At 44.5% G+C, this 60948-nt stretch overlaps 1 protein-coding gene across 1 annotated transcript; it reads left to right on the top strand.

Moving 5' to 3' along the window:
* Positions 1-333: 333 nt before the first annotated feature.
* Positions 334-29340, top strand: LOC143930944 (natural killer cells antigen CD94-like). The gene is made up of 7 exons (XM_077455639.1): positions 334-660; positions 5539-5640; positions 6646-6711; positions 12904-12981; positions 22437-22588; positions 27870-27982; positions 29129-29340. The coding sequence occupies exons 1-7, from the start codon at positions 648-650 to the stop codon at positions 29247-29249; spliced, it is 645 nt and encodes a 214-aa protein (XP_077311765.1). The 5' UTR covers positions 334-647; the 3' UTR covers positions 29250-29340.
* Positions 29341-60948: the final 31608 nt, after the last annotated feature.

Here is a 60948-nt window from a genome sequence, read left to right as displayed (position 1 = left end):
GCTGACCTACCTTCTCAGGCTCAGCAGCCAGGGGACACCTGTAGAACTCACTGTCTGTAGGCCTGTTACTCTTCTTGGCCTAAAGAGGGGAGGAACTGAGGGTAGACAAACTTATAAAGTCCTCTCCTGGCCTGCACTGACCCGCTTTAACTGTCTCTCCCTCTGAGCTTTGATGGGGAGACCCCAGGGAACCCTGCCCTCCCCACAAAGGGGGAAGAACAGGAACAAAACTGCTAGATGTTGCCTCTTCTCCTTGCTCTCCAGTCTGCTCCCCTACCCTTCCTGGCGCTGACTTAAATACCAACCTTTTGCCAGGGGGAGAAGGCACCTTAAATGGGACCTGCTCTACCACCTGCCTACATGGTCATGGGATAAATGTACACCATTCAGGGTGACAGGGACAGGTCTTGGGATGTTTGTATACCGTACGTGATGACAAATACATACTCTGAAATACAGGATGTTAATCTTCACACTGTTCTTTATGGTTAGACTAGACTGGGCAGATCTCAGCCTTGGTGACCACACAGGAACAGGGGGGTGGCAGTGCAGTCACACCTTGTATAGTGTATCTGATATCATACATAGAGCCTGTTAGACCGGACATCACAGTACATTAGTTGCAGACTCCCCTTGTGTTATCAGACATGGAAAAAGCAGGTAAGATTTTCTTCCATCCTATTATGTTGTAGAAATGAATGATGGGATTTAAGATTTGTCACCCCGAGAAGCTATTTCCAAACTGAAACGTTTTTCTTTTCTTTTTTTTATGATCACATTAAAAAGCAATGTTTCAGGACCATACGGGGGCCCTTCCTCAGGCATGTGATGAATATTACAAGCCTGATGAAGGGTACTTGCATGGTCCCAAACTGTTAATTTTCCATGTAATAATACAAGAATAAAGAGCTTTTCAAAATAGCTGATCAGTGTGCTGGTAACATATTTCCCCCCCATTGTCAGTTACTGACACAACATACTTTTAGCATTTTTTTAAACTGCTTCACCAACCCCTGTGATTTTGGGCAATACACAGAGGTTTTTAAGTATTTGCGCTTCAGTGGTGTATATAACTCCATTATTTTTTACATAAAGACCTCTTTTGCTATTCCAGTGCAGGTGAACATATGGAATAGTTCTTCTGCAACGTTTCTTTCCAGGGTGTTCTCAAAGGAATCGCTTCTGGATAGTGGGTTGCATAATCTAAAACAAAAATATACCCGTGGCCCTCAGTGGACCACTAATGGCCCTTCCAAATCCATTGCAATCCTTTCAAAAGGCACCTCAATAATGGGCAGGGGCCATATTAATGGGGCAGTGGAGCCATTTTGAGAGATAGAACAAGATACACTGTACTCTTTAACCTCTTTATCCATCTCTCTCTTTATCCATGCCCCTCTCTTCTAGAAGGGTAAGTTGTTCAAACGTTTCCCTGTTTATTTTGGCTAAGTGCTATAAAGGGTCATTGATTACCGCTATCCTTGGAAACATGTCCACCACTGGGTAAATGTACACCTGGTCAAGTGACAGCCAAATGGAAGAAGACCAGGACGTAAGCAGGATCAGAGTCAGGAACAGGAAGAAGTCAGCAATAATTCGGCAGTGAGATACAGATGGCAGAAGCATGGTCAGTAGTGGATGCAGACAGCGAACAGGGTGGTCCAAGAGCAAGTTCAGAGAGGCAGCAGGGTCAGTAACAGGATCAAAGATGTGTATCAGATCCTGGATCACAGGAACAAGGCTGAGAATCAAACAGCAAAAAAAATAGTACAGAGTTCAGGTTTAAAAAGTAAACTTGGTGGTAGTGGATGTGCACAAACGTCCACGTGTGCACATGCTCATACATGTGATGTAAATGCAGTCTGTCTTCTATGCTCGTAGAAAAGTGCCAGGCTGGCACCATGATCCTAACAACACGGCAATGCCCATGGGAATTTTGCTAGGAGTCAAATCCATCAACTCCCTGTCAATGGTCACTGTCACTTGATGGTTAGAGTTTGACAATGTTGCTTAAAGTTTATCTAAAACAAACATTTTTTTTATAGAATAGACAGAGCTTAAAACCCTTGGTAAGTTTTTTTAATTTTTTTTAATTTTATTATTATTATTTTTTTAACCCCATTGCACCTAAGGGTAAAATAAATCTAAATGCCGAAGCACAATTTTGCAACTTTGATATGTATTAGTAAAACTGTATATATCATCACAATTACGGTACTTTGTGATTCCAGGTGGGTTATAATGCGTTTTTTTAGGTCAAATTGGGATTTCATTTGGTGGTAAATGGTAATGGATACCTCCTTGAAATATTATTTTTTAATATCTTACTTTTTATTATATTATTATTATCTTTTTTTTATTATTATTATTTTTTATTATCACAGGAAATTGAATTTTTTTTTTTTTTTTTGGTACTACAATAATCTTCCACCAAAGAACAACCCAAATTAAATTCTCCTGCTTCTGACCATCACAGCAATACCATATATATGCATATTAGTTGTTTGTACCCGTAGTATAGCCCAGAAACAACAGTGCATTATTTTTCTGACCTAAAACACACTGTCACTAATGCTAATTTAAAAAAAAATTCTGTCCAAAAAGTACTGACCCTGACCTTGACCCAAACATTAACCCTGGCACCTACCTAGATCAAACCTTGTTATAGGTATCTTTTTGTATTTTTTACATTTTATTTTTTAAATTATTGTTATTTAATTTAATTTTTTATTTTTTTTACACACACTTTTTTTTTCTCTACAAGGAGCAAAACTGACAATTGCTTGGTCGTGCGGCATTGTACCCAAACAAAATGTGCGTCCTTTTTTCCCCACAAATAGAGCTTTCTTTTGGTGCTATTTGATCACCTCTGCGGTTTTTATTTTTTGCGCTATACACAAAAGTGAGTTCCCCCCTAAGTGAAAATTTCCAAATTGGGCCCAATTAGCCATTTTCCCTCCCCGATGTCATGTGACTTGTTAGTGTTACAAGGTCTCAGGTGTGAATGGGGAGCAGGTGTGTTAAATTTGGTGTTATCGCTCTCACTCTCTCATACTGGTCACTGGAAGTTCAACATGGAACCTCATGGCAAAGAACTCTCTGAGGATCTGAAAAAAAGAATTGTTGCTCTACATAAATATGGCCTAGGCTATAAGAAGATTGCCAAGACCCTGAAACTGAGCTGCAGCACGATGGCCAAGACCATACAGTGGTTTAACAGGACAGGTTCCACTCAAACCTCGCCATGGTCAACCAAAGAAGTTGAGGTCACGTGCTCAGCGTCATATCCAGAGGTTGTCTGTGGGAAATAGACGTATGAGTGCTGCCAGCATTGCTGCAGAGATTTAAGGGGTGGGGGGTCAGCCTGTCATTGATCAGACCATACGCCGCGCATCAAATTGTTCTGCATGGCTGTTGTCCCAGAAGGAAGCCTCTTCTAAAGATGATGCACAAGAAAGCCTACAAACAGTTTGCTGAAGACAAGCAGACTAAGGACATGTATTACTGGAACCATGTCCTGTGGTCTGATGAGACCAAGATACACTTATTTGGTTCAGATATTTTCAAGCGTGTGTGGCGGCAACCAGGTGAGGAGTACAAAGACAAGTGTGTCTTGCCTACAGTCAAGCATGGTGGTGGGAGTGTCATGATCTGGGGCTGCATGAGTGCTGTCGGCATTGGGGAGCTACAGATCATTGAGGGAACCATAAATGCCAACATGTACTGTAACATACTGAAGCAGAGCATGATCCCCTCCCTTCAGAGACTGGGCCGCAGGGCAGTATTCCAACATAATGACCCCAAACACACCTCCAAGGCGACCACTGCCTTGCTAAAGAAGCTGAGGGTAAAGGTGGTGGACTGGCCAAGCATGTCTCCAGACCTAAACCCTATTGATCATCTGCGGGACATCCTCAAACAGAAGGTGGAGGAGCGCAAGGTCTCCAACATCCACCAGCTCTGTGATGTCGTCATGGAGGAGGGGAAGAGGACTCCAGTGACAACCTGTGAAGCTCTGGTGACCTCCATGCCCAAGAGGGTTAAGGCAGTTCTGGAAAATAATGGCGGCCACACAAAATATTGACACTTTGGGCCCAATTTGGACATTTTCACTTAGGGGTGTACTCACTTTTGTTGCCAGCGGCTTAGACATTAATGGCTGTGTGTTGAGTTATTTTGAGGGGAGAGCAAATTTACACTGTTATACAAGCTGTACACTCACTACTTTACATTGTAGACAAGTGTCATTTCTTCAGTGTTGTCACATGAAAAGATAGAAGAAAATATTTACAGAAATGTGAGGGGTGTACTCACTTTTGTGAGCTATTGTATGCAGAAGAACAAAGACTGTGTTCCAAGTAGAAACGTTCAGGTATCAATGCTTCCTTCCCCTCCTTCATGTTCTCCATGCACTATTGCAATACAGTTATGAAAACCTTAACTAAAGTGACTGGCGCCCAACAATCTGAACTTCTGAGGAAAAGACTATGCCTGGGGCCTTATTGTCAGTACGTGGACTCCGGACATTCACTATGTAGTTGCTAGTGAGCTGAAGATCGCTATTTAGTAGCTGAAAGCTCTTCACCCTAGCTTTCCAATTATAAATGGTCACACAGCTGGTTGGTGGGTGTTGTACTGATGCAGGACACATGGGCAGATCTTCTGTTTGAGATGAGAAGGGAGCAGATTCATATAATTCATATATCCCTCAAATGCAAAGTTTACAGACTCGGCTATACAACAGAGTGGCCATGGGGGGGGGTCATTTGTTGCTGGGCAAATCACCGCCATCACCAGCCTCATGGTAGTACAGAAATTAAAACATTTCTAAACTCCAAAAATTTGATATATTGCAGTTTCTGATGGCTATATAGTGTTTTTTTTTTAGGCTTTCCGCTTTATTTTCACCTGAAAATGCGGCAAATAATACACTTCCTGCCCCTTTGTGCCCACACCCAACTCTTCATGGTACCTATAGAAGGAGCCATGGATATCACACAGGCTGGCCTTCAAACATGTCTGTCTTTGTTAGATTGATGGGACTAGTCATTTCCAAAAGAGAGATAACATTGTTTGTGTTGTCTTTTCAGCTCATGGAAAGGGACAAGGATATGACATTCCTGGCAAGATCAACGGGTATTTTCCTGTACTTGCTGAAAATGTTTTTAGCCTGAAAACAAAAACGAATGCAACCGCCACATCTAAGGACCAGTGAGCTGGAAATTATATTCATTTTTGGAGGTTAGATCCACTTTATTGGAGATGTAGGACTTGTTACTTATGAACGTGTAATTGGCTGTGGCTGGGAATTTTCACAGCTCCACTCTACTTCCAGGATGTGCAATTCTGTAGAGGAGGAAGTCACGTCACAGTGACATCACTTCCTGCTCTATAAAGTAAGATAGGATTGGCCCTGTCTCTGATAGGAAGCCCACAACTTCATATTCTTCCTGTACTCTACTGAATTCTAAAAAGTATAAAGTAGGAATTATATTATCCTACTATGATTAATTTGTGATTTATTGTTAATCTCTACAGATATTAGTGGGAAGAAACGTTGGTGTCTTTCCTGTATAAGGGTCATTTTAACCCTCCTTTTGGGATTGAAAATCACCATCAGCTGCATTTTTGGAGTACTGGGTAAGTTATGCAATATGCTGGACACAATCCATAAGATGTTGATTCTAACTGGTTGTTGAAGGGACAGGAAGACAATCAGAAATAATCATTTTTAGACATTTTGACAAATTCGTTAATTTCCGAATTTAGAATTTCCAAATTTATGAATATCAAATTTATGAATATCAAATTTCCAAATTTTCAAATTTCCATATTCTCAAATTTCCCAAAATTTTCAGAAATTCGAAATGTGGAAAGTTTCGGAAATTTGGAAATTGGAAAGTTTCAGAAATTAGGAAATTCCAAAATTTTGAAATCTGAAAATCCAAAAATAAGAATGAAAATCTGAACGTTCAAAAGAATGAAAATTCGAAAACCCGAAAATCTAAAAATAATAACTAACTTATAGCAAATATTAAATTATAGGTATTGGAATTTCCTTTCAAATTTGGCTGTTAGTGAACGTATTTGAACAAATTATCTGAAATAATGAATGCCGAATCTAAACGAATGGAACTTAACGATCTAATAATAATAAATAACAATAATAATAATGAAACCTTTTTATTTTTATTATTAATTTGTTCCATTCCATTTGTTTAGATGCAGCATTCATTATTTCAGATAATTCATAACTTCAGATAAATTCGTATTTGTTATGTTCACAAACAGCCAAATTTGAAAGGAAATTCCAATGCCTATAATTTAATAGTTATTATTAGTTAGTTATTTCAAATTTTACTGATTATCTTCCTTTTTTCGGATTTTCGAAGTTCTGAATTTCCAAATTTTCAAATTCCGAAAAGTTCGAAATTCGGAATTCAAAAATTTGGAAATTTGGTAATTCGGAAATTTGAAAATTCAGAAATTTGAAAATTCGCAAAAAAAACGAATGAAACAAAATAAAATAATTTTTTTGTCAGTGCACAAATCTAATAATTTTCTCTGATTTGCACTGGAATAGCCAATGACCTTCTAACAGAGTTTCATTCCACCTATTATGTCTCCTGTCTTTGTGTCTTCCAGTTTATAAAGATCAGTCTTTGGAAAATGGGAAGAACAACCAGCTGAACCTCACCCAGTCATCTGCAGGTATGTTTATGATTAGATATCAGTTATTAGATAGAGCCTCAGTTATCAGACCTTCCACCAACTTCATATGGAGTATTATTTTACAGAATGAAAATGATCTCAGACCAATCAAAACTAGAAGTAATGAGGGACAATGTAAGATGTAAAACTCACTTCACATACACTGAGCAAAATTATAAACGCAGCACTCTTGTGTTTGCCCCTATTTATCATGAGCTGAACTCAAAGATCTACAACTTTTCTATGTACACAGAAGGCCTATTTCTCTAAAATATATTTCACAAATCTGTATAAATCTGTGTTGGTGAGCACCTCTCCTTTGCCGAGATAATCCATCCACCTCACAGGTGTGGCATATCAAGATGCTGATTAGAGAGCATGATTATTGCACAGGTGTGCCTTAGGCTGGCCACAATAATGGCCACTCGAAAATGTGCAGTTTTACTATGTTGTGGGGATCTGTTGGTCTGAAAAACAGTCAGTATCTGGTGTGACCACCATTTAGCTCTTGCAGTGCAGTAAATCTCCTTCACATAGAGTTGATCAAGTTGTTGATTGTGGAATGTTGGTCCATTCCTCCTCAATGGCTGTGCGAAGTTGCTGGATATTGTCAGGAACTGGAACACATTGTCCTATACACCGATCCAGAGCATCCCAAACATGCTCAATGGGTGACATGTCCGGTGAGTATGCTGGCCATACAAAAACTGAGATGTTTTCAGCTTCCAGGAATTGTGTACAGATCCTTCCACCATGGGGCCTTGCATTCTCATGCTACAACATGAGGTGGTGGTCGTGGATAAACGGCACAACAATGGGCCTCAGGATCTCATCACGGTATCTCTGCATTCAAAATGTCATCAATAAAATGCACCTGTGTTCGTTGTCCATAGAATACGCCTGGCCTTACCATAACCCTATCGCCACCAGGGGCCACTCCATCCACAAGGTTGACATCAGCAAACTGCTCACCCAAACAACACCATACACACTGTCTGCCATGTCCCCTGTACAGTGAAATCCGGGATTCTGTCAGGGCTTGCTTAGCCCTTCCTTCTCTGGGCTGGCTGCTCAGCTGTCGGCTAATTGTCAGCTCTCATCTCTCTTCACAGTTACCAGCTGTTCCTGATCCAGCTCGTCTGACCTGCCTACTTAAAGCTGTCCAGCTCACTTCACCTCTGCCTTTCGCCTTGGTCACATCACAAGAAACCATCTCCTTCGGTTTTGTTTAAAGACTGGGTTGCTGACATCCCTTCTGGCTCCTTATCCTGTTTGCTATTGCTCTACTTGGATCCCTGACTTCTGGCCTGGCTGATTACCCGATCTGGTTATTGAACTCTGGCCTGGCTGACTACTCTATCTGGTTACTGGACTCTGGCTATGCTTTGACTAAGCTTTTTCTATTTACCTTTTTATTTTTATTTAATAAACAAGTGTGATTTAATTGTACTTCTGTCTCGGTCTGATTCATGGTTTCTGACAGATTCATCGGTGAAGAGAACACCTCTCCAAAGTGCCAGACGCCATTGAATGTAAGCATTTGTCCACTCAAGTCGGTTACGACGACGAACTGCACTCAGGTGGAGACCCCGATGAGGATGACGAGCAGAGGAGCTTCCCTGAGACGGTTTCTGACAGTTTGTGCAGAAATTCTTTGGATATGCAAGCCGATTGTTGCAGCATTTGTCCGGGTGTCTGGTCTCAGAAGATCTTGGAGGTGAAGATGCTGGATGTGGAGGTCCTGGGCTGGTGTGGTTACACGTGGTCTGCGGTTATGAGGCCAGTTGGATGTACTGTCAAATTCTCTGAAACGCCTTTGGAGACGGCTTATGGTAGAGAAATGAACTTTCAATTCAAGGGCAACAGCTCTGGTGGACATTCCTGCAGTCACCATGGCAATTGCACGCTCCCTCAGAACTTGCGACATCTGTGGCATTGTGCTGTGTGGTAAAACTGCACATTTTAGGAGTGACCTTTTATTGTGGCCAGCCTAAGGCACACCTGTGCAATAATCATGCTGTCTAATCAGAATCTTGATATGCCACACCTGTGAGGTGGATGGATTATGTCGGCAATGGAGAAGTACTCACCAACACAGATTTAGACAGATATTTATCAGTTGTTTTATTCTGCCTAATAATAAAAAAACAAAGTGTTCTGTATTTTGTTTTTTTAGCGTAAGCCCTGTTCTATATTTATCGCCACAACTAGAATGACATGATGAATTAGAGAATTAATGATTCGCATATTTAAATTTTTTTTTAATTCTGTCCATCCACCATAAAAATATATGTGTCAGTGTTCTTTTGTTAACATGCATCGTTCTTTTTCTTAAAGTGATTGTAAAGTCTAATTTTTTTTCCTATAAAGATAACAAACATGTTATACTTACCTGCTCTGTGTAGTAGATTTACACAGAGCAGCTCCGATCCGCCTCTTCTCGGATCCCTTTTCAGTGCTCCTGGCCCCTCCCTACCATTGAGTGCCCCCACAGCAAGCAGCTTGCTCCCTGTGTCCATTCACACATGGGGTCCCGCCCCCTCTCTCTCCTGATTGGCTAACTGACTTTGATTGGCAGCCGTGGGAGCCAATGGCGCCATTGATGTGTCTCGGACAATCAGGAGGGAGAATCTAGGACAGCTGAGACACTCATGGACATCGCTGGACAGAGAGGGTCCTCAGGTTAGTATTAGGAGGGCTGAGGGGGTCTGCATAGAATGCACTAAGATAAAAAAACCTTCTGACTTTACAATCCCTTTAATATTTTACACGCTCTATTAAATTTCCACTGGATATCACTATTTCTACACCAATTTCACCATACATTGTTTAATCCCACCACCTCCAATCTAATGCTCTCACCTTATTATTTGATTTAAGAATATTAGGTCTAATGCATCTTCCCCTTTTAACTGGGGTGATTGTTACCTCAGCTAGTCTTCCCTTTAGAGGTTTCCGACTCTCAATCCAAGTTACATCCACAGGTAAGTAATTATCAGAAGTTACAAAAAAAATCAATAATCGTAGCGCACGCCGCCTCAGTATCATAATTCTATTAAGCCAATTCCTTAAAAATATACAGTGCCTTGCGAAAGTATTCGGCCCCCTTGAACTTTTCAACCTTTTGCCACATTTCAGGCTTCAAACATAAAGATATAAAATGTTTATTTTTTGTGAAGAATCACCAACAAGTGGGACACAATTGTGAAGTGGAACGAAATCTATTGGATTTTTGAAACATTTTTAACTAATAAAAAAATGAAAAGTGGGGCGTGCAAAATGATTCGGCCCCCTTGCGTTAATACTTTGTAGAGCCACCTTTTGCTGCGATTACAGCTGCAAGTCGCTTGGGGTATGTCTCTATCAGTTTTGCACATCGAGAGACTGAAATTCTTGCCCATTCTTCCTTGCAAAACAGCTGGAGCTCAGTGAGGTTGGATGGAGAGCGTTTGTGAACAGCAGTTTTCAGCTCTTTCCACAGATTCTCGATTGGATTCAGGTCTGGACTTTGACTTGGCCATTCTAACACCTGGATACGTTTATTTGTGAACCATTCCTTTGTAGATTTTGCTGTATGTTTGGGATCGTTGTCTTGCTGGAAGATAAATCTCCGTCCCAGTTTCAGGTCTTTTGCAGACTCCAACAGGTTTTCATCCAGAATGGTCCTGTATTTGGCTGCATCCATCTTCCCCTCAATTTTAACCATCTTCCCTGTCCCTGGTGAAGAAAAGCAGGCCCAAACCATGATGCTGCCACCACCATGTGTGACAGTGGGGATGGTGTGTTGAGGGTGATGAGCTGTGTTGCTTTTACGCCAAACATATCGTTTTGCATTGTGGGCAAAAAGTTGGATTTTGGTTTCATCTGACCAGAGCACCTTCTTCCACATGTTTGGTGTGTCTCCCAGGTGGCTTGTGGCAAACTTTAGACGAGACTTTTTATGGATATCTTTGAGAAATGGCTTTCTTCTTGCCACTCTTCCATAAAGGCCAGATTTGTGCAGTGTACGACTGATTGTTGTCCTATGGACAGACTCTCCCACCTCAGCTGTAGTTCTCTGCAGTTCATCCAGAGTGATCATGGGCCTCTTGGCTGCATCTCTGATCAGTCTTCTCCTTGTCTGAGCTGAAAGTTTAGAGGGACGGCCAGGTCTTGGTAGATTTGCAGTGGTCTGATACTCCTTCCATTTTAAAATGATTGCTTGCACAGTGCTCCTTGGGATGTTTAAAGCTTGGGAAATCTTTTTGTATCCAAATCCGGCTTTAAACTTCTCCACAACAGTATTATGGACCTGCCTGGTGTGTTCCTTGGTCTTCATGATGCTCTCTGCGCTTTCTACAAAACCCTGAGACTATCACAGAGCAGGTGCATTTATACAGAGACTTGATTACACACAGGTGGATTCTATTTATCACCATCAGTCATTTAGGACAACATTGGATCATTCAGAGATCCTCGCTGAACTTCTGGAGTGAGTTTGCTGCACTGAAACTAAAGGGGCCGAATAATTTTGCACGCACCACTTTTCAGTTTTTTATTTGCTAAAAAAGTTTAAAATATCCAATAGATTTTGTTCCACTTCACAATTGTGTCCCACTTGTTGGTGATTCTTCACAAAAAATTAAAATTTTATATCTTTATGTTTGAAGCCTGAAATGTGGCAAAAGGTTGAAAAGTTCAAGGGGGCCGAATACTTTCGCAAGGCACTGTACATTATTAAGTGCACTGTACTGGTGCACTACAGAATAAAAGCATGCATTGCCCTCTTAAGAATTGCAAAACTCTCGGCAGCTTACAATATGAAGTCCTGCTCACTTCTAGGTAATGCTGTGTAATGTCATCAGCTCCTCCCTACGTGTTGCGTCACCACACCACGTGACTTTGATTCCCTGACGAAGAGGGAGAGTTTTGCAATTCTTAAGGGATCAATGCATACATTTATTCTGTAGCGCAACATACAGTACACTTAATAATGTGAGCATGTTTTTTAAGGAATTTTTATAAAATTGTAGTACTGAGGTGGAGAACGCTATGATTATTTATTATTTTAAGCTTCTGCTACTTGGAGCTGGTGGTACTGCACAGTGTATGCTGAAATTGGGATCAGAATAGTGACATCCATTGAAAATTTAACACAGCGCGTGGAATATTAAGAAGAAGAACATTGCATAATGAAAAAGGAAAGACACTGACACATATATTCCTATGCTGGTCTGATAATATTTAATTAACGTTGTCTGATCTAGTTTTGCAGGATTGTGTGTGTTATGATACTGCACGGCACAGTTTTTTGATTCTTGTATTCGTCTCCTACCAATGTCTTATTTTTTAGGGCTGTGGAAATTAAAGATTAATTCGTCCATTAATCAATTAATTTCTTTTGATCGGTACTCACCTCTCTGCTGGCTTCCGGCTCTTCAGGGAGTTCCGTCGGAGATCCGGTGACGTCACGGAAATCGACGTCACCGGACTCCTCCCCCTTCCCCAAGTGCCTCCGTCTGCTGAAGGAGGGAGGAGTCCGGTGACGTTGAAGTTCTGATTGAACGTAACGCGTATGGGGGAGGAGCTATGCATGACGTCACCCGCTGCTGCCCTACGGAACTAGCACGATTGTCGGCTTTACATGCTGTGCTTTTATCATCTTTATGTGAGTAGTTTGTGTTTGAACACAAAAATAAAATCTTATACTTAAGTGGTGACCACTTAGATCTTTTCTTTCTACCCATGAACTGGCATCCTTGCTGAGATCTAAGGAGACGTGAGAGAAGTGTTCCGCGTTAACTCTTTTGATACCCGCTTGCATGACCACCTGTTTGCACAGGGGTCCATGCCATAAGGTGAGAGTGATCAGTTAGACCGGAGGTGGAGGGATTGTCACACTACTGTGGGAAAAAAATGACTTACGTCAGTGCTACAGTTTGAATTTAAAACGTATTTATGTGAACTGTGAAGTTAAGTCATGGATTTTGGAAACAAACTAGTGTCGGGTGATTGTATATAGTGTATACCACATTTACCACTGACTAATGCAGAGCTGCAATGCAAGGAGATCAGCTAAAAGTAGTTGAAACTGTATATACGTTATAATTGAAATTAGTCGATTAATCGATTAAAAAAAATTTGATTCATCGAACATGAAAATTTTAATCAGTAACAGCCCTATTATTTTTCCATTGCTCTCCTTGTTTATAGATCAGCTCTGTGATGAGAAGATCAGGATGATGGAAATAAAGAAGCAGCTCTGTGTGGCCACCAGTGAGGACTCTGATGGTAGGTCCTGTTAGCTACTGTCCATGTGATCCTATCAAATAGAGAATAACTAAAATGGTGCACAAATGCAAACCTTAGGCCGCGTACACACGGGCGGACTGTCTGACGGACTTGGTCCGCTGAAACGTGTTTTAGCGGACAATCCGCTCGTGTGTGGGCTTCAGCGGACTTTTTCAGCGGACAGTCTGGTGGACTAAGTCTTTCGGAATTTCTGTAATATTGTCCGTCCAAACTTGGTTTCAGCGGACAGTCCGCTCGTGAGTAGGCAAGTTGGACGGACTAAGTATGGCGCATGCTCAGAAAGGATTTACACGGCCGAAGGTTGCATTGCAGTGTATTGGACGTCGTATTTCTAGTCCCGTCGTACATGCCGTACACATCATCGCGGAAGCTTTCAGCGGACTGTCTGTGTGGTCAAGTCCGTTCATTCAAAAGTAGGACGGACTGTCTGTCGGATTGTCTGACGGACTTAGTTGGACGGATAGTCCGCCCGTGTGTACGCGGCCTTATATATACAGACAGAGAAAATAGGCCTTTAACCACTTCAGCTTCCTCGCCAGGCCATTTTTTTTTTTTTTTTGCAATACGGCACTGCATTGCTTTTGCTTGACAGTTGCGCTGTCGTGTGATGCTATAACCAAATAAAATTGATGTCCTTTTTTTTCCCCTCACAAACAGAGCTTTCTTTTGGCGGTATTTGATCACCTCTGCAGTTTTTATTTTTTGCGCTATAAACAAAAAAAGAGCAACAATTTTGAAAAAAATGAATAATATTTTTTGCTTTCTGCTATAAAACATATCCAATAAAAAAAAATTTAAAAAAATCGAATTTCTTCTTCAATTTAGGCCAATATGTACTCTGCTACATATATTTATTTTTGGTAAAAAAAAATCCCAATAAGCGTATGTTTTGGTTTTGCCAAAAGTTATCACGTCTACAAACTATGGGATAGATTTATGGACTTTTTATTTATTTTTTTATTGTTTTTACTAGTAAGGGTGGCAATCAGGTAATTTAAGCGGGACTGCGACATTGCGGCGGACAAATCTGACACTAAAGCCTCGTACACACGGTACGATTGTTGGACGACTGAGCTTCTGATTTCTGTTAAAAGGGCGTGTGCCAGGATTTTGTCTTGCATACTAACGGTACGCAAATTGTCGTTTGGCAAACACGAACGTAGTGGCGTACTATGAGAGTATAAAGCGGAAGTTAATTTCTCGAGCAGCACCCTTTGGGCCCCTTCTGCTAATTTCATGTTAGAAGTTTGGCGAGTGTTGGTTCGCGATTTTCAGATCGTACAAAACAAATGCCTTTTAAAATATGTTTGGCATAACTACATGCAAAGCAGCTTCATTATTATCCCATTAAAGAAGATGAGAATTTCCATCAAATGCCGCGTCACGAATAATAATTCCAGATTACAAATGGTAGTTTACAAGACCGAACTCTTGCCAGACGCTCCTTGATTCCGCACATGCGTGTTTGTACTTTCAACTTTTGTGTGACGGATTTGTGTACTGACCATCCGAAAATCAGACGTGGAGCAGTCGTTCGCCAAAAATCTACTAACCTGTCATCCAACATTTATTGGCCGAAAATTGGAAAACAATTAAAGCAGAGTACTAACGGTAAGAATTTCAGATAACAGCCTGTCAAACGGCAATGCCCTTCTGATTTTTGTACCGTGTGCACAAGGCTTAAGGGGGAGATTTACTAAAACTGGAGCACTCCGAATCTGGTATAGCTGTGCATGGGAGCCAATCAGCTTCTAACTTCAGCTTGTTCAATTAGGCTTTGACAATAAAACCTGGAAGCTGATTGGTTTCTCTGCAGATCTGCATCAGATTTTGCACTCTCTAGCTTTAGTAAATCTCCCCCTAAGTGACACTTTTTGGGAACCAGTGGCGCCAGTACAGTGATCGGTGCTAAAAATATGCACTGTCACTGTATAAATGGCACTGTCAGGGAAGGGGTTAACATCAGGGGTGATCAAAGGGTTAAGTGTGCTCCTTGGGAGTGCTTTCTAACTCTGGGGGGAATGCTGTGACTGGAGAAAGACCTTCCCTCGGTCCAATCAGAGCGGGGCTCCGAAGGCGCGTGACCCCCGATTTTGTGCACAGGTATGTGATTTTGCACAGCTGGGCCGCCCTACTGCAGTATATATGCGGTGGGCGGTCCAGAAGCGGTTAAAGATAAAGTGCAGGGGGCAGCTTGTGAATGCATGTTAATGCACATCATTGGGGTTGATTTACTAAAGGCTAATAGACTGTGCACTTTGCAGTTACAGCAGTTGCTCCAGAGCTTAGTAAATGAGGGGAAGCTTCACTTTGCAAGGCACACCCAATCACGTGCATGGTAAATAAAATAAAAAAATTTGTTTGCATATGATTGGATGATGGAACTCAGCAGATCTTCTGTACAGTATTGCAGGGTTTAAAGTCTCTGCTTCACTGGGGCTGGAAAATGATAAATCTGAAATCTAGACAGGGGTCATTTATAAATACAACAAAGAACTCGGGTGGCGGTACTTTTGAGTCCCACCCTAATTTATGCTGTGTAATATATAACGATCACCCAGTCCAATTTTTTTTTTTTTTTTTTTTTTTTTAGCCCTGATAAAGGGAGACCCCTGAAACTCCCAAGACACATTGGATGATATTTCTGAACTAGCAAAATATTATTAACACATCTTAGATTCTACTGTAAGCTCTAAGGAGCAGGTCCCTCTGATTCCTCTTGTACCAAATTGTATTGTATCTGTAATGTCTGCCTTCGTTTTGTAAAGCACTGTGCAAACTGTTGGTGCTATATAAATCCTACCTGTAGACAGCCCCAATTTACCAACAACTATCGCCAAGCGGGCCAAGGGTTCTTTCCCTTTTCTTCTTGGGATAGACTACATACAGTACAAATCAGTAAAGGGATATTCTTCACTATATTGTGACTCACATGCATGAAGCTCACCTTTGGTGTAACACTCATATTCTCTTGTTCCAAGGCCCATCTCTGCAAATAAAGGAATGGCCACACAGGTTGCTTTTTCAACAATTTACTGGTTAACAACTTGCTACAAAAGCTTTGCAACTTCACATTTCCTGTCCAACAATGCAGAACACATCAGTGCCACCAACTCTTACATGAGACTTGAAGTCTCTCTCTCTGGCTTAGGTCCTGAAGGCTTACTACTCCTCAGACTACAAGCCTACATTGAGTAAGTCAGGAGTAGCCAGTCACCATATCATAAAGGGACCTAAACTCCTCCTACAACCACACCCAGGAGAGTGGGTCTCCTTTAAAGGGCTACTAACATCTGCTTACCAGCAGCGGCCCATCCATGAGGGGGCGCCGCCCCCCTAATTTCTATGCACCGGGTCCCTAACCTCCATGCAGGGCGCTGGACGCATAGAGTTCTACGGGGGGGGTATTCTTTATTTAGCGAATCACATGATTAAAGCAGGAGGTTCTAATTGGCTTCAAAAAGGGTGGGCTCGGGGCACAAAGCACTGCGCCCTGAGCCCACCCACTTGTGACAATAGCGAATCAACATTCGCTTTTGTCCTCCTGATTTTCTTCTCGGCCAATTAGGACAGGAATCGGGTCTTGAGACCAGGTTGGATGGGAGGAGAAGTAACCGGTTTGGTCGGGAGAATAACCCGGGAAAGCCCCCCAAGCTGTCTGGGTCCTGGATGGGGTAAGTGTGGGGCTGGCGGGCTTGCGATCAGGGCTGGTGGGCCACCCCCCCAAAAAAAATTTTTGGTTAAAAAAATCCCAATAAGCGTATATATTGATTGGTTTGCTCAAAAGTTATTGCGTCTACAAATTATGGGAAATTTTTATTAATTTATTATTTTTTTACTAGTAATGGCGGCAATCGTCGACTTATAGGAGGACTGCGGTATTGTGGCACACAAATCGGACACCTAACTGACACTTTTGACACTTTTTGGGAACCAGACAGTAATTCAGCAATCAGTGCTAAAAATGTGCACTGTCATTGTACTGATGACACTGGCTGGGAAGGGGTTAACATCAGGGCGATCAAAGGGTTACCTGTGTGCTTGACCAGTGTTTTTCTAAATTGGGGGAGGCACTTTTACTATGGAAAGAGATGGCATTTATTCCCTACTTTGCAGAAACACAGGATCCATGTCTTCCCTCCTGTCAGAGCGGCAATCTGCCTTTTATACATAGGCAGATTGCAGTTCTGTCTCTGTGGCTGATGATGGGGGGGGGGGTGCCGGCTGACATTGAGTCTATGTTACCTGCTGACCAGCTCCTGCTGTGTGTAATCACAGTGGGAGCGAGCCGTCACCAGCGTGCATTCGCGCCCTCTACCTAGAAGTGCAGGATCATGCATATACAGTATACATGTGCCGTAAAACTGCTTTCGGGCGGTCAGCAAGTGATTATACAATGACTTCTAATTTACAAATAACTGTAATAGTTGCTGTTGCCTGGAATTCAGCTATAACATTGTACAGGTATGTTTATAAAATACCAGTTTGAGAATTTTGTCTCCTTTCTGTGATTAACAAAGACACATTTTGAAGTACCTTGGGTGTGTGCTACATTGCATGCATAGCGTTGCATAGCAAAAATGTGTGTGAGAGTTGACATGGTTAAAATGCTGTTGCAATGAGAGAAATATGTGAGCTGCCATTATAAAAAAAATTACTCTCTGCACTACAAAAACTCGCATACTTTATATGTACTAACAGGAAGCCTGCACCTTCTGTGTATCACAGAGTTACAGTAGAAATACAATCATAAATAACATGCAGCGCTCATTAGGAATAATAAAAACAATCTATAAAAAACAATCTTTGGGTGCAGGAGCAGCCGGTCCATTAGGGGCACAGGGCTGCCCCCTCCTAGTTTATATGGGGCGTCCCAGACTCGTATGGGTTTTTTTCTTTTCCCCGGGCATGTGATTAGAGCCAGAGGCTCTACTTGGCTTAAAAAAGGTTGGATTCGGTGCGCATACCATTGCGCCTCAAACCCACCCACTTGTGACAATAGCGAATCAATCATCACTATTGTCTCCTGGCTTTTCCTCCCGGCCAGTCAGGACAGGAACGGATCTGGTTGGCTGGGAGGAGAAGCCGAGGAAGCCACAGAGGGACTGTGCCGTGAAGAGGTGCGTGCGGGGACCATGGTGCAGTAAGTGCCGGGGACCATGGATCGGTGAGTGCGGGGACTGTGGATCGGTGAGTGCGGGGACCGTGGAACGGTGAGTGCTGGGGACCGTGGAGCGGTGAGTGCTGGGGACCGCGAGCGGTGAGTGTGGGGACCGTGGAGTGGTGAGTGCGGGGCAAGCGGACCTGTTCTTTGGTATGGACTGTGCTGTGAAGAGGTGAGTGTGGGGACCATGGTGCAGTAAGTGCCAGGGACCGTGGCGGTGAGCATGGGGATCGTGAAGCGGTGAGTGCCGCGGAGTGGTGAGTGCGGGGAGCAATAAGTGCCGCGGAGCGGTGAGTGAGGGGACCGTGGAGCGGTGAGTGTGGGGACCATGGAGCGGTTAGTGTGGGGACCGTGGAGTGGTGAGTGCGGGGGAAGCGGACCTGTTCTTTGGTATGGACTGTGCCGTTAAGAGGTGAGTGTGGGGACCATGGTGCAGTAAGTGCCGGGGACCGTGGCGGTGAGTGCTGCGGAGTGGTGAGTGCGGGGAGCGATAAGTGCCGGGGAGCGGTGAGTGCAGGGACCGTGGAGCGGTGAGTGCGCGGACCGTGGAACAGTGAGTGCGGGGACCGTGGAATGGTGAGTGTGGGCACCGTGGAGCGGTGAGTGCAGGGACCGTGGAGCGGTGAGTGCGGGGACCGTGGATCGGCGAGTGCGGGGACCGTGGATCGGCGAGTGCGGGGACCGTGGATCGGCGAGTGCGGGGACCGTGGATCGGCGAGTGCGGGGACCGTGGATCGGCGAGTGCGGGGACCGTGGATCGGCGAGTGCGGGGACCGTGGATCGGCGAGTGCGGGGACCGTGGAGCGGCGAGTGCTGGGCACCGTGGAGCGGTGAGTGTGGGGACCGTGGAGTGGTGAGTGCGGGGCAAGAGGACCTGTTCTATGGTATGGACGCACTGGGCATCCACCGACTGGTAATCTGGACGACACGCCCCTCTCCCCTGGGGCATAGAACACCGAGCAACCCTCCGCTCACCAGGATTGCTAGCATTAAGTTATCCTCTTCCCTCTCCGACTACCAGGGGCACAGCATGGCAGAGTATGCTATCACAGCCAGCTGGAGGGCTCCGCTGTAGGGTGAGTGTGGACCTGGACACCGTGCCCCCCTCCCCCCAAAATCTTCCAGCACCAGCCGCCACTGTTTGGGTGTCTGGTCTGCGCTGCGATCAAAGGATGACTGCCAGCACTAAGGCTTGGTTCACATTGAGAAAACATGGGATCGCACTTGTGGGACCCCAAGTCGCGTGACATGTGAAATCCTATGTTAGTCAATAAGAGCTATCTTTTTTTTTTTTTTTCCAAAAAATTTTTATTTCAGTATAACAAGATACAGAGAATTACACCTTCAATACATGAATGCTTCAAAAAGGGGAAAAGGAAGGTGGATAAACAGCATATTATGTCTCAAATAACAAAATCATCAGATGTAACATAGGACATAAAACATAAAACTGAACACTTGGAAAATGGGAGTCATCTGATATAAGGTAAATAACCTGCAAGATTAAGTTTACTACCCGCAAATGAATCTAACGAAGACCAAGAAGAGCTATCTTAACCACTTAAGCCCTGGACCAATTTGCAGCCAAAGGACCAGGCCCCTTTTTGTAATTCGGCACTGTGTCGTTTTAACTGACAATTGTGCGGTCGTGCGACGTGGCTCCCAAACAGAATTGGTGTCTTTTTTTCCCACAAATAGAGCTTTCTTTTGGTGGTATTTGATCACCTCTGCGTTTTTTATTTTTTGCAGTATAAACAAAAATAGAGCGACAATTTTGAAAAAAAATTCAATATTTTTTACTTTTTGCTATAATAAATATCCCCAAAAAATATATAAAAAAAAAAAAAACATTTTTTTCCTCAGTTTAGGCCAATACGTATTCTTCTACATATTTTTGGTAAAAAATATCGCAATTAGCGATTATTGATTGCTTTGTGCAAAAGTTATAGTGTTTACAAAATAGGGGATAGTTTTATAGCATTTTTATTAATATTTTTTTTTTTTTACTAGTAATTGCGGTGATCAGCGATTTTTATTGTGACTGCGACATTATGGCAGACACATCGGACATTTTTGATACATTTTTGGGACCATTGTCATTTATACAGCAATCAGTGCTATTTAAATGCCCTGATTCCTGTGTAAATGGCACTGGCAGTGAAGGAGTTAACCACTAGGGGGCGAGGAGTTGTTATGTATGACGTTATGTGTTTTTTTATTGTAGGGGGGCGTGGCCTGGCATCTGATGTCATTGATCGTCCTTCCCTATAAAAGGAAACAGACGATCGGTGACAGCCACAGTAGGAAGCACGGGGAGAGGTTTGTTTACACAGACCTCTCCTCGTTCTTCAGCTCTGTGTCCCGATCACGGGACACCAGCGGCGATCGGGTCCGCTGGTCCAGCAGCCACGGTCACGGAGCTCAGGCCCACGTCGGCGGCGCACTTCTGACCCACGGCTAGGCACTTAAAGACCCATGTACAGGTACGTTATTGTGCCCAGCCGTGCCATTCTGCCAACGTATATCGGAGTGAGGCGGTCCTTAAGTGGTTAAATGTCACTACTGAAGTCGCTCCGACTTTAGAAAAGGTTGCTGTACTACTTGAAGGTGACTTCTATCTGACTTGTGCCCATAGACTTTAATGGAAGTCGCTTCCAAGTCAGATCCTCATCTATATTGATGTGATTTGGATCCGAGATTACAGGAAGATTACCTAGGCAGTGCATGGCTTCTTTCTGCATGCTCTTATCTCTGCATACCTGCACAAGACAAGTCACTTCAAAGTCGCATAAAAGTAGTACTCAAGTCGACAGGAAGTTGCTTGGCAAAGTCGCACCGTAAGTTGCGTGACTTTACTGTTACAGTAGTGTGAACCGAGCCTAAAGGATTGATATACAGTACCCTAAAAATCTTAAAACCATAAACATATGCAGTGCCAAATAAATTATACTGCATCAGATTATCCAAACAATATTCATATAAAGTGCAATATAAACAAAAAATATATACATATAAAGTGCACCGTGCAAATAAGAAGAAAATAAAATATATCATATGAAATAAAAGTGCTTGAGTGCCAATATACAAAAAAGTGCATAGAGTTCTTTAGATGAAAAGTCCAACAAATCCAAACTGATGACAAATCCTTCATAAAGCAGCAAACACCACCACCTCATGAAACGCATACTCACCAAAAATGGATGCTACCATAAATGTAGCCAGCATAGCATATTATCTTAGGCAGGGATCATCTCAAGTAATGTATCATTTTTTTCATCCACAATCGCCTCCTCTCAGTGCCAAATCTCAGTCCAAGCTGTGGTATATAAAGATTGCCCCAGAGCCAATAAGTACTGCAATATTTTAGTATATTATTAAATTAAATCCCATACTTTGCATCCATATCAAAAGGCTACACAGAGATGGCTTAAAACCACTTGGAACTCGCATTTAAAGCCAGATTGTTCAGCAGTGTGGCATCCGCACAGAGTCTCTGCTCCGACATGTTTCGTCCAATGGGACATCTTCAGGGGATATCTAGCAACGACCTCCACATGTGTGAGGATCGCAATGCCAAGCTGCTGCTAACAAAGCAAACAGAATATTGGAATTAAAAAGGGGATCAACTCCAGAGATAAAACGATAATTCTCCCTCTCTACAAGACTCTGGTCCGGCCGCACCTGGAGTATGCTGTCCAGTTCTGGGATATACTGGAAATGGAGCGAGTACAAAGAAGGACAACAAAGCTAATGAAGGGTCTGGAGGATATTAATTATGAGGAAAGGTTGTGAGCACTGAACTTATTCTTTCTGGAGAAGAGACGATTGAGAGGGGATAAGATTTAAATTTACAAATACCGTACTGGTGACCCCACAATAGGGAGAAAACTTTTTTGTGGTAGGGAGTATAACAAGACATGTGGCCACGCATTAAAATTAGAAAAAAAGAGGTTTAACCTTAAAATACATAGAGGGTTCTTTACTGTAAGAGTGGCAAGGGTGTGGAATTCCCTTCCACAGGTAGTGGTCTCAGTGGGGGGCATCGATAGTTTCAAAAAACTATTAGATAAGCACCTGAACTACAGCAACATACAGGGATATACAATGTAATACTGACATATAATCACACACATAGGTTGGACTTGATGGACTTGTGTCTTTTTTCGACCTCACCTACTATGTAACTATAAGACAACTGGGTTTTGAAGAACAAGGTTTACATACATGATTTTATTTGGATTTTGAAAGTAATTAAAATATTTTCTTCTAGGATGTACACTTTGTCCCAATGGCTGGATATGGCACAGAGAGAACTGTTATAACATTTCATCTGGCACAGAATACAGAACATGGAATGAGAGTCGGGAAGTGTGTGAAGGGGTGGGAGCCGATCTACTGGTCATAGAGGACCCGGAACAGCGGGTATGGTTTAATATGACAATAGATGGGAGCTGTATTGTTTCATTGCATTTATGAGGTGTTGCAATTTAATCCTGGAATGCACTGTAAAAAAAAATTGTTTGCTTGCCTATAAACTAGCTGCTGTTGTCACCTTCAAAGTAGTCCCCTTGTGAAGTGCTGCACTTTTCTAGGAGACTGTGCCACTACCACTCCTGGAAATAGTTTTTTCGGAACGCTGCTCAGTGTCTTTGTCGCGGTGCGCTGGATGTCTGGAATGTCATCAAATCTGTGTCCCTCTAACCACTTTAAAGAGGAAGTAAACCCTGATGAGTTTACTTCCTCTTTCATTCCCTGCAAAGGCAAAGCATAATGGACTGCTGTGCATCGCATAGTAGCCCATTATGTGTCACTTACCTGACACAGGAGCCAGCGATGTCACCGCTGTCCCCTGTAGTTCCGAGCGTCCATCTTCTTGGTGGGTCTCGCTGCTCCGCCGCTGTCATTCCGCGAAGCCGCGGTGACGTCACTCCCGCGAATGCGCACGGGAGCCGCCACGTGCGGCATCTTCATCGTTGACGGTGCCGCACACAGTGCGCCTGCAGATCCGTAGACAGCGCTGCCTGTCTTTTGGCAAATATCTCCTAAACCGTGTAGGTTTAGGAGATATTTCTTGGACCTACAGGTAAGCCTTAATCTAGGCTTACCTGTAGGTCAAAGTGTGTTGTAAGAGTTTACAACCACTTTAATACAGGGCACTTTCACCCCCTTCCTGTCCAGGCCAGTTTTCATCGCTGTCGCACTATGGATGACAATTGTGCGGTCATGCTACACTGTACCCTGACAACATTTCTATAATTTTTTTGAAACAGATAGAGCTTTCTTTTGGTGGTATTTAATTACCACTGGAGTTTTTTTTTTTTTTTTTTGCTAAACAAATGAAAAAGACCAACAATTTTTTGAAAAAACAAAACATTTTTCTCCTTCGCTGATGTGCACTGATAAGGCTGCACTGATGAGGAGGCACTAATATGCAGCAATGATTGGTGGCACTGATATGCAGTACTGATGGGCACTGAGAGGTGGCATTGATGGACACTGATAGGCGGCACTTATGGGCGGCACTTGTGGGCACTGATAGGCAATGATATGCATTGATGGGCGACACTGATGGGCACTGATAGTACTGATAGGTGGCACTGATGAGGCACTGATACATATACAAGTTTGGGACTTTAAATTACTTTAATTGAGGCCCACATAGACATGTGCCTTCATCCCGGTAATTGGCACTGACAGACATCACTAATGGGCACTGACTGGCATTACTGGTGGGCATTAATGGTGGGCACTGGCAGGCATCATTGATGGGGCTGCACTGATAATCATTGCACTGTTTATCAGCGCAGATCTTCCCTGTGAAGAAGGTCGCGTATTGGCTTTCCTCTTCTCACGCGCTGTCAGCACAAGGAGAGGAATGCTGATAACTGCCACTTCCTATTTTCACTATGATCAGCTGTGATTTGACACAGCTGATCACATGGTAAAGAATGTACTTCATAGGCTGTTTACCGTGACCGGTGATCCAAGGGACACACCGCACCACGGACGGTTGCGGTTTGCGCCCCGGTGGCACGCTTGAGCGGCCCATTCTGAAGGACGTAATATGATGTCCACTCAGAACGGGAAAACCACCGCCCAGCTGTCAAAAACTGCTCTGGTCCATAACGGGTATAAAAAGTATAAGGGCTGATTATATTACAGTTATAAGTTTTGGTAAATCTAAAGCTGATTGTACAGTATAGTCTGACCGTAATGTGTACAGTGAGATATAGTCTTTAACGCTCTTCTCCACCGTTTGGTAGAGCACATTTTGAGTCACGCTAACTCATTGAAAAATTTGGACTTTAAAGGGTTAAAGGCAGGGCCGTCTTTAATATTGATTGGGCTCTGGGCAAAAATTTTCTTAGGGCCCCCCTCACCCCATGCAGTTTCACTCTCCACCTTCTCTGAGACATACAATAAATAGCAGCTAGACTCAAAATCAGTTTAGTGTATCAGATCAGGCAGCAATTGCGATTGGTTGCCAGAGGTTACAGCATATCATTACTGCTTTCTGACTGGTTGCTAGAGGTTACAGTACTCCTTAAAGCGGGATTCCACCCTAAAGTGGAACCTCCGCTGATCGGATTCCTCCCCCCCTCCGGTGTCACAATTGACACCTTTCAGGGGGGAGGGGGGTGAAGATACCTGTCAAAGACAGGTATTTTCACCCACTTCCGGGCATAGACTCCCGTGGGAGTCTACGCCATTTCCTGTCCTGCCGCGCTGTCTGCTGGGACACACACGGGTCCCAGTGACAGCGCGGAGATTTCCTATTGCGCGGCGCAAGTCGCACATGCGCAGTAGGGAACCGGGAAGTGAAGCCGATTCGCTTCACTTCCTGATTCCCTCACCTAGAATGGTGGCGGCAGCAGCCGAGGGCTGATCGATCGATCGGCCTCGGCTGCCGGCATCGCTGGAACCCGGGACAGGTGAGTGTCCATTTATTAAAAGTCAGCAGCTGTAGTATTTATAGCTGCTGGCTTTTAATATTTTTTTTTAGGTGGAATCCCTCTTTAAGGCTCACTGATTAGTTTCTAGAGGTTACAGCACATGATTTCTGCTTGTTGATTGGCTGCTAGAGATTACTGTACAGTAATACTGCTCACTGGATGCTATTGGTTACAGCACATCATCTCCTCACTGCAGGGGGGCATTATATACATATGAATGCTGTCTATATGCACGCCATTGCTATTTACATATGAATGCCGGTTATTTATATGTAAACACAGGGTCTGCAGGTGAGTCATAGATTTTATAGACTAAAACTTCAAGGGACAAGGCAATGTAAACTGGGATAGTTGGCAAGTATGAGGCAGCTGCTTTGGGCCCCACAATAGTGACAGGGCCCAGGGCAGCTGCCCCTTTTGCCCTGCCTTAAAGACGACCCTGGTTAAAGGGTAAACTTTGAAATGACCTGGGAGGACAGAACTCTTTAATCATGATGACCTATTTCTCTCTCACATTTATTCCTATATGATATTCACCCAGCTTCATGCCATTTGTTCAGCCAATTTGCCCGTTGTGTCTATGGAGGGCTCTGAGTCTCCTCCTGTCCGTGTGCCATAAAAATTGATTTGGATGATACATTGTTCTCTTTTATGTAACAGGATTCTCTGTTATGTTCAGGTTATACATACAGAAGGCACAAAATATCTTTCCATAGAAAGTAACAATTTTATCTACCAAAAAGATCATCCATTACACATGTGAGGGTGCTGGATCATATTGGATGGTACTTCCTGGATGTATGAAATAACACAGTATCTCACAGAAGTTAGTACACCCCTCACATTTTTCAAATTTTTGGAAATATTTTCTTCTATCTTTTCATGTGACAACACTGAAGAAATGACACTTGTCTACAATGTAAAGTAGTGAGTGTACAGCTTGTATAACAGTGTAAATTTCCTGTCCCCTCAAAATAACTCAACACACAGCCATTAATGTCTAATCCGCTAGCAACAAAAGTGAGTACACCCCTAAGTGAAAATGTCCAAATTGGGCCCAAAGTGTCAATATTTTGTGTGGCCACCATTATTTTCCAGCACTGCCTTAACCCTCTTGGGCATGGATTAAAATGTATATTTTTATATAATATGGTGTAGTCGCGCTTTAAAAGTCCCATAGAAATTATATTTGCATTATAGTCTTGGGCATGGAGGTCACCAGAGCTTCACAGGTTGGCACTGGAGTCCTCTTCCCCTCCTCCATGATGACATCACAGAGCTGGGGGATGTTAGAGACCTTGCACTCTTCCACCTTCCATTTGAGGATGTCCCACAGATGATCAATAGGGTTTAGGTCTGGAGACATGCTTGGTCAGTCCATCGCCTTTACCCTCAGCTTCTTTAGCAAGGCAGTGGTCATCTTGGAGGTGTGTTTGGGGTCATTATGTTGGAATACTGCCCTGCGGCCCAGTCTCTGAAGGGAGGGGGTCATGCTCTGCTTCAGTATGTCACAGTACATGTTGGCATTCATGGTCCCCTCAATGATCTGTAGCTCCCCAGTGCCGGCAGCACTCATGCAGCCCCAGACCATGACACTCCCACCACCATGCTTGACTGTAGGCAAGACGCACTTGTCTTTGTACTCCTCACCTGGTTGCCGCCACACACGCTTGACACCATCTGAACCAAATACATTTGGACAGGACATGGTTATAGTAATCTATGTCCTTAGTCTGCTTGTCTTTCTTGTGCATCATCTTTAGAAGAGGTTTCCTTCTAGGATGACAGCCATGCAGACCAATTTGATTCTGTGTGCGGCGTATGGTCTGAGCACTGACAGGCTGACCCCCCCACCCCTTCAACCTCTGCAGCAATGCTGGCAGCACTCATACATCTATTTCCCAAAGACAACCTCTGTATATGACGCTGAGCACGTGACCTCAACTTCTTTGGTGGACCATGGTGAGGCCTGTTCTGAGTGGAACGTGTCCTGTTAAACAGCTGTATGGTCTTGGCCACCGTGCTGCAGCTCAGTTTTAGTGTCTTGGCAATCTTCTTATAGCCTAGGCCATCTTTATGTAGAGCAACAATTCTTTTTTTCAGATCCTCTGAGAGTTCTTTGCCATGAGGCACCATGTTGAACTTCCAATGACCAGTATGAAAGAGTGAGAGTGATAACACCAAGTTTAACACACCTGCTCCCCATTCACACCGGAGACCTTGTAACTCTTGAGTCACATGACACCGGGGGGGGGAAGGGGTGTCTAATTGGGCCCAATTTGGACATTTTCACTTAGGGGTGTACTCACTTTTGTTGCCAGCGGTTTAGACATTAATGGCTGTGTGTTGAGTTATTTTGAGGGGACAGGAAATTTAAACTGTTATACAAGCTGTACACTCACTACTTTACATTGTAGACAAGTGTCATTTCTTCAGTGTTGTCACATGAAAAGATAGAAGAAAATATATACAAAAATGTGAGGAGTGTACTCACTTTTCTGAGATACTGTATATTGTTTGTGATCTTTTATTAATTTATTACAGAAGAATAGACATTTACAGTACACGTTTCGTGTTTCCAATGAAACATCAGGAAACTGGTAAATTCAAGTTCATAGATCTTTTTTTTCTGGTGACATTTGTCCACAATAAAGCTTTTGTAGAAATGATAGAATAGACAGATCTTCAGACTTCTATCCAATGTATGTGTCCGATGTCCGATTGTGACAGATGATGTTGTCTTCTCCCAGGACTTTATAAGCAGATCCAGCAAAGGACCATCATATCAACTGTTCTGGATTGGTCTGTACGGAGATGGAGATGGATGGAGATGGGTGGACGGTCAGCACTATAATACCAGTCTGTAAGTGACTCTTCTTCATGTTGCGCACACCCCCGAAGGTGCTGCTGTTCGCCAAAAGTTTTTTTCCCCAAGATAAGTGCAGAGGCAGCCAGGCACACAGCAACAGTCACTCTATCTAGCTCAATGATCAGTCTAGGTCATGGGTGCTCAACCTGTGGCCCTCCGGCTGTTATGGAACTACAAGTCCCACCATGCCTTTGTCTTTGGGAATCTTGCTTGTAACTGACAGTGGCTTGAAATGACTCATTGGACTTGTAGTTTTGCAACAGCTGGCAGGCCGCAGGTTGAGCACCCATGGTCTAGGGGCTGTCTTTTTATTCTTTATTGCAAGTTAAACTTTGAAGGGGTGTAGGGAGGTATGTGATATTGCAGTAACACCATGCAGTAACAGAAGGGCACTCTTCACTACATGTATTCAGCCCAGAACAATCTTTATAGCAGGGGATAAGGGAATGGGCAGCACTGAGATTTTTGGTAAGATACGTCCCAGTCAGAGCAACCACTGGCACTTGTGCACAAAGGGAAAACAACCAATGGTCATTAGGAGCCTAGATCTAGGCATTTACACTCAATGTCCCTGGATAACTGGATGCCACCTTCCAATATCAGCCAGACATTCACCCGTGAGCTCTCCAGACCAGATTCCCAGTTAAATTCCTTGGATTAGTTTAAAAGATTCTCCAAAAAATAGGTTCCCCGACTCTGACATAGCTGGGACCTCAATGAACACATATAGAACTTCAGCTGGCCTGCCCAGAAGGGCAGCAGCCCTTCAGGCTGGGAACTTCTCCTACTGGACAAGAACAGGGTTGCCCCAGGCCCAGACTATATGTGTACTCTCTAGCCACCTACCGGGCACCATCCCCCCCAGGGATTGGCTGAGACAACATAAATATTCAGGCTGCTGATTTGCCTTTTCCAACCCACTACATTCTAGAATCCACCTAGAAGACAGGGGGAAACAATCAAAGCTGCAGCTAGTGAAGTCCAGAACAACCCAAAGCAATAACTGCTCCAAAGTTAGATTTTCCAAATACCTAGCAACCTATCTAGGAGGAGGGTGCCACATCTACACTAAAAATATGCACATTTCCCAGCCAGAAAATAATAGACACTCATAACTACTTATTGTTATTTATTACACAGATTTAATCTATCAGGATCTTCAGGAGACTGTGTATGGTTGGAAGCTGGTTCTGGATATAATAAGGATGACTGTCAAACCAAACACAACTGGATTTGCCAGAAGAGAGCCCTGAAGATCTGACAGTTACTTTACAACATACTGACACTGTTCAGCCAATGGATCACCCACAATGCAAAGTATTACAGGAAGATTAAAGCCGTGTACTATGTTATCACCTATCTATATGTTATTAATGCATTTCTGCAATGGGAAGTCCAGGTTCAATGTTTTAATTACTGTATTTATTGGCTTATAACACACACTTTTCCTCACTGAAAATAGGGGGAAAATTGTGGGTGCGTGATATACACCGACATAGTGCTGCCTCAGAGGGGAAGGAGGGGCCGAGTGCCCCCAGATTAGACAAAGCCGGTGTTCTGCCTAATAGAGTCCGCCCATCAAATGGTGTCCGCTCCGTACTGCGCATGCGCAGTACGGAGCAGACGAAGCTTCGGAAAATCTCCGAAGCTGAACGCCGCCTGCGCCGTGAGTGGAGGTGGTAGCCCCACCATCCAAGCGGACATAGGGTTGTGAATTTTAGAGGGCCCCTCGCGGGCGAGCTTCGCTCGCCACGCTTCGGGCTCGGCCTCGCTGCGCTCGGCTCTTTTTTATTCTAACTCTATGTCCACTTGGATGGTGGGGCTAGAACCTGGACTCACGGTGCAGGCGCCGTTCATCCTCGGCAATTTTCGGAATCTGTGTTCCTGTGTACTGCGCATGCGCAGTACGCAGGGGACACTATCTGATGGAGGACGCTATTTGACAAGACACCGGATCTCCTGTGTACTCGGCTCAGTTCGGCTTACAGTCACGACCAGTACCGCCTCCTGGACGGCTCCTAGCATGTCACATGTCCCGGATTGCGAGCCCGAGCTGAGCCGAGTACACAGGAGATCTGGCTCTGTCTACATCAGCACTGGCTACATTAACAGGCACTGGTGAGGCTGCAGATGGGCACTGAGCAGGCTGCAATAGTGGACAATGGAAAGGATGGAGATGAGCGCACTGATCAGGCTGCAATGATGGGCAAAAGCAAGGCTGCAGATGGGCACTGAGCAGGCTGCAATGATGGGCAATGGCCAGGCTGCAGTTGGGCACTGATCAGACTACAATGATGGGCAATGGCCCGGCTGCAGTTGGGCACTGCTGAGGCTGCAAATGGACACTGATCAGACTACAGTGATGGACAATGGCAAGGCTGTAGATGGGCACTGCTGAGGCTGCAAATCGCCATTGATCAGACTATAATCATAGGCAATGGCAAGGCTGCAAATGGGAAATGATGGGGTTGCAAATGGGCACTGATCAGGCTTCATTAATGGGCAATGGTGAGGCTGCAGATGGGCACTGATTAGGCTGTATTAATGGACACTGACCCTTATTTTGCTTCAAAGTCCAAAGTATTTAAATGTAAGTCTTTTTCTATCCCTCTAAAAATTAGGGCGTGTGTTATACGCCAATAAATACAGGTAAATATTAAGGGTAAGTTACAGTGGTGGTACATGTGCACCTGGAGATACGTTTGAGTATAGTAAGTAGTAATACATGGTGCAGTAAAGTATCCCAACATTACAGTATTTGGGGTAGGCAGCATGTCCTAACATGAGAATGCGAGTTAAATGGGTAAGAAAAACCTGGAGGTTTGGGGTAGTGGGAGGACATAATTGTGCGCTGGACATAGGGACCCATACAGCATACCTCCCTCTTTATCATTTCTCCTTCTGAAATGATAAAGAGAGACATCTTTTTAGCATACAGTATGGAGGCAAAGGACGCATCTCTGCCATGGCACCAGTTACACAAACCACAAAGATGTAATATTCCTAAAATAATTCTATAAACACACAAGTGCTTTTTTTACCTATTTTTTTTTCCATTATATTGAAAATTCAGTAATATGGAGGTGAATGAAAAACTTTAGTGCAGCATAAGACTTTTGGTAGTAAAGCAGTACATCTTATATAGTACACATTAAAACAAAAAGAGGGACACCTGAGGCTGCAGGAATGACAGAGGGATTTGGTCACAAAGAAGGAACAGTTAGAAGCTATGTAGACATGGAACAAAAGAAAAGACACACGCCAGTACAGGCCAGAGAGCGCCGCTCATCCCCTAAAGGCAGGAAAAGATTGGAAGTAATTCCCCCAGAGGTGGGATTTTTAGGCAGCAGAATTGAGGGTCAAAACAATTTTATAAATATTCCAAAGTTTATTGATGAAAAGAAATATAAACATAGAGATTAAAAGATGAGCTCCAGTAGCACAATAATGTTGTAAAAAATCTCAATATACAATACAGACTGAAATTTTTCATACGGACAAATAGTAATATCAATTGTTCAAAATCTAAGAAAAAAGCTCTGACGCGTTTTGACCCAACCTAGTGGGGTCTTCTTCAGAGGGGTAGTCCGCTGGGGAAAAACACATCATGAGTATATGTGTAAACCATTGTGTGCACACATTATATATATATATATAAATATAGCACAAACATTTCACATAGTTAACCCAAGACGTGCATCCAAAACACAGAGTCAAGAGAGAGTTTTTAGTCCAACATGGAGATCCCTTTAAAATGACCTTCTTTCCTCCCAGATGGGAATCCCAAGACGTCCCCCAACCATGCGTCCCAGACTGGGAGGGGCGCCTATTCAAAGATACGTCTCACGTTATGTAGACATGGTAAAAAAATTGGGTGCCCCATGGTTTTCGGGAGAGTATAATCTGGCAGATACTTGTCTATCCTGGCTACTTGCCTTGGAGCTCCTGGTAACAAGCTAGCACCAACTGATAGCCACAGGTGCTATGCTTGTGGCAAGCCTGGACACCTCAGGAACACCTGTCCTGGGCAGAAGAAACTGACAACACCTGACCTGCTGACTAGACATGTGCAGAGTAAAATATTTCGTTTAATTTTCGTCCGAAAAATTAATTAATTTAGTTACTCACGAAATTCGTTTTTATTTATTTTGTTTTTCATTAAAAAATTGCATTCATCCGAAAATCCACATGAATTACGGTCAAATCTGTCTTTGAAGGATTATGGTGTCTGTCGAATGTATAAAGAAGATTCGACGGAGCTAGTATACAGCATACTTCGTGTGAACTTTAGAACCCTATTAAAGTCTATGGGACTCCAACGTTCAAAATCTAAAGTGCTAATTTTAAAGGCTAATATGCAAGTTACTGTCCTAAAAAGTGTTTGGGGACCCGGGTCCTGCCCCAGGGGACATGGATCAATGCAAAAAAAAGTTTTAAAAACGGCCGTTTTTTCTGGAGCAGTGATTTTAATAATGATGAAAGTGAAACAATAAAAGTGTAATATTCCTTTAAAATTCGTACCTGGGGGGTGTCTATAGTATGCCTGTGAAAGGGCGCATGTTTCTGGTGCTTAGAACTGTCCCTGCACAAAGTGTCATTTATGCAGGAAAAAAAATCACTCGCAGCTATTATGAAATGTTGGCTCCGTAATACAGAACACTCATTGAAAGTCATTGATAAAATAAATAAATAAATACATTTAAAAAAAAGCATGAGGGTCCCCCAAATTCAATTACCAGGCCCTTCAGGTCTGGTATGGATATTAAGGGGAACCCTGCGTCAAATTAAAAAAAAAATTGACGTGGGGTTCCCCCTAAATATCAGGTCTGGTATGGATATTAAGGGGAACCCTGCGTCAAATTTAAAAAAAAATTGACGTGGGGTCCCCCTAAAAATCCATACCAGACCCTTTATCCGAGCACGCAACCTGGCAGGCCGCTGGAAAAGAGGGGGGACGAGAGAGCGGCCCCCCCTCCCTCCTGGACCGTACCAGGCCACATGCCCTCAACATTGGGAGGATGCTTTGGGGGTCTGTGACCCCTCAAAGCACCTTGTCCCCATGTTGATGTGGAGAAGGGCCTCATCCCCACAACCCTGGCCGGTGGTTGTGGGGGTCTGCGGGCGGGGGGCTTATCAGAATCTGGAAGCCCCTTTAACAAGGGGACCCCCAGATCCCGCCCCCCCTGTTTGAAATGGTAAGGGGGTACAAAAGTACCCCTACCATTTCACAAAGAAAGTGTAAAAAATAGTTAAATAAGACAAACACACTTTTGAAAATTCCTTTATTAAAAATAAAAAAAAAGTAAAAAAAAGATTCCAGCGGTGGTAATCCACTCTTGCTATCCAGCGACGGATGATATCTCTCCAGCGATGGCTGATCTGATCCAGCGCAGCGAATCCATCCTTCTTCTGTCTCCACGGAGGAGACACTGCCGGGATCCCGGCGGCCTGACGTTTGTTATATGCGGAGGGCGGGGCCACCCGTCACCTGACCCCGCCCCCCTCTGACGCAAGGGGAAACCCGGGCTTCCCCGTGACGTATGGGTGACCCGCACCCCTTCTGATGTAATGGAAACCTGCCTGTGTTACATCAGAGGGGGGCGGGGTCACCCATACGTCACGGGGAAGATGGATGGATTCGCTGCGCTGGATCAGATCAGCCATCGCTGGAGAGATATCATCCGTCGCTGGATAGCAAGAGTGGATTACCACCGCTGGAATCTTTTTTTTATTTTTACTGTGTACTGTGTAAAGATACAGGTGTGTCATCTGGGCAACTTAGGGATGGACATAGGGAGGGAAGTGGGGTGGAGGTACACAGCCACCAATATGGTTTAAATGAAAGGAAGTATCCATGACAATGCATATGAATTGTCCCTATAGGCAGAGCCAGCAGAAGTTATCCAACACAAACCTCCACTAGCAGGGTCAGCAAGAGACATCTAATTAGGCTCTGTCATAAATGACCTGTCGTAAACAGTGTCTAGGGAAAATGCATGCATCTTATCTGGTCTTTAACAGATTGTTATTTCAGTTTAAATTGAGTACTGTCCGTGATAATTTTTTTATTTGCACTAACATACAATTTTTCAGGACAAGCTTTCGGGGTATGTCCCCTTCTTCAAGGTCCAAGCAGTACTGATTTACAAATTTTTAAGCAGAATGTAAAAACAAAACAAAAAAACAAAAAAAAAACCTCTGAGGGAAAGGAGAGAAAAAAACAAAACACATACAAATCTATGGCAATAAAGATAAGAGAAGAGTTAGTGAGATAAGACAGAGGGAGCGCTATGGAATGGAGGGGGGGGGGGTTGCTAGTCACAGAGGGGGTTGTAAAACTTTAGTATAATGGGTAAGGAAACCTATATCTAAATTCAGGCCATTCTTAGTTCAAAGGTTTTCCTTTCCTGGATAGTTCTGAAATCCCCCTGTGAGCCTGGGGTAGTGGCAGCCCTCTTATATCCACCATTCCTTTTTGCAGCTTATCCATAGCGCAAGCCCTTTTTTTCTGTTAAAAAGTATTGTGACGCCTGCCTTTACACGCACATGAAATTTAATGGCATCCCAGTCTTAGTCTGTAGGGTTCAATATTGAGTTGGCCCACCCTTTGCATCTATACCAGCTTCAACTCTTCTGGGAAGGCCGTCCACAAGGTTTAGGAGTGTGTCTATGGGAATGTTTGACTATTCTTCCAGAAGAGCATTTGTGCGGTCAGGCACTGATGTGGATGAGAAGTCCTGACTCGCAGTCTCCGCTCTAATTCATCCCAAAGGTGTTCTACCGGGTTGAGGTTAGGACTCCGTGCAGGCCAATCAAGTTCCTCCACCCTAAACTCACTCATCCATGTCTCTTTATGGACCTTGCTTTGTACACTAGTAGGCAGTCATATTGGAACAGGAAGGGGCCATCCCCAAACTGTTCCCACAAAGTTGGGTGCGTGACATTGTGCAAAATGTCTTGGTATGCTGACGCCTTAAAAGTTCCCTTCACTGGAACTAAGGGGCCAAGCCCAACCCCTAAAAAACAACCCCACACTGTAATACCCCCTTTACCAAACTTTAAATTTGGCATAATGCAGTCAGGCAAGTACTGTTCTGGCAACCACCAAACCCAGACGCGTCCATCTGATTGCCAAACAGAAAAGCGTGATTGGTCATCCAGAGAACACTTCTCTACTGCTCTAGAGTCCAGTGGTGGCGGGCTTTACACCACTGCATCCAACCCTTTGCATTGCACTCGGTGATGTAAGGCATGGTTGGATGTAGCTGCTGGGCCATGGAAATCCATTCCATGAAGCTCTCTATGTGCTGTTGTTGTGCTAATCTGAAGGCCACCCGAAGTTTGGAGGTCTGTAGCTATTGACTCTGCAGACAGCTGGTGACTTCTGTGCACTGTGAGCTTCAGCATGCTCTGAACCCCGCTCTGTCATTTTACATGGCCTACCACTTTGTGGCTGATTTACTCTTACTCCCAGTTGCTTCCACTTTGTTATAATACCACTGACAGATGACCGTGGAATATTTAGTAGCAAGAAGATTTCACGGATGGACTTATTGCACAGGTGGCAACCTATCACGGCACCATGCTCTCACTGAGCTCTTGAGGGCGACCCATTCTTTCACAAATGCTTGTAGACGCCATCTTCATGCCTAGGTGTGCGATTTTATACACCCGCGGCCATGGAGGTGATTGGAATACCTGAATCCAAGGATTTGGAGGTGTGTCCCAATACTTTTGGCAATATAGTGTATGTTCGTCGTTGGATAGTGAAACCTTGTCTGCAACAGTAGTTGCTGTAAACAGAGCATGTTTCTGTTAATAAATGTGGTGGCTAGTGTGTGTGTGTGTGTGTGTGTGTGTGTGTGTGTGTGTGTGTGTGTGTGTGTGTGTGTGTGTGTGTGTGTGTGTGTGTGTGTGTGTGTGTGTGTGAATAAAGGTAAACTACAAGTTAACCTGCCCTGCTGATGACCACTCTCAGTCTGCTAGTGATGTAGATTGTTGTCCCAGAACAGGGAGATCTCTGCATGGGGTGAGGCTAAATACATCTTCACATATGGAAAGACTTTTACACTCATTTTGAATATGTATTTTAAGAACCTTCCTGTAGTGTGGTATCTGTTTGTGTAGTGCCTTGAAGGTCTTCTCCACCTCTGGTGTGGTCATTGTGTGACATCACACACTAGTTGACAGATCTGAACTGGGTAGATTATTTTCATTCTCATTGCCAGTCTGATATTTTTTCAGATAGACAGTAACCCCTCCATGATCCCCCCACTGTAATTAACCACTTCCCATCCACCCTATAGCAGATTTACTTCTACAGGGTGACACCTATGCACCGGATCATGTGCACTATATTACCAAAAGTATTGGGACAGACGAAAAACAAGCTCTGGACTGCAGCACTCTTCAGAAGACCACTTTCTTTTATTGGAAAACCACATCTCAGCGAACAAGGAAAAATCGCTGACGTTTCACACTAGCTGTAGTGCTTATTCAATGAATAAGCACTACAGCTAGTGCGAAACATCAGCAAATTTTCCTTGTTCGCTGTGATGTGATTTTCCAATAAAAGAAAGTGGTCTTCTGAAGAGTGCTGCAGTCCAGAGCTTGTTTTTCGTCTGTTGCTAGTGGCAATAGCCAGCACCTGTGGCTTCCCATCCGAAGAGACAGTTTACAGCCTGCATGTGTGCTCCTGGAGCGGTGAGATCCCTTCTCCTTCAAAAGTATTGGGACACTTGCCTTTACACACACACATGAATTTTAATGGCGTCCCAATCTTAATCCATAGGGTTCAATATTTAGTTGGCCCACCCTTTGCAGCTATAACAGCTTCAACTCTTCTGGTAAGACTGTCCACAAGGTTTAGTACTCGGAGCATATCTATGGGAATGTTTGACCATTCTTCCAGAAGTTACAAAAATTCTCGTACAACTGAATAAATAATAAATATTGTGTTATAGAGTATTTGTATTGTATTTTCGAATGACAACTGTACTGAGTGAGCTAAAACTTTACGATCTGGTATCGTAAAAGAAAAATATTTCCGTGCTTGTCCAATTGGATAATATTGGATGAACAGTCGTGCTCTCGAAAGCTGTGTACTTACAATTGCTTCCAACGTGGTATTTTTCTCATGATTTTCTGATCGTGTGTACGAGCCAATAGTCGCTGATCGCTGCCATTACTAGTAAAAATATCAATACATAAAAATATCCCATAGTTTATAGACGCTATGACTTTTGCGCAAAACAATCAATATATGCTTATTTGGATTTTGTTTTACCAGAAATATGTGGCAGAATATACACTGGCCTAAATTTATGAAGAAATTTGATTGATTTTTTTTTTTTTAGTTAGAAAATAAAACATATTGTTTTTTGTTTGTAGCAGGAAAATAAATAAAAGAAAACTGTATTTGTGGGGAAAAAGGACATACGTTTTATTTGGGTACAGCGTCTCAGGACAGTGCAATAGTCAGTTAACCACTTCAATACAGGGCACTTAAACACCTTCCTGCCCAGACCAATTTTGAGCTTTCAGTGCTGTCGCACTTTGAATGTCAATTGCGCGGTCATGCTACACTGTACCCAAATTCGTTTTTTATCATTTTTTTCCCCACAAATAGAGCTTTATTTTGGTGGTATTTGATCACCTCTACGGTTTTTATTTTTTGCGCTACAAATAAAAAAATACCGAAAATTTTGAAAAAAAAATGTTTTTTTTGTTTCAGTTTCAAAACTTTGTAAATAAGTACGTTTTCTCCTTCACTGATGGGGCTACACTGATGGGCACTGATAAGGCGCCACTGATGGGCACCAATGATGTGGCACCAATGAAGTGGCACTGATGAGGTGGCATTGATGGACACTGATAGGATGGGCGACACGGATGGGCGACACGGATGGGCGACACGGATGGACACTGATAGGTGGCACAAATTGGCACTGACAGCTGGCACGGATTGGCATGGATGGGCAGCACAGATGGGCATGGATAGGCGGCACAGATGGGCATGAGTGGGCACTCATAGGCGGCACAGGTGGGCACTCATAGGCGGCACAGGTGGGCACTCATAGGCAGCATTGGTGTTATACTGTACTAATGGATGCCAATCAGTGCCAAACAATAATGCATGCCAATCAGTGATGCCCATTGTGGGCACTGATTGGCATCCATTATGGGCACTGATTGGCATCCATTGTGCTGACTGGCATCCCTGATGGTCTAGGGAGGATTACCTTTCCCTGGTGGTCTGGTGGCGTCCCTGGTGGTCCAGTGTGGGCATCCTCGGGGGGCTGTGCTGATCAATCAGCACAGACCCCCCCTGTCAGAGGAGCAGCCGATCGGCTCTCCTCTACTCGCGTCTGACAGACGCGAGTGAGGAAAAGCCGATCACCGGCTCTTCCTATTTACACTGTGATCAGCCGTGATTGGACACGGCTGATCACGTGGTAAAGAGTCTCCGTCGGAGACTCTTTACCGAGATTGTAGTTGCCGGGTGTCAGACTGACACCCCGCAACAACAATCGCCACGATGCACGCCCCCGGGGGCGCACATCGGCTCATAATCCTGATCACGTCATATGACGTCCGATCAGGATTATGAAACCACTTTGCCACCGTCAATTGTCTATAGGGCGGGCGGCAAGTGGTTAAAGTAACGCAGTGCAGTATTGCAAACAAATTGCCTGGTCATCAGTGTTGGTCATCTTACTTTAAAAAAGTAATTAGTTAAGTTACAAATGACTTCTCCCAAAAAGTAATTGCGTTAGTAACTCAGTTACTACATTGTAAAAGTAATTAGTTACTCAGCAAAGTAACTAATTGTGACTTTTTTTTTACTCTATAGACTAGTGAAGGAAGCGAATGTCGCCGCCTCCATCGGCGAGATTGACACCTCACGAGCCCCGTCACCTGGAATGGATTTAAAGGGAAACCCCTACGCCGAAAAAACAGCGTGGGGGTCCCCTCAAAGTCCATAGCAGACCCTTATCTGAGCACGCTGCCCGGCCGGTCAGGAAAGGGGGTGGGGACGAGCAAGCGCCCCCCTCCCCCTCCTGAACCGTACCAGGCCGCTTGCCCTCAACATGGGGGGGTGCTCCACCCCAAAGCACCTTATCCCCATGTTGTCGGGGGTCTGCGGGTGGTGGGCTTATCAGAATCCTGGAGCCCCCTTTAATAAGGGGGCCCCCTACCCTATGCGAATGAGTATGGGGTACAATGTACCCCTACCCATTCACCTGGGGAAAAAAGTGTTAACAAAAAAAACACAACACAGATTTTTAAAGTACTTTATTAGACAGCTGCACAGCACTAATCACAGGCAGTGAGACATTGTCCCAATCCGTGGCTGCAGAGATCGGGAAATGTCTCACTGCCTGTGATTAGCACTGTGCAGTGCCGACTTCCTGGCAGGCTCTGCACGTGTGGTTGCGAACATGCCTGAGCTCATCCTTGTTCATGATAAATAGGGAAAAAAATTGCAGTGTATTAGGAGAAGATAACCAAAACTATTGTTGGCTGCTAGAGCACCAGAATAGACCACATACTTTAAGGAACAACACAGGAGTTACCCTGCTGAAAACATTACATATGAACACGGAGGTGCAGCTTTGGAAACATTGTGGGACACCTAAATAGTGCCTGGACACTGGAATAGGGCACAACTTGGAGACACAAAGCAGGTGTCACATTCCTGGTCGGAGGCGGGAGTGCTGAGGGGGCTCCCCTTGCAGCTGAGTGCAAAGTACCCCTGAAGGTGATAACAGGAGATTCTGCACCAAAAGAAGCATGGGTTGCCAGCTGTGGTAGCCTGAAGAGCTGAGATGATGTTCACCAGATGACAGCATGATTAACTGCAGGGCAGGAGTCACTCAGAAGTGGCAGGTAATACTTGACAGCAGGGCAAGGCAGGAAACAGGGTCAGGAGCCAGGCAAGTAGTCATGCACAGGAGATCAGTCAGGAACAGAAGCAGGAACAAGCTGGGGTCATATACAGGTGATCAGGCAGCAGTCAGTAGAACAAGCCAGGGGTCAGGAATAGAGACAAGACTGGTCAAAGGCGAGCTGAGTCAGAAACAGGAAATCCAATAACCACAGGAACATTGAGGGGCTGACAAACGTCCAGCAACCAGTGAGTATGGCTGCTGTCCTTTTAAAGGCCAATGGGTGCCAGAATCTATTGCGCCCTGTGCACTGGCACACGCGTGCACCAATGCGCAAGATGTGGCCATGCTGGGTATTGGCCACAGTGTCCTCTTCTTATTTCACTGTGTCACGTACCTGGTGGAGATCGAGCTATAGAGGGGCCTTCTCTTGCACCTCCTGTCCAACACCCCTAGTAGTAATGACCGGGAGTGGAGGACACAGAGTGGCACGAGGGCCTATGTAGCAGATGACTCTGGCTGTACTTTGGCAGGGACCAGGTGACTTGAGAGCACTGGGCCAGAACTGAATAATCACCAGCTGGAAGCGTAACCAGAAGGTAAGCCAAGGGTTCATCAACAGCCGGGCATAGTAGGTACCGAGACATGAGGCAGAGGCACAGACGAGACACAGGCTGGGTTGGGTACACAGTCAGGCAATGAGGCACAGGAACATCAGGCGGAAGCGGAGTCAAACACAAGCCGAGGTCACAAGTAGGCAGGCTGAGGTCAAGAGGTGGGTCAGACAAGCCGGGTCAGGATGCAGAAAACTGGTTCAGATCGGGTAAGCAAACACTACTTGAAAAGACCACTCATCAAGGTGTGCATGTCACTGGCAAGTTTAAATAGGGGGACTGGCACCAATGCGCACACCGACGCGCTAGATGTCTTTTCTTGTGCATCTTCTGGAATGTCCATGCATGCGCACCACTGTGCACTTGTTGCCCGGGTTTCCCTTACACCCTGACAGCCCCTGCAGCAAATATTTAAAGTTTGGCAGCTGAGTTCCACCTGCAATAAAACCCATAGCACTGGAAGAGGACACAAACTTCAAGACCGATTACACCAAACTTAAATGATTTATTAAACTAAAAAAAGAAATAAAACACAATTAGAAAAACTTTAAAACAAAATGTTTATAAAAACATACAGTATCTCACAAAAGTGAGTAAACCCCTTACATTTTTGTAAATATTTTCTTCTATCTTTTCATGTGACAACACTGAAGAAATGACACTTGTCTACAATGTAAAGTAGTGAGTGTACAGCTTGTATAACAGTGTAAATTTCCTGTCCCCTCAAAATAACTCAACACACAGCCATTAATGTCTAAACCGCTGGCAACAAAAGTGAGTACACCCCTAAGAGAAAATGTCAAAACTGGGCCCAATTAGCCATTTTCCCTCCCCGGAGTCATGTGAGTCATTAGTGTTACAAGGTCTCAGGTATGAATGAGGAGCAGGTCTGTTAAATTTGGTGTCATCGTTCTCACTCTCTCATACTGGCCACTGGAAGTTCAACATGGCACCTCATGGCAAAAAACTAATCATGCTCTTTGAATTTGGCTAGTCCTATATCAAAGGGAGGACCAATATGCAGAAGACTCCATACTCCCTTAGCAGCATCAAGGACCAGGGCCACCATAGCACTAAATGGACAAGATTGTCTGTACATCAGCGACCAGTATTACCTCACCAACTTTTTCATTTTAACACAGGAATTGCAACTAAATAACAAACATGCTAAATATAGTTAAATCTGCTGATAAAAAAAAATGTGTTATATTACTAACTTCTGTGAAAGTGTTCTACATGTACAAAAGGTCTTCAAAAATTTTTCGCACTTTTTTATATTTAATAGAGTTAAAAAAAAGTGTAGAAAATTTTTGAAGAACCCTCGTATTTTAAGAAAATTCTTGCCATTCGATCTCTGTTTGTCCAGTCCCTCTGCGTCCTCATTATACTTTTTTGTATTCCGGATGTGGTCATCAACTTAAACTTGACATTGTGGAGAAACACATGGATCTTGTAACCCAATGAGAGAACATGTAGGGTGAGTTGGTTTGGACATTTTCTTCTGTATCTCTATGTGGTCATCGTATGATATCATGCACTAGGTGCTGCTGGTTTTGTTTCCCCTCTACAGCTCGTCTTGTAGGTGGGAAAAAAACTTCCCTCTTCACTGGCTTCTTCTGGAATGTGTACCCAGCAACCTTCAATGGAACAACTCCTGTGGTTCTTCCCTGCCCATCTGACCTTCAACCACCAATACGGTAAGAACCCCAACCTTCCTAGTTATACATTCCTTAGGCCGCGTACACACGGGCGGACTGTTCGCCCAACTAAGTTCATCAAACAATCCGACAAACAGTCCGTTCAAAATTTGCATGAACGGACTTGACCACACACGATGAGCAGACAGTCCGCTGAAAGCTTGAGCGATGACGTACGGCACGTACGACGGGACTAGAAATAGGAAGTCCAAGACACAGCAAAGCACCCTTTGGGCTCCTTCTGCTGACTTTGCGTTAGTAGAAGTTTGGTTAGAGACGATTCGCGCTTTTCAGACTTCAGCTTAATTTGTCCGTTCACTGCGGCGCAGTCTACCTGTGAGGTTTGTATCTGTCTTTTGGTATGCGTGGATCAGTTGTACCTGTTATTAGGCACTTCTGGTCCGCTCGTTTCTGGGTTTCAGGTTGTTCTTCATAGGTCTGGCTGTTCTTCAGTGCGTTCAGTTGAGCTTGTTTGTCCAGCCGACCGTTTCAAAGCCATGGAGAGTGGACGTACTCGGGAACGAGTTCGTGCTATATTGGGGCTTGGTGTTGGGGTTAATACTTTGACCCGAGCCCAGTCTGTGAACAGGGTGAGGAGGAGTTCATGGACAAAGAATTGGTTGCGCCAGCGTGACCAATTCTCGCATATGCCTTTACTCCGTGAGATCCGTGAGAATAATCCTGATGATTTCAGGAATTATCTCAGGATGACGGACCCCGTTTTTCACCGTCTGCTGGCTTTGCTGACCCCTTATATCAGCAGGCAGGATACCTGCATGCGGCAAGCCATCACTCCGGAGCAGAGGCTCGTCGCCACGTTGCGCTACTTGGCGACAGGGAGAAGCCTTCAGGACCTCAAGTTCTCGACAGGCATCTCCCCCCAGGCTCTGGGGATCATTATTCCAGAGACCTGTTCTGCCATTATTCGGGTCCTGCAGAAGGAATATATGAAGGTAAGTTTGTTCTTTTAATATTGCATTAAATGCGTTGTATGCATTGTATGTTTGTATTCATTTCATCATGACTTTTAATATCCATGACAGGAATATGATGTGAATGTCCCCTTTATATGAATGCATGCATTTTTTTTTTTGTGTCATTTTTTTTGAGCTTTTTACCTTTTTGTGTCCCACGTGCATATTTGCTTTCATTAATGTCCTCAGCATTCAATCCTGGGCCCCATATACACCCACAGCCGAGACTGTTTTTCTCTATAATTCATATTGTCAGCTCCATTGTACTATTTTACTTGCCCCCCCCCCCACCCTTTGTATACTCTTTGTATACACCCTGTGTGTGTGTGTGTGTGTGTGTAGATAGATAGATAGATATAGATAGATAGATAGATATAGATAGATAGATAGATAGATAGATAGATAGATAGATATGGATTGTCAACTCATTAATTAGTCCCCCCACTCAAATTGGTTGCAGGTGTTGGATACTCATTAATTAGTCCCCCCACCCCACTCAAATTGGTTGCAGGTGTTGGATACTCATTAATTAGTCCCCCCACCCACTCAAATTGGTTGCAGGTGTTGGATACTCATTAATTAGTCCCCCCACCCCAATCAAATTGCTTGCAGGTGTTGGATACTCATTAATTAGTCCCCCCACCCCACTTACCCACCTAACTTATGTCCCCTGGTCCATCAGAGGGCTGATTAATCTGTGAATTGGTCCGCCTATTTTTTTTTTTGCAGAAAACAAATTTGCAATATTTCTGTTTAACTGTTGTTCCAAAATGTTTTTGAGTTTTATTTGTTATGAATTGTTTTTATTTAATGACTAATTTTGTTTTTTTTTCCTGTGTTTGACTCCCCAGTGTCCTTCCACGCCACAGGAATGGCAGACTGTGGCTTCCCAATTCGCTGCCCGTTGGGACTTTCCCAACTGCGGAGGGGCGATCGACGGGAAACATGTGAGGATTGTGCCCCCGCCCCATTCGGGGTCCTACTATTGGAATTATAAGGGGTTCCATAGTGTGGTGCTAATGGCGGTGGTGTCGGCACAATGTGACTTTCTTTATGTGGATGTGGGGAAGAACGGCCGGATGTCTGACGGAGGAGTCTTTAGGCAGACCGAGTTCTGCCGCCGTCTTATCACTGGTGGCCTGGACTTGCCACCAGATGCCGAGAATGTGGAGGGTCTACCGTTTGTGTTTCTGGCTGATGAAGCGTTCGGTCTGAGTGAACATCTTATGAAACCCTTCCCCCAAAGGACCCTCACCCCGGAGAGGAGGGTTTTTAATTACCGGCTGGCCAGAGCAAGAAGGGTTGTGGAGAGTGCCTTTGGCATTATGGCCAGCCGGTTCCGTCTGTTACTGACAGCGATCAACCTTGCAGAATATAAACTGAACTATGTGATTCTGTGCTGCTGCATTCTGCACAATTTTCTACGTAAATTTTCAGGTAACCAGTACCTGCAGCCTATTGGGCCTGAGGCCGGACTCATATTTCCAGAACTGACAGGGCTGGATCATGCCCTTCCTGGCTTAGCCCCCCAAACAGCACGTGAGGTGCGTGACCGCTATGTCAGCTATTTTAATGGTAGGGGGGCTATTCCAATGCCAGCTGAGCAATAAAAATGTATTTTTTTTTGAAATATGTCTTGTCTGTTCAAATTTTTAAGTTTGGTTCTTGTTTGCTTTTCACGTTGCTTGTCTCCTACATTGTCCTAATTCAGGGATATGCAATTGGCCAACCTCCAGCTGGTGCAAAACTACAAGTCAATCATGCCTCTGGGTCTCATGCTTGTGGCTGTCAGTCTTGCTATGCTTCATGGGACTTGTAGTTCTGCAACAGCTGGATTTCCACTAATTGCATATTCCTGTCCTAGTGCATTTGTATAGCAAAGTGGTTTTTGACAATAGGAAATAAGGCCCTTTGTGACAGAAAACACAAAATGACTTCCCAAACTGGTATTGAAAGAAGTAGACACACACACACACACATTTTTTTTTTTTGATTCTTTAATAGTGCACATTCCAACCAGTGCCTCTTTTTTAGATATTTTTCTTTTTTTTTTTTTTTTTCTTTTTTTTTTTGTAAACATAGAAATATATAGATATATCTATATATAAAATACAATTATCACAAAAAATAAAAATAAAAGCATATTTTTAACTATTTACAGAAAACAAGGGGTAAAGCCAAATTTTGAAGATGCACACCAAAAATTGGTAATGTCAACATGTGCTATGTACCATCATGAGTGATCAATGGACGTGTTTGGTGTGTGCAATCCCTTCCTCTCACATACTAGAATGAGGAAGGGTTTGCAAACACCAAATGCGTCCATTGCGATCCTCTGATGGCACATAGCACATGTTGACACACCGTGTGCATCTTCAAAATTTGGCCTCTAAAAACAATGTTCTAAAAACATTAAAAACGTTTTTCCAAGGAAATGAAGAACATGATCGATTGGGTTTTACAGAAAAGGGGCTTAGATTCTCCCTAAAACATCGATCATGTTCTTCATTCCCTGCCTCATAGTGACCAGTTCTCTTTGGATGTTGATAATTTGGTTCTCCATCCGATCAATCTGGCCATTCCAGGCCATGATGTCACCAATCAGACTCTGGGCACTGTCCGTGGAAAATGGCTCCGCGGCTTGTCCTACCACAACCAGATCATCACCTAAAAACACGTGTAGATAAAAAATTGGTTAAAATATACAACCATTAATTGTTTACCTTAAGCTGGGTTGTCAGACACTCACTTTGTGGGGTGTGTATCTCCACCTGCTCTTCCTCCTCCACATCTAGCCCTGGGCTCGGCTGATCCAGCTCGGATACGGAGCTTGGCTGCTCCCTCTCGGACACTGGGCTGGGCAGCTCCAATACCGACGCAGGGCTGGGGCTAATTGCCCAATCAGGCTGGCGAGGTCGGGGGGTCCTGGGCTGCTCCGCCTCTTGTCTGAGTCTTTGTTCCCCTATGAGAATGAAAAAAAAAAAAAAAAGGATACTTTTAAGCATAGTGATATTTGAGTTCAGAAATTTGAATATGAAACATTGGTTTGAAGTGGTGTACAATTATTAGCTGGTTATTACAAGCTCCTAGTTTAATACATCATTAAAATTACATTTTTTTAGTTAGGCTGTGTTCAGACTGCTGCGATGTGCGAACGCTGCAAATCTACTGTGGTTTCACGCATCGCATGCGCAGTTCGCACTGCCCTATGTGACCTGCTGGGAGTATCAGTGTAAAGTTTTATTGACACCTCCAAATTAGTTCTCATTTCACAGTGCAATATTTAAACTCGGACAGGAATCGGACCACATGGTGTGAACACCCATGTGATCCGATTCGGCTGTGGACTAAAAAAAGGGCCATGTACAAGTTTGGGCCGGATGCGATGCGAATTCAGCCATACTATATGTATGGCTGAAATCGCATCACACAGAGATCACATGTGATTTGCACTGCAGTGCGGTGCAAATCACATTCGATCTCGTACATTGCAGCAATGTGAACCTAGCCTTTAACCAAACTGTGATACTTTATATCTTTTCTATCTTATCTTATCTACATTGCACTGAATAAATTAATGAAACTTTATTAAAAATGTATACCCTATAAACTGAGTGTGACAATTCAGTTTATCATGAACAATACAAAAAAATGAATAAATAATTAAAATCTAATCCAACACCAGATAAATTTACACCATATACAAATTCATGCTATTTACGTCCACATATACGAACAAGCATATGCGCTCATTACATGAACTATTAACTACACGAACAATCAAATCCGCCAGATTTACATACAATACCTATACGAACGATTACGATCAAATCCGCCAGATTCACATACAATACCTACACGAACGATTATGTCCGACAGTCACGAGAAACGCGGAGTTTACTCACTTTTTTCAGGGCCTTTTTGATGCGATGATATTGCTCCGGCTCCCTGGACTTGATGTCGGACCATTGTTTCCGGAGCTGGTCCTTGCCTCTTCTTACCCCAAATTTGTTATGCAACGTTGTGACGACCTTATCCAAGATGCCGCTTTTCCGGACATTGGGTTTGGGGTACGGGCCATTTTCCCCATCATAGTCCTCCCTTCTTAATATAGCCACCATCTCCACCATCTCTTCGAAGGCCATATTGGTGGCCTTATATCTCCTCCTTGCTCCGGAAGCATGGGGTCCATGGCTTTCCTCCGCGCTGCTCACGCTGCTCATTGAATTTGCATCCGCCATTTTCACCTATCAATCACCCACAGCGGAACGAGGGTAAAAGGGGCGGGGAAATACGGTCACACGGAACGTCAGGGGCGGGCGACGCAGGCGGAGCTTGAATGCATGCGCCGTATATAAAGCGTTACCGCGAGGCCGTACGCTTGTCCTAACGGAAGCAGCGAGTGCTACACGCGACGGTAAGATAGTTATCGTTTTATTTTAGTTTAATTTTAAGCCTGCGTTAGGAATGTGTATATTGAAATTTAATCTTATTGATGTTTAATTGATTTTTATGTGGGTTGGTGGTTGAGTGGGGTTGGTGTTTTGTGTGGTAGTGTGGGGGTGGGGGTGGGTGTATAGGGGGGGTAGTGTGTGTGGGGGGGGGGGGGGGGTAGTGTGTGTGTGTGTGTGTATGGGGGGTAGTGTGTGTGTGTGTGGGGGGGGGGGTAGTGTGTGTGTGGGGGGGGGGGGTAGTATTTGTGTGTGTGTGTGGGGGGGTAGTGTGTGTGGGGGGGGTAGTGTTTGTGTGTGGGGGGGGTAGTGTGTGTGTGTGTGTATGGGGGGGTAGTGTGTGTAGTGTGTGTGTGGGGGGGTAGTGTTTGTGTGTGTGGGGGGGTAGTGTGTGTGTGTGTGTGGGGGGGGTAGTGTGTGTGTGTGTGTGTGTATGGGGGGTAGTGTGTGTGTGTGTGTGTGTGTGTGTGTGTGTATGGGGGGTAGTGTGTGTAGTGTGTGTGTGTGTGTGGGGGGGGGGGTAGTGTTTGTGTGTGTGGGGGGGTAGTGTGTGTGTGTGTGGGGGGGGTAGTGTTTGTGTGTGGGGGGTAGTGTGTGTGTGGGGGGGTAGCGTGTGTGGTAGTGTGTGTCTCGCCTACATTGTCACAATATAAATAGTGTGCATTTGGTCTGACTTTTTTTTTCTTTTTTTTAGTATTTATTTACTTATTTTTTTTTTATTTTTTTTTTTCAGAAAACAACATAAACAGAAAATGCAAAAGTATACCCCAGACCCCTTTAAGGAGGAGGCCTTCCTCACCACATTTCTTGATTTAATTGAGTCGCACAGGAGTCTTTGGGATTGCAAACACCCACAATATTCTAACCGTCATGCCCGGAAGAAGACACTGGAGACAGTTTTGACGTTTGTGAAAACCCGACTCCCCCAGGCAGACACTGACTTTGTGAACGCCAAAATTAAGAACCTGCGTAGCGGGTATAGGCGGGAGCGCAGAAAAATCCTAGAGTCCCAAACATCAGGAGCAGCAGCAGGTCAGGTCTATGTACCTAAGCTGTGGTATTATGACAGGCTGCGTTTTCTGGATGACACGTCAGAAGCCAGGCCGTCACTTTCGACTCTTCCGTCTACCCGTCCCTCCACCCTTCCCTCCGCCTCAGGTGAGCCATCCCTGGAAGATCCAGACCCTTCCTTGCTGGACGAAGTTGATGCGCCCAGCTGGAGCCAGGTATATTTTATTTTCTAAAGTTTGGATTGCTCAAATATTAATGATGTCAAGTTCAATGTTTGAATTGCTTCCAAATCTAGGATTTCATCACAAATTAAATTAGATAGAAGGATACAGTAGTTTACACAAATGTGGCTCAAATCTTGGTGAACTGATGGAAAAATGATGGTGTCAAAATGATAGCCTTTTGTATTTCAAGACAAATGTATTTGCAAGTGAGAACTGTAAAATTGTTAGTGATTGATGATTTCAAAATATAGACATATTTTATTTATTGATTTCTTTGTTTTTTTACACAGGATGAGCTCACCCAGGAGGAGGCCGGGACCAGTGGTATGGAGGAGGAGACCAGCCACACACAAGAGCTAGCTGGGCCCAGCAGGAGTCGGACTGAAAGCCAGGTCCCTCCCCTCCGCCTAGCCAGCAAAAGGCCCAGGAGGATGAGCCGTACAGAGGAGGAGTCCTTGGTGCTTATACGCCAAGCCACACAAGTTTTGTCAAAACCCCCCAATCCGGAGGAGGCCTATGCCACTTATCTGGCTAGTAAGCTACAAGAAATGGACAAACCACAGCGAAACTTGTGTAAAGCAATCTTTTTTGATGCCATCCAACGGGGTCTGAAGGGTGAGCTCACACCCACCACTAAGCTTTACAACGCAGACCCTACTGCTCCTCCTCCTCCTCCTCCTCCTCCTCCTGCCACAACTCCACCACCAGAGGCACAGCCTCCAGCGACGCGTGGAGGGAAGGCTAGACGGAAGAGTCGCAAGTGACTGCCTGGCTTCAGTCTGCTCTGAAAGAAGACGCAGGCTGTTGTAGTACCACAGTCTGGGGACATAGATCTCATCTGCTGCTGTTCCTGGTCTTTGGGATTCTAGGACCTGGTTGTGCTCCCTATTTACATGTTACACAGGTTCTGAATTTTGGTGGCCACTCACTTGATGTGTGCCTGGGGGACAAAAGGCTTCACAAACGTCAAAATTGTCTCCAGTGTTGCCTCCCTCTTGATTTATTTTTGTTCTGAGGAAAAATAAAAAATTATTATTTCAAAAAAAATCTTGTATGTTTTTTTTTTTTTTTTTTTAATATTTTTTTTTAATTTTGGCTTAAAAAACAAAGTTTATTTGTGAGTAGGCAGATACATGTCAAAAGACTCTGGGGGTTATTTACAAAACACACGTTCATGTAAATATGCTAACTTCAAGTGCAATTTTTAAAGCACTGCAAGTGCACTTGGAAGTGCAGTCGCTGTAAATTTGAGGCTTAACATTTGAAATGAGGGGAAGCTCTGCTGATTTTGAACATGCAATCATGTGTAAGCTAAAATGCTGGTTTGGGTAGCTATCTATCTATCTATCTATCTATCTATCTCTACTTGCATAGTCCTGCTTGGCCAAAAAAATGCAAGTCCATCTTGTTTCAACCCCCCCCCCCCTCCCCCCCACAAAAAAAAAACAATAAAAAATATGACAATAGTAGTTCCAAAAATATATAGTAATAGATAAATTCCATTTTTTATTTTTAAAGAAATATATATATATATATCTATATATATATATATATATATATATATATATATATATATATATATATATAAAATTTGGGGGGTTTTTATTTTATATATTTTTTTTTTAAGATAGACATATATATATATATCTATATATATATATATATATATATATATATATATATAATTTTTTTTTTTTTTATAGGGGTTTTTTTTGTTTTTTAAAAATTTTGAATATATTTTTTCTATAATTGGAAGATTAATCATAGGATGAGGATGAATAAAAACATGTGGTATAACTCTGTGTGAATATAAGCAGCAAAGCTACTTCACTTTTCTTGCATTACGAAGAAGAAAAGAACGGGCTATATTAAAAAACCACAAAATTAGCAGCATGACGAATATGCTAGCTTCAATACGAACACTAGTTTTACAAGACCGAGCGCTTCCGCCCTGTCCGCCCTGTAAATTCTTTCTGAGCATGCGCGAGACTTAGTTTGACGAACAAGCCTACACACGAGCGGACTGTCCGCTCAAACCAAGTTTCAGCGGACAGTTTTACGGAAATTCCGAAAAACTTTGTTCGTCAGACTGTCCGCTGAAACTGTCCGCTGAAGCCCACACACGAGCGGACTGTCCGCTGAAACACTGTTCAGCGGACAAAGTTGAGCGAACAGTCCGCCCGTGTGTACGCGGCCTAAGGCCTCATGCGCACTGGATGTTGTAATAACGTTATAAAAATGCCAGTAGCTTTGCAATGAGTTTTACATCATTTTTGCAATAGCAGGTTTTTTTTGGTGTTTTTCAGCGTTAGCGGTTTTTAGCATTTTGCCCATCAAATGCAGTCACTGTGCCATCAATTACAGCCACTGTGCCCAGAAAATTCACCCACTGTGCTCAGCAAATGCAGCCACTGTGCCATCAATTACAGCCACTGTGCCCAGCAAATGCAGCCATTGTGCCATCAAATGCAGCCACTGCGCCCATCATATGCAGCCACTGTGCCCATCGAATGCAGCCACTGTGTGTAATGCCTCATACACATGATCAAACAATCCGGTGGAAAAGTCCGGCGGACTCAAGTCCGCCGGACAATCCGCCCCTGTGTAGGCTCCAGCGAAGGAGGCGTCGCTGGCCCCGTCACCTGGTATGGAATTAAAGGGGAATCCCTACGCCGAAAAATCGGCGTGGGGGTCCCCCCTAGGTCCATATCAGACCCTTATCCGAGCGCGCTACCCGGCCGGCCAGGAAAGCGAGCGAGCGCCCCCCCTCCTGAGCCGTACCAGGCCACGTGCTCTCAACATGGGGCGTGCCTTGGAGAAGGGGGGCCACGCGGCCCCCCCACCCCAAAGCACCTTGTCCCCATGTTGATGAGGACAAGGGCCTCTTCCCGACAACCCTGGCCCTTGGTTGTCGGGGTCTGCGGGCGGGGGGCTTATCGGAATTAGTGAGCCCCCTTTAATAAGGGGGCCCCCGGATCCCGGCCCCCCACCCTATCTGAATGAGTATGGGGTACAATGTACCCCTACCCACACCTGTGAAAAAAAAGTAAAAAAATAAAAAAACACAACACACAAGGGTTAAAATAGTTTATTGCACAGCTCCGGGGGTCTTCTTCCGTCTTCGGGGGTCTTCTCGCCGGACTCCTCCGCTATCTTACAGAGAAGGAGGGAGGGAGGTCAAAGTTCATCACAAATGTAATGCTGACATTTGTCTGAAGACATAATTTCAGAACCAGTTTTTACCAGACCTTATCTATAGTGTGGTCATCGTGAAAAACAAGACCCTAAAATAAGAGATATTCTGTCAGGACCCGGGACCTCAGCTGGGTCTGGCAATGAATCTTCTCACTGAGCTATCTGAGATGCTGGACAGTGCCTTGTCAGATCCTTTAGACCAGTGTTTCTCAACTCCAGTCCTCAAGACGCCCCATGTCGGTCATGTTTTCAGGCTCTCCATTATTTTGCACAGGTGATTTGATCAGTTTCACTGCCTTAGTAATTACCACAGCTGTTTCATCCAAGGGGAATCCTGAAAGCATGACCTGTTGGGGTGCCTTGAGGACTGGAGTTGAGAAACACTGCTTTATACAACCCTGCCTTGTACCTTGATTTCAGCTGAACCTTGAACTCTTTGCTCCTCCCATGAACTTCCTGATATAAGCCATGTCTCTGCACTTCCTCCTTGCCAGAATATTGTGCCATCTCCAGCCTGTATCTCGCTCCTGTCTTCCCTGCTGCCGCTTATATTTGCTATTGCTCGTTATCGACCCTTGGCTTGTTCCATGACTACGCTTCTGCCTGATCCCAACCTGCAACAACTTGTTACCGACCTTTTGGCTTGCTTACTGACCACGCTTCTGTTTGATCCTTACCTGCTCATCCGCTACTGAACCCCGGCTTGCTCACCTCCTGGTGGGGCGATCCTGAGGACCGCGACCTGATACTAACACGCAGCTAAATCCATCTCCACCATCAGGAGCTCTGGTACAAACCGGTTAGTACTTAGACTCCGCACCTCAGGTGAGCCTGTGTCATCTGCCAGGGTGACTGCCTGTGTACCCATCCTGCTGGTTAGTGGTAGTCCTGCAACTGCTATAGCAATTGGTCTTCGAGCCTGACCCCTGATCATGACATATTCCTCTGTCAGCTATTTAAGTTTCAGTCATGTTAACTCTTTCTCCTCTTTCAATCCCCTCTTAAATCATCAAACATGATTTAACCATGATCACTTAACCACTTCAGCTCCGGACCAATAAACACCTTAAGGACCAGAGGTCTTTTTGCAATTTCGCACTGCGCTGCTTTAACTGGTAATTACGCGGTCATGCAATATTGCACCCAAACGAAATTTGCGTCCTTTTCTTCCCACAAATAGAGCTTTCTTTTGATGGTATTTGATTGCCTCTGCGATTTTTTTTTTTTGCGATATAAATGGAAAAAGAGCGAAAATTTTGAAAAAAAAAGATATTTTCTTCTTTTTGTTATAAGAAAAATCGAATAAACTAAATTTTAGTCATACATTGAGGGCAAAATTTATTCAGCCACATGTCTTTAGTAAAAAAAATGTCAATAAGCGTATATTTTTTGGTTTGCGCAAAAGTTATAGCGTCTACAAACTAGAGTACATTTTCTGGAATTTACACAGCTTTTAATTTATGACTGCCGATCTAATTTCTTGAGGTGCTAAAATGGCAGGGCAGTACAAATCCCCCCCAAATGACCCCATTTTGGAAAGTAGACACCCCAAGGAAATTGCTGATGGGTATGTTGAGCCCATTGAATATTTATTTTTTTTGTCCTAAGGGATTGAATAATGACAAAAAAAAATAATAATTTTTTTTACAAAAAGTTGTCACTAAATGATATATTGCTCACACATGCCATGGTTATATGTGGAATTGCACCCCAAAATATATTCCGCTACTTCTCCCGAGTATGGGGATACCACATGTGTGGGACTTTTTGGGAGTCTAGTCGCGCACGGCACCCCGAAAACCAATCACCACCTTCAGGATTTCTAAGGGTGCAAATTTTTGATTTAACTCCTCACTACCTATCACAGTTTCGAAGGCCATAAAATGCCAAAATAGCACAAAACCCCCCAAAATGACCCCATTTTGGAAAGTAGACACCCCAAGCTATTTACTGAGAGGCATGTTGAGTCCATGGAATATTTTATATTTTGCCACAAGTTGCGGGAATATTACAAACTTTTTTTTTTTTGCACCAAGTTGTCACTAAATGATATATTGCTCACACATGCTATGGGCATATGTGAAATGACACCCCAAAATACATTCTGCTGCTTCTCCTGAGTACGGGGATACCACATGTGTGGGACTTTTTGGGAGTCTAGTCGCGCACGGCACCCCGAAAACCAATCACCACCTTCAGGATTTCTAAGGGTGCAAATTTTTGATTTAACTCCTCACTACCTATCACAGTTTCGAAGGCCATAAAATGCCAAAATAGCACAAAACCCCCCCAAATGACCCCATTTTGGAAAGTAGACACCCCAAGCTATTTACTGAGAGGCATGTTGAGTCCATGGAATATTTTATATTTTGCCAAAAGTTGCGGGAATATTACAAACTTTTTTTTTTTTGCACAAAGTTGTCACTAAATGATATATTGCTCACACATGCTATGGGCAGAAGTCAAATTACACCCCAAAATAAATTCTGCTGCTTCTCCCGAGTACGGGGATACCACATGTGGGGGACTTTTTGGGAGCCTAGCCACGTACGGGACCCCGAAAACCAAGCACTGCCTTCCGGATTTGAATATAAAATGCTATAAAAAACAAACTAACCAGAGTCACCCGTAACACTTATACGGTGATCAGTGGTGAAAGGGTTAACTAGGGGCAATCAGGGGGTTCAAATTTTTATTAGGTAGTATATGGGGGTCCCTGGCGCTATATAAAAACCTGACGGGGAACCTAAATAACTAACTGGCTAACCAGCGTCACCAGTGACACTTATACTGTGATCGCTGGTGAAAGGGGGTGAAAGGGTTAACTAGCAGCAATCAGGGGGTTAAAACCATTATTGGGTAGTATATCGGGGTACCTAGCGCTATAAAAACCTGGCGGTGAACCTAAAAAAATAACTAGCTACCTAGCGACACTAGCGACACTGATGCAGCGTTCAGAAAAATTATCGCTTAGTGACACTGGCAAAAGGGGGTGAAAGGGTTAACTAGCGGAAATCAGGGGGTTAAAACCATTATTGGGTAGTATATCGGGGTACCTAGCGCTATAAAAACCTGGCGGTGAACCTAAAAAAATAACTAGCTACCTAGCGACTGTAGCGACACTAATGCAGCGATCAGAAAAACGATCGCTTAGTGACACTGGCAAAAGGGGGTGAAAGGGTTAACTAGCGGCAATCAGGGGGTTAAAACCATTATTGGGTAGTATATCGGGGTACCTAGCGATATAAAAACCTGGCGGTGAACCTAAAAAAATAACTAGCTACCTAGCGACACATGCAGCGATCAGAAAAATGATCGCTTAGTGACACTGGCAAAAGGGGGTGAAAGGGTTAACTAGCGGCAATCAGGGGGTTAAAACCATTATTGGGTAGTATATCGGGGTACCTAGCGCTATAAAAACCTGGCGGTGAACCTAAAAAAATAACTAGCTACCTAGCGACTGTAGCGACACTAATGCAGCGATCAGAAAAACGATCGCTTAGTGACACTGGCAAAAGGGGGTGAAAGGGTTAACTAGCGGCAATCAGGGGGTTAAAACCATTATTGGGTAGTATATCGGGGTACCTAGCGATATAAAAATCTGGCGGTGAACCTAAAAAAATAACTAGCTTACCTAGCGACACATGCAGCGATCAGAAAAATGATCGCTTAGTGACACTGGCAAAAGGGGGTGAAAGGGTTAACTCTAGGGGCAATCAGGGGGTTAAATCTTTATTGGGGGGTGATAGGGGGCTACCCTGGACCTAACACTAACTGTCCTGACAGTTTTTACTGTCACAACTGACACTGAATGCATTGATCAGTAAAGAAATGATCAATGCAATCAGTGACACTGTGACTGGGGGGGGAGGGGGGGCGATCGGGGGGGGGGGGGTTTGTGTGCCTGTGTGTACCTACATGTCAGTGTAGTGTTGGTGCACACTTACTATTAGTCTTCTCCTCGTAGTCCGGTCAAAAAGACCGCCCCGAGGAGAATGACATCACTTCCTCCTTCCTGTGTAAACAATACACAGGGGAGGAAGCTTCTCATTGGCCAGGAGCGATCCAGAGGGGGTGGCCGAAAACCAACGGCCATCCCCTCATCACGGAGCGCTCCTGGACCGAATCGGACCGCCGTAAACAGCGGGAGGGGGTCCGATCGGACCCCCCACCCGCTGGAAGGCAATCACGTAAATCTACGTGATTGTGCCTGCCTGTGCCATTGTGTTGACGTACAATGGCAATACGGCGGTCCTGAAGTGGTTAAAGGGATTGTAAAGTAAATTTTTTTTTTAAATAACAAACATGTTATACTTACCTCCACTGTGCAGCTCATTTTGCACAGAGTGGCCCCGAACCTGCTCTTCTGGGGTCCCTCGGCGGCTGTCTCTGCTTCCTCCCGCAAGTACTTCTCACATTCATGCCAGCTCCCTCATATGGTGAGAAGGGCGCGCTCCCGTGATACAGCCGGCGGCTATAGCCGCTCACTGTATCACACAGCTCCATCCCCCGGCGCTCCGCGTCAGTGGATGTGATTGACAGCAGCGCGAGCCAATGGCTACGCTGCTTTCCATCCATCCACTCCAGCCAATCAGCGGCCAGGCTGAGCGGCGAAAGAGGACGGCGGGGGCGAGCGCGGGATTTTCGAGGGGTCAGGTAAGTAAAATGGAGGGGGTGCTTTGGACCCTTTGGGCCCTCCACGTTGGATTCCCTCCTTTGTCCAGTTACTGTTCCATTAGAAGGAGGGCTGCGTATGGTATTTAGGATGCCCAAGTCCTCAGGATGATAGATACAGCCATGTGGGCAGAAACACCATCAGTGTCAGCATAAAGAGTATCCACAAGGCTTACCCAAAAGTCTTTTGTGCAGTGGCATAACTAGAACCTTCAGGGCCTGATGCAAGAAACCATGGAGGGCCCCCCTCCCCGACCTCCGGACAGGGCTCTTTTCTCCGAGCCCGATGGTGGAACACCAGGGCCCAGTCCCAAGTGGGTGGCCGCATATAAAGGAACCAATTTCTCCATTTCCTCCCCCCCCCGCTTCTCCTCCTTTCCCACCCACAGGCATTCAGCGGCTGCAGGAGGAAAATGGAGAGACCGGTTCCTCTATGTCGGTGTTTCAATCTTTTTCCAGTCTGGGCACCCTTGAAGTATACCCCTAGTTCAGGGGTGTCCAAACTTTTTTCAAAGAGGGCCAGATTTGATGAAGTAAACATGCACGAGGACCGACCATTGAACCATTCAAATTCTGTCTGCGTGTTCGTTCAAGCACTAATACACTGCCCAGCAAGAATTCTCTTGCCTCTGCTCTTTAGGGGTACAATTAATTCTTAATGGTACCCCACACATTGGAAAATGTGGGGTGCTTTTGGTGCAGTTCAATAAAAAAAAAAGAAGATTGGGGACTTCTTTCTCTGCATTTTTGTGGGTAGGGAAGCCCATTGAAATGAATGGGCTTCCCTACACGCAGCACGCAGCCACACAGATGTGAACCAAGGGCTTGTTCACATGTCAAGTTGGAGGGGTAGTAAAACTACATGGTTAAGCTGTTTTTACCACCCCCAACTTCTCCCCCTTTAGCTGCAGAGGGAACAGCTGGGGGTGTACACATGTTATGGCTGCAGCTGGAGTTATACCCAGGGTGAATGGGCCTGCACTTCAACTACCCCGCAACTGTGTGAATTGCACAGTTGCGGTATAGTGATGCTGCATTTATGGGCTTAAAACAGGTGGTGAGGAGGCAACATAATGCCTCTTTACTGCCTTTCAAATGCCTCTGAAAAGCGATCTGTGCATGGATTGCTTTGCAGAGGAGCAGCAGTCCTGGCTGCTATCACACACAAGCCTTACAAAAGCAGTTCTGATGGTACGGGAATAGGGGGGGGGGGGGGGGGTCTGAATTAAAAGTAACAGACAGACACATGAATAAAGCACTTTTAAAACTAATCTAGCTTATAGCATAGTACAGTGCCTTTCCAGCTTCCTCATTCAGGCGGGTACTGCACTGTAGGGGGAAGCAGAGAGCACAGCACACTCCTCTGCACTTCACTTTCACTTTTGGGGCTGAGGAGCTTCTCACAGTGCCGATGTACAGCTCGCCAGGGGATGGCTCATCTGACAGCCCTAATAGCCAGGCGGGCCGTTCAAAACCGGGCCGCGATCACACACATACAAGCGTGCTCACACACACATGCATGCTCACACACACACACATATGCATGCACACACATATAAACACAAATACAGTAGCTAGTCTTATAAAAAAAAATGGCAGACATTTACCTTCCTGCCGGGTACTGCACTGTAGGGGGAGACAAAGAGCACACACTGTGCTTTCACTTTAGCCTTTTACTTTAGCATGTGAGGAGTTCCCTGCATAGTGCCGATTTCAGTTCGGCTGATGATCGAGGAGCTCCTCTCAGCCTCCCCTCCTATGGAAGAGTACAGGGGGCCCTCAAGGGGCCCGGTCGCCATGGCGATCTTGGCGACCCCTATAATTCCGCCACTGCTGTTGTGAGAAAAGTGAGGTCATCTTTTTCAGAGTCTTATTATCACTCTCTCTTCAAGGATTTGCATCACCTTTTTGATCTCCTTTATCTGTGTCTTGCTTCTGGGTCCTTTGTGGTACTTTCTTTATCCTCTCGTCATGGATCTAGGCTCCGGATTGTTCCGTGAGGACAGTGGTTCTGGTCACTGCGACTACGCAAGCCACCTCTGTTCCCCCCCGTCCATGGCCACTTCTGTTCCCCCTGTCCACAGCCACTTCTATATAACCCCCCTGCCATAGTAACCTCTGTATACCCCCTTCCATAGCCTCCTCTGTATCCCTCCTTCCATAGTCACCTCTGTATACCCCCCTTCCATAGCCTCCTCTGTATACCCCCCTTCCATAGCCTCCTCTGTATACCCCCCTTCCATAGCCTCCTCTGTATAACCCCCTTCCATAGCCTCTTCTGTATACCCCCTTCCATAGCCTCCTCTGTATCCCCTCTTCCATAGTCACCTCTGTATACCCTCTTCCATAGCCTCCTCTGTATCCCCCCTTCCATAGCCTCCTCTGTATCCCCCCTTCCATAGTCACCTCTGTATACCCCCCTTCCATAGCCTCCTTTGTATACCCCCCTTCCATAGCCTCCTCTGTATACCCTTCTTCCATAGCCTCCTCTGTATACCCCCTTCCATAGTCCCCTCTGTATCCCCTCTTCCATAGTCACCTCTGTATACCCTCTTCCATAGCCTCCTCTGTATCCCCCCTTCCATAGTCACCTCTGTATACCCCCCTTCCATAGCCTCCTCTGTATATCCCTCTTCCATAGCCTCCTCTGTATACCCCCCTTCCATATTCACCTCCTGTATACCCCCCTTCCACAGCCTTCAATGTATACCCTGTCCATAGTCTCCCCTGTATACCCCCCTTCCATAGCCTCCTCTGCATACCACCCTTCCATAGCCTCCTCTGTATACCCCCCTTCCATAGTCACCTCTGTATACCCCCCTTCCATAGTCACCTCTGTATACCCCCCTTCCATAGCTTCCTCTGTATACCCCCTCCTTCCATAGCCTCCTCTGTATACCCCCCTTCCATAGTCACCTCTGTATACCCCCCTTCCATAGTCACCTCTGTATACCCCCCTTCCATAGTCACCTCTGTATACCCCCCTTCCATAGTCACCTCTGTATACCCCCCTTCCATCGTCACCTCTGTATTTCCCCCCTTCCATAGTCACCTCTGTATACCCCCCTTCCATCGTCACCTCTGTATACCCCCCTTCCATAGTCACCTCTGTATTTCCGCCCTTCCATAGTCACCTCTGTATACCCCCCTTCCATAGTCACCTCTGTATACCCCCCTTCTATAGCCTCCTCTGCATACCCCCCCCCCCCCCGACACAATTTGTAATCCTCCCTTTAAAGAGTTTATTCTCACCTCTTTTCACAAATTCCTCCCCCTCCTTCTCACAGTTCTCATCCTCACCACGACACTGCACCTTTCTGGTATGTGTGTGCTCTCTTTTTCCAACACACAGTCTTGGATCTGTAGCATACAGCCAGAACACTTCACTCTGTTCTTTGCTGTGCTATAGATGTCTGGGGGGGGGGGGGGGTGACATGACAGGGGAGTACGGACGACCGCACTGCCCCAATAAATTGTCAAGAATTGGGAATTCTAAGGATATTGGGGCAGTTGCTGAGGCTGCTCCCTTGATATCCACACCCAAAAATGTTTGTTGAGGGGACTATTGCGATACTAAATAAATCATAAAAGACTTTGTTATAAAAAATTACAAGTAATTTAATAAGGACAAAAAAATGAAATCCATCAAAACTTTCATATTGCTAAAATCATATACACCACAATTTAATAAACTACCGACGGGTAACCCCGTAAGGTTTCTATTGAAGAGGGGTACAGAAACGTTTCCTCTACCGGTTTTCGCGGTGAACCGCTTCTTCAGGAGGATAGTCTACAGAGTAAATTAAAATATTTGCAAATAATCAAATAGCAGCGAATCATATAATGACATAACAGAAGAGTTACAGTAATTTAATATATAATAGCGAGGGGATCAGCTCACCCACAAAGGAGGAAGCAGTAGATCACAGGACCCATCGGTTTCCTCCCACGGCAGATGCGGGGGGTTGTAAAGGACTCTTCAAATTTAAACAGACATATATGATATGAGAGTTAAAGTGAGATGAGACATTAACCTATACACACCTAAAGAGCGATATATAGGTGAAAAGGGATGGAAAATAGACTGTGTATAGGGGCTGTAAAAAGAGCCTATAAAAAGGAAGTGCTTAAAGTGGGGTACCCCCTAAAAAAAAAAAATTAAAAGTCAGCAGCTACAAATACTGCAGCTGCTGGCTTTTAATAATCGGACACTTACCTGTCCCGGGTTCCAG

This window comes from Lithobates pipiens, unplaced genomic scaffold, assembly GCF_037356315.1.
Source record: "Lithobates pipiens isolate NorthernLeopardFrog02 unplaced genomic scaffold, aLitPip1_a1.2 Scaffold_25, whole genome shotgun sequence".
Classification (NCBI taxonomy): domain Eukaryota; kingdom Metazoa; phylum Chordata; class Amphibia; order Anura; family Ranidae; genus Lithobates; species Lithobates pipiens.
Note: the sequence above shows the minus strand (reverse complement) of the source record. Positions and strands in the feature narration are given on the sequence as shown.

What these genes read in the sequence shown, in the direction of transcription:
- LOC143930944 (XM_077455639.1), top strand. An exon ending in CCTCACCCAGTCATCTGCAG is followed by an intron (nt 6,712 to 12,903) that starts GTATGTTTATGA and finishes CCTTGTTTATAG; the next exon opens with ATCAGCTCTGTGATGAGAAG. An exon ending in CACCAGTGAGGACTCTGATG is followed by an intron (nt 12,982 to 22,436) that starts GTAGGTCCTGTT and finishes ATTTTCTTCTAG; the next exon opens with GATGTACACTTTGTCCCAAT.